This window comes from Phalacrocorax aristotelis, chromosome 2, assembly GCF_949628215.1.
Source record: "Phalacrocorax aristotelis chromosome 2, bGulAri2.1, whole genome shotgun sequence".
In the NCBI taxonomy this organism is placed as follows: Eukaryota; Metazoa; Chordata; class Aves; order Suliformes; family Phalacrocoracidae; genus Phalacrocorax; species Phalacrocorax aristotelis.
This window is the reverse complement of record NC_134277.1, coordinates 6,315,912-6,386,241: the sequence shown is the minus strand read 5'-3', so window position 1 is coordinate 6,386,241 and position 70,330 is coordinate 6,315,912. Positions and strand designations below refer to the sequence as shown.

Here is a 70,330-nt window from a genome sequence, read left to right as displayed (position 1 = left end):
CAGAAGCAGGTGATCCTAAAGTCTATGAAGTCAAACATGCGAGGCAAAAGGCTGGCTTGGCTGACCAGGGATATTCTTCTTGAAGTAAGGAGAAAAAAGAAAGTATATGGCCAGTGGAAGCAAGATCTGGTGACATGGGAGGACTGTAGGGATGCTGTTCACCACTGCAGGGAGGAAATACATGTGGCCAAAGCTCAATTAGAGTTGGAGCTGGCCAGTACCGTAAAGGACAATAAGAAGGGCTTTTTAAACTACATTAACAGCAAAAGGCAGGCTAGAAATAACACTGACCCCTTGCTTGATGAGAATAGTCACCTCACAAGCAGGGACATAGGTAAGACAGAGACATTTAATGCTTTCTTTGCCTTGGTTTGCAACACTGATGGTGGGGTCAGGGACCCCCAGAGCCCTGGGCTACAGAACTATGACTGTGGGAATGCTAAACTCCTAATAAACCCTGAACTTGTACAGGACTTACTGCTCCAGCCAAATCCCTATAAGTTGGTGGGGCCTGATGGGATTCGCCCAAGGGTATTTAAGGAGCTGGCTGATGTCACAGTGAGACCTCTCAATGATTTTTCAATTCTCTTGGGAATCTGGAGAGGCCCTGGGTTAAAGAGACTGTTTAATTTCTTCATAATTTACTTGGAAACAGGACTTGAAGGATTACTGATTAAATTTGCTGATAATACAAAACTGGGAGGAGCTGTTGACACTCTCAAGGGCAGAGAGGCCCTGCAGAGAGATCTGGACAGGCTGGAGAGCTGGGCAATCACCAGCCGTATGGAGTTTAACAAGGGCAAGTGCCGGATTTTACACCTGGGGCAGGGCAGCCCTGGCTGTACAGAGAGGCTGGGGAACGAGGGGCTGGGGAGCAGCTCTGCAGGGACCTGGGGGCTCTGGCCGACGGCAGGCTGAACACGAGCCCCCAGCGTGCCCTGGCAGCCCAGGGGGCCAGCCGTGCCCTGGGGGGCATCGAGCCCTGCATCGCAGCCGGGCGAGGGGGGGATTGTCCTGCTCTGCCCCGCGCTGGGGCGGCCTCACCCCGAGTGCTGTGGGCAGCGTTGGGTGCCGCAGGACATTGAGGGTATAAAGCTACGGGAGAGGGTCCAGAGGAGGCCACGGAGCTGGGGAAGGGTTTAGAGGGGAAACCGTACGAGGAGCGGCTGGAGTCCCTTGGGTTGTTCAGCTGGAGCAGAGGAGGCCGAGGGCAGCCTCATGGCGCTCTGCAGCTCCCTCCCGAGGGGAGGAGGAGGGGCAGGGCTGGTCTCTGCTCTCTGGTGCCCAATGCCAGGCCCCGAAGGAACGGCAGGGAGATGTGCCAGGGGAAGGTTAGGCTGGGCATTAGGGATAGGTCCTTCCCCCAGAGGGTGGTGGGGCCCTGGCACAGGCTCCCCAGGGAGGCATCACGGCACCAGCCTGGCGATGTTCCAGAAGCGCTTGGACAAGGCCCTCAGAGACACGGTGTGAATTTGGGGTGTCCTGGGCAGGGACAGGAGCTGGGCTCGGTGATCCTTGTGGGTCCCTTCCAGCTCAGGGCATTCTATGATTCTGTAGGACATCTGATTTCTGACTGAATCAGGATTTCCAGCAGAGTCTTTTACCTGTATCTCATTTCAGCTACGACATTGCCCTGCTGCACCTCAGGTCTTCTGCCTATGCCAATGGGTTCGTTGAGTTGGCAGCACTTCCACCCGCAGGACAAATTTTGCCCAATGACTATCCCTGCTATATTACCGGATGGGGGGTGGTTAGTGGTAAGTAAGGGGGAAGGAGGAGTGTTGAGGGTCCCTCCTGGTTTCACTGTGATGGCTTCCTGCCCGAGGCAGGGTGCAGGCTTCCTTCCTCAACCTCTGGAGCTCCTGGACCAAAATCTCACCCTTTCTCTGCTAGTGGATGGCAGCACCACAGACATGCTGCAGGAGGCGATGTTGCCGGTGGTCGACCATGAGATCTGCTCCCAGCAAGACTGGTGGGGGTCTCAAGTAAAAGTCACTATGATCTGTGCAGGTGGAGACGGCGTGAAGTCTGGATGCAGTGTAAGATCTGTTATTATCAGAGGATTTTCAAGCTCCCCTCTTCCTCTTTCCTTCCTATCTGACCTTGCTGTTCCCTCAGTTGGTAACCATTGCTGTTCCTTCGGCTGGGACCTGGTTTTGCCTTTTGTCCACCTGCAGTAGCTTTCTATAAATCCTGGCCCCTTCACTAGTTTTTTTCTGAGTATCTTGTAAACCAAACTGTAAACCAGAGCAGCCAGGAGAGAGGAAACCTCCAAGTCCTCAGGGTGCATCACTACCCTCTGATTTTAGAGGGGAGATTTACCCTTCCTTCCAGCAGCATGTCCCATAGACCAGATCCTGGAAAATGGGTTGGGATTTTGGCAGTCCCCTCTGCCCTCATCCAAAGGATGAAGCTTCAGGGAAATCCTACCACTCCTCCCATGTTGCTGGCATGTTGCACCCTGGACCAAGCAGTGCTCCCCCATACTTTCGCCCTGTTTGTCACCCTTCTCCTCCCCAGCTGCCCTGCTTACATGGACAGCTGAGGTTGCTGCAAGTTTTGGCCATGTCCAAGTTGTACCATCTGGCTCAGGTTAGGGAGAAAAGGAAGATTCTGTGAGGTGCCCTTTATCCCACAGGCTCCAGGTGACCCCAGAGTCAACACAAGGAGGTTTGGTGTGTGTAGGCAGGGGATAAGTGTTAGGTCTGTCTGTATGCCCTTCACTACAGAGGTGGCTTCTGGTGAAAGCAACCATGCAGAGCCTTTAAAATATAATGAACAAATAGGTTATGTAAATATATGAATGTAATATAGAAACATAGAGAAATAAAAGAGGTTATACGATTACACATAGTACAGATATGGGTATAGTATAATTGTAGATCTATAGCCGTTTAGTGTATTTTTTGGTGTGGTTTAATTATGGCAGAACCTTGTTACAAGCCGGGATCTGAGCCAAGCGAGAGCCTTTATCATCTCATATATTTTAACTCAAGTTGCTTTCTTTTTCACCACCTTAACTTCCGAGGACCCTCTGAATATACTTGTTTGTGAAGAACAAGGGAACCAACATTTCCCTTCTACCTGTTTTCTTGTAGCTGATTTTTCAACAGAGAGGCTGCACAGGTGGACCTTGCTGGGGAGGAGTGTGTGTCATGCAGTGTGCACTGGACTAGTCGCCTACAGTCACTGTATTTGCAATGGTGGTGGGAAATTAAGGTTTCAGCCCTTCCTGGGGGGGTGTGTGTGTGTATATGTGTGTATGTGCGTGTAGACTGATATAATAAATAGTGGGTCTGATCTTTGCAACATCTTGGGAGGTGCTGGGCAGTTTCTGCTGCCACACTGCAAAGAAAGCAGCACAAACAATTATTTTCATGTTCAGGACAGTGATTAACTAACTGGTGCTCCTTAATCCTATCCAGTCATTCCTAAATTGCTCAGCTAATTTGGCTTAATATTTTCCTCCCCTTCCTCTGACCCAGGGGGACTCTGGGGGCCCTCTCAGCTGCTACAGAGACGGTCGCTGGGAAGTCCACGGGATTGTCAGTTTTGGGCTAGTTCCTTACTGTAACACCTACAAGAAGCCAACAGTCTTCACACGTGTGTCAGCCTACCTGGACTGGATCTACGCTGTAAGTTGCTTAGTGCCTGCGAGGTGACCTGATGCATCTCCCATGAAGGCAAGGGAGTGCCAGAGGAATTGGAGTCTTTTTTTTTGTTAAAACCATTAGGAGTTGAACTGGGAGATCTGGGGAGGTCTATAACCAGGATATTTGGTGCTACTTTTGGTGTAGTCAAACAATTGTAAGGAAGGAGCTGCTGCCTGGGAGCTGAAGTGCTCTGCTGAGGACTACAGACAAAATTCAAGCCAGGGTCTGCGTCCAAAAAATGATCATTGCCATTCACCTAGACAAAACCTTACTGCAGGAAACCTCTGAAGGAATTAGCTGGCTGGTGAATGGGAATTGCAGCAAACATAAAGCACCTCTAAATGCAAGTCCTGCAGTGCCACACTATGCACTCCCAGCTTTACATTTGGGAATGAGCAACGAGCTCTTTGCTCCCACAGATAATGTCTGGCACAAGGAGCAGCCGTTTCCCAGACACAGGGGATGGTTTTGTCGAAATGCTGCTGAAAACCTTGTGGCCTCCTGGAAAGAAAGGTGGGAAGAGGTATTTTAAATCACTGCAAGGAAGATGGAGGCTACTGCAGTCCCTAAACCTTTCTGGGTGCGAACAGGTTGTTAGAGCAGTCCCCTGGCCCAGCTGGGAACCAGCCCTTCTTCAGAGCACTTACATGGGATGGAAACATGCATTATTCTGGTTCTTTACTGAATTAACTTCTTTTTTGTTTTCCAGACTGCAAAGAATAATGGGGGTTTCTAGAGAAGGATCGGCTGGTGCATGAATATAAGAAGAGCTAGAATGAATTATCTGTGTTCATTTAACCTCCTCTCATCCCTTTCACACCTCTTTGGGCTATTAATACCAAGGTTTGGCTAAGAATATAATAAAGTATCAGTGATTTCAACCAGTGACCTGTTGCTGTGCCTGCCTGGCCTTAGGCACCGGCTCAGACCCAGTCAGCAGGGAAGGAGGCTGCCAGCAAATGCCACAGCCTCCAATGACAATATAAACCAATGATGGTGTCCTTAACTTGGGGCTGGGATGCGGGCAGTGAGCATGGCTCTTCAGAGCTGTCACTCTGGCACCAAACCCACCCTGCAGACAATGACCATGATGGGTTTTTCTCACTGAGGGTTTCCTTAGGGATGACTCCACCAGATGCGAAGGTGCTTGCAGGTCAGTGGGAGCAGAGCAATGATGTGACATTGCTGGGCACAAGTATAAATTGTGAGAGGAGGGGCTGGAGAGCAGCCCTGCAGAGAGGGACCTGGGGGTGCTGGTCGACAGCAGGCTCGGTGTGAGTCAGCCGCGTGCCCTGGCAGCCACGAGGGCAAACCACGTGCCGGGGTTCATCAAACACGGTAGAACCAGCCAGTCAAAAGAGGTGGTTATCCCGCTGTATTCAGCGTTGGTGCGGCCTCACCCGGAGTGCTGCGTGCAGTTCTGGGCCCCACAAATTAAGAATGATGTGAAGGTCCTTGATTGCCTTCAGAGGAGGGCAACAAAGCTGGTGAAAGGGCTGGAAGGCATGTGCTATGAGAGGCGGCTGAGGACTTTGGGCTTGTCTAATGTGGAGAAAAGGAGGCTGAGGGGCGACCTTATCATGCTCTACAGCTTCCCAAGGAGGGGACGTGGAGAGGGAGGTGCTGAGCTCTTCTCCCTGACACCCAGTGATAGGACACATGGGAATGGTTCAGAGCTGCACCAGGGCAGGTTTAGACTGGGCATTGGGAAGCATTTCTTTCCCGAGAGGGTGGTCAGACACTGGAACAGGCTTCCTGGAGAGATGGTCAATGCCCCAAGGCTGACAGTGTTTAAGAGGTGTTTGGACAGTGCCCTTAATAACATGCTTTAACTTGGTCAGCCCTGAATTGGTCAGGCAGTTGGGCTAGATGATCGTTGCAGGTCCCTTCCAGCTGAAATTATTCTATTCTATTCTATTCTATTCTATTCTATTCTATTCTATTCTATTCTATTCTATTCAACAGCAGCCAGCAGAGATTTTGGTTGCAGAACTGGGTTCTCTTTCTATGCCTAAACAAACAGCTTCAGTACAGCGCTGCTTATACGGAGGGCATCTGCCTCAAGTATATTGGCAAACTCAGCCCATAGAAAGCATGATCCATCTAACTTATTACTAAATTAATTCTGTGCAGGATGATTATTTTTAAAATTAATTTTCTAAGACTAAGTGCATAGGAAGGGCATTTCTGGAGGGTGCTTTTCTAGTGAGGAAGCAATAAATTAATTGTAAAACAATCCCCTGCACCGTTAGGGGGTGCAGGGGCCTATACTCCTGCCAGCTGGGCAAGCCTATCTGCAGTGTATAACATTTCCAAATAAAAGCCATGTTCCTAGTAGACACACAGCAGAGTTGGTAAAAGGAGGGAAAGAGGAAGAGAGGGAGATGTATGTGCACAATAAAGCAAGATTTGTCTTTTGATGAACAGCAAAACCATCTTCTAGCAACACCAGGGGAATCCCACAACCTTCCCTCTCCCCCTTTTGCTGTGTATTAAATAAGAATTTATGAATGAAGGCTTTTGATTTAGCTTTTTTTCCCATTTTAAACTGCCTGTGTCCCATCTCTCCTAAAGCCTGGACACACCTAGGGCATAGCAGTATTTTTGCAAAATCCTCTTTTTTTGGGGACGCACGTTGCTTTTCTCCGAAAGCCACTAGAGGGCATTGGCAAACCGAAGGAATTCCCGATACGGTTATCACCGGCTGCTGAAGAAGTTTTGTGGGCCGGCAATGATAAACCGGCATGTGCGCAGCCTTGCATTCTGTCCTTCGCGTTTGCCTGCAGGCACACAGACAAGCAATGACACACAGGAGCTGCTTTTCACGGCCCTTATCCAGAGGTCCGATATGCAAGCAGATAAATCTTCCTTATTACGGAAGCGCAAATGAAAACGAAACCAGTGGCGCTTTCTTTAAGGCTCGTAAAAGGAGTGGAGTTCCAGCTGTATTTTTAGCTCTCTGTTTTATTGGCCTGTGCTTGGCAGAGTCTCCTGGGTGCTCAGTAGTTTGGCAATTTTCCTCTTCTGACAAGTTAAAAACAAACCCCAAATCTCAGCTTTCCTGTCCTTTAATATTACTGAATGGTTCCTGCTCCTTTTAGGACAGCATGTGTGATTTGTGCTGCAGTATCAAGTTCAAATATTTAACTTCTCCTGAAGGAGCCTAGATCCATTAAGCTTAGTGGTAGAGCAATGTCCCTTAAAAGTTCACTCAGGAGCCAAGTGACAAGAGCACACTGGCATCTGAGCTCTTGGCCTGACCATACTCAAACACCTCCCTTTGAGTTTCAAAAGGAATTAAAAAGACACAGATCAAAGGCTTTGGGAAATGTGATTTTTAAAGGGATCCTCTCAAACCACCTCCAGAATTACTCAGAAGCTGAGAAGTGAAATCTTACAGTACCTGGTGGTTTTGCAGTGCCTGTTGCCTGGGCCGGGGGCCAAACCCTGTGTGCTCGGTGCATGGGCCACAGGGGGATTTGGGGATGTCACTCAGGGCCCCAAGCTCTCATCAGCCTCCATTCCTGGCTTGGGCTGAGCAGAGCTGGGAACCATCGGGGACTTTGCTGTTCCCTGGGCCAAAAGCACCCCCAGGACCGCGTTAGCAATCTAATGAATATGCATGTGCCTCGGCACAGCCCAAAATGCCAGTCATCCCCAATTCATCCCCTGACGTGACAGCAGTGATGGACTCTCCGTGCTCCTGTCTCCACGAGGCAGCCATGGCCATTGGGGGTTTGTCACAAGCTGCTCCAAAAGCCAGGCTGGACATTGCTCCTTTAAATCCTTCCTCCACATGAGCAAGGCCTGGACCTGTTCCTGCAACAGCCAGGAGGAGACACATCAGGCTGCACCCGCAGGAGCAGGAGAACCAGGTGCTGGAGATGTACAGCTCTTATTCAAGGTCATTATCACCTCCCTGGTGCCAAGAGGAGCGTTTCTTTCTGCGTTTCGATGACAGGAACAGCTTGTGCTGCTCAGCCGTGATTTATTGCGTAGGATAAGAGGAAGGCGATAGCCTGGCAGTGTGCAGACAGGGTGCATGTGCTTCTCCTGTGCCTCATTTACCTCACACTATCCAAGAGCCTTGCTAGAGCTACTTGTTCCCCAGAGCTGCCGGGCAAAGCTGCGATCCCAGGAGCACGCCCCAGGAAGCCTATGGAAAATGCTGTGCTTCAGGCAGGTTTTACTGCATGAAGATACTAAGTGTCACAGCGATATAATATCCAATGGTATTGGGAAAACCTGTCTGGGCACAGTACTGTAATGCTCATATGTAATGTCCCCATCCTTTTCTCTGAAGGTAGGTGGTGAGGATACAGCTAAACCAGGGAATGAACTACATTTTGGAAAACTGGTGCTCCCCACATCTTTATGGGGAGCAGATAAAGGAGACAACCACAGCAACAGAAGGCTTATCTCCTGGTGCTGGTCCCAGCAGGTGTAGGGTGTGCTGGTGTGGTGTAGGATTGACTATAACACCTTGAGGTGTTTGGGAGAGGTAAGGCTGTAGATGCTGTGAAACACAGCCTGGGGGTGCGGGGATCAAATACAGTGGTCAGTACCATTAGGGATGCCTAAGGACATCCCACCCCATCCTGCCACTTCTTCAAACAGGCACAGCTCTCCTGAGGTCCCTCATCATCTCCACCAGCCACATGGGGACATCTTCATACCCTCCAGCATCTCAGCTGGCCCAAAACGCAACAGAGCTGGGGAGCTTTAAAGTCACACGGAGATAAGTTCAGCAATCAGTCATGTTACAGCTGAATAGAGATGTTCTGGTTATGGACACCTCCTCATGCAAATCCTACCCCGGGGCTGCTACCCTTGATGAGATTAACCCCTAAAGTCTCTAGTCAAATTTGTATCACTCCCTCACCCAACCATTCCCTTGGTCTCTCACTTGCAGGCAAAAATGATGGGTATTTGGGAGTGTGACTACAACTGACTCCCTTGTCCCCTGACAGATATTCAGCCTTAATTACCAGAGAGCACTTTGGGACGCTTTGAAAATGAAAAGCACTTAAGGACCATTAAGTTCTCATCTCTATTTACTCCAAAGTAGTATCCAAGTATTTATTTCCAGGGAAGTGTAATAGATAATAATTTCCTATGCAGGGTATCTCAGTGGAGCAGGTTGATGTTGGAGGGAGATATTTTTATGTTATTCTTTGTGGTGGCAGGGTTCTCCTGCAACATTTTACCCTGGTGTGTGGCTTGCGCGGTCCCTGGAGAATCGGGTCCCCAGATCATCCCGAGCCTTTCAGCCTCCTTGGCTGGACTGACCTGACAGGCTTCCCAGCCTCTACTTTCATGACAAAATCTTGCAGCTTCACTGGTCGCAGGTATTCCCCCTTTGGTGGGTTTCATGGACCTACCAATGCAGTGGAGTCAGGGCATGTCCAGCCACAAGCATCTTACTCCCTCGCCCAGATTCCCTGGCCAAAATAGGGGTGTCCCCATGGGGTTTTTTGAGCATTTACCTTCTGGAGATGGTTTCCTCCAGCCGTGAACACATGTGCCAGGCCAGACATGGGACTATAGACAAGTCCTGTGGACATCCCTACTCTTCCTCCAGACCTGAGTGGGGCATTTAAGACTTTAGGTTTTTTTAATATATCTCAGTGAGGTACACAGTGTCTCCGGTCCCACGGAGGAGGACAAGCATTGCCCAAGAGCAATTTGGCCAGCTGAGAGGCTGGCAGAAGGAGGCAGCTGCCCGGTAGATGGCAACACTGCCATTCACTCAGCAGCGGGCTTAGAGGTATAAAAGAAGCTGATGGAAAGGTGTGGATTAAGCAGCACTGAAAATTCCTACTGGTCATAGCTGTGAAGGAGGAAACTTAGTTCTGTCTATTAACTGCTTATCTGAAGTCTCACTCTAGCCAGAGCTCTGGCAAACCAGGATTTTTTGCTGGCTTATGCAGGGAAAATGCTGAAGCCAGAATACTTGCATTTATTCACTACCTTTAGCACCGCCCGTTTCCCCAGACGCTGAGGACTCAGAGCTCCTCCAGAGACGATGACCACAGAGGTGCAGAAATCAAACTGCTTTTATCTTGGCGTGTAGTTTGGGTTGATTTGGTGAAGGGGACAGTTCTTTACAGCATGACGACTTCTGTGAACACCATCACCCCAAAGAATAAGGAATAACAGCTGAAGTTTTGTTTCCCCACCCCATAGCATTGACAGATTAAAATTCAAACAGGCCACAGTAACGTGCCGGCGACTGCCGATTTTGCAGTGCCTTTTCATAGGGAAGCCAAGTCGTTCAACAGGTCTGAGTTAAAACCTTAGCACCTGCAAACGTCTGCTCATTTCCATGGAAAATGCATGTGCACAGGCAAAGAAAGTGTCTGTTACATTGACAGAGGTCTTGAAGCCAGTGGGGATGCAGAGGCACCACCGAGGATGCTTTTAATTGCCTTTGCAGAAGGCCTGGGGCAACTTCATCCTGTGCAGTGTCACGCTGCTTGGCCATGCGGTACAAACCTGCCTTTTCCTTCTACAAGCCAGACAAGCAATGAATAAAGGTATTTTTTCCCAGTGCCCCTGCCTCCTAAGCAGACACAAGCCTACTTGTGTCCGTTGATCCTCCACTGCCCACATGCAGGATCAATGATCCCAAATACCCTACAGAAAATGCTCCCAGTGCTGCAGAGCCAACACCCCTGTCCTCTCCTTGCCCTGGAGCTCCTGGGTTGTTTGTTTCCCTGCTAGAGATAAAGTCCATCTTACCTGTCATTTTATAGCTGTTCCTGCTGAGAAAAGTCCTCAAGCGTCTCATTCCTGCGTGGCGCCAGGTCTGGAGGAGCCTCGCCTCACGTCACAGCCCGGCCCGGTCACCACCGGCCGTCGGGCGTCAAATGACTCATCCCTTTTCTAGAGGCTGCTTCGCCACCCGGGGAGAAATGCTTTCTAGTCTGGTGGCTACACACACGGTTCAACTCTTGTAGGCACCTAAAAATGAAACGAAAGTGAGCGATGAGTAATTCTATGCCTCTGGGTGTTACAAGCAAGGCGTACACGGTGGCTGTATGGAGGAAAAAAAGAAAATAAATGAAGATAAAGAGGGCAATGAAGACCTAAGCAAGGTGAGGAGCGCACAGATGGGCTTAATTGGGGTCGCTGAATCACCAGTTCCCAGGGATGGGAAGGAGTACCACCACCCACTGTCGGGCAGGGCGTGAGTCCCAGCTCTGTGTCAGCAGGTGGGGCACGTCTGTCCCGCTGTGTGCAGAAAAGCAGCTGCCTCTAACCCTGCCACAGCCAGGGAGCGAATCGAGGGTTGCACCTGGTTTCACCCCTTTTAAGATGCAGCCTCATAAAAGTGGAGCGGCCATGGCTTTAACATCAATGCCTGGCAGAGGGACGATCCCGAACCGGCCAGGGAAGCTCCTCCAGGGCTTCTCCTGCCTCGCTCTTCAAAGCAAACATGAACTCATCTTGGCACAAAGAGGCTGTTATAAGCTCCGCACCTTCCCCGTGGCGATGCCGGGACGGCAGATGCTTGTGCCAGAGACTGGTTGATGGGACGCAGAACCTCAGGGCTGTTTCAGCACCGTCCCTTGAGGGGGTGGCGGGTCCCCCGGCCGCGATGCCCTTTGCTGGGGCACGGCACAAAGTTATCACTGTGAGCCAAAACCCCACCTGTGTGGCAGCTGGAGCTGTACACCGGGGGCTCTGCGCCTCCCAGCCAGCAAATACCTAACATAAGAGGGAATTATAGGCATAAAACCCATAAAATAAAATTTTAAAAAGGGCCTCTTTTTAGTATTGTTGCTTTTATGGCCTAGCAAATTATTTGTAACTAATAATTTATTCAATTAACTGAGCTTCTCAGCTCTGGGGGTGGATGGCAACCTTCAGAAATGGATTCCCACTGGAAAACTAGACAATGGCATTCTTGGGCCAAGTTCCCTTGCTTTCAGGTCAATGGCAGCGGTTATGTTTTATGCCCATACTGCCTGGCACAAGTCCTTGGGATAGGTGTGCATTTCCCCATCCAGGTTTCTGAGCTTTATTCAGCTTTTCCTTTGCACCGCGGGCTGGCTCACATCCTCACCCTCTTCTTATGTCCCTGCTGTTGCCAGGACCAAGCGCATTTTCTCTGCTTTTCCCCTGGGGCACAGGATGGTGGTGATGCTTCTTTTGGCTGCGTCTTTCCAGGTCCTGGGGGTGCTGTGGGGCGATGAGAAACAGTTTGTCACCTGCAAAGGAAAGGGATTTCTAGGGTTTTCCACGGGTTTCCCAAGATTTCTCCTATATGCTTCTTGGTGATGGGAATGCTGCTACCACCACTGTCTTTTCCGTCATCCCATGGAGCTACCATCCACAAGCCAAGCAATCTTGGAAAACAACACAGCCAGACCGCCCCCATGCCCTGAATTTTACCTTTTTTAGGGGGAAAAAAAAAAGGCATTTTGTCACACGGAGAGACACAGGTGGAGCAGGAAGCAACCTGAACGTGCAACCACGAAACGATGTGCTGGGGATGTTGCAACAGCATGGCTGAGCTGTTGGAGACACCTTGGGAGCCTCAGGAGATGCTCTCCAGGACAGTCTTGCTCTGCCAAACAAGAGGTTGTATCACATTTTTATCTTCAAATAAATTAAGCAAATCACCAAAAAGGTCCCTTCTAGTCCCAGCCCTGGGAGAAATCACTCTTGCCAGCCCAGATGCGCTCCTGGCCAAAACATGCTGGTTTAGCTTAAAATTTGAAAGCAGGGGCTGGCACTGGGTGCCCCTCTGGGAGGACACCCATCCCTGGATGAAGTCAGGGAGACTTTGGGGCACCCCTTGTGCCTCTCTGGCTGCCCTGAGAGCGTCTCCTGCGCGACCTCCCAGGGCTTTGGTAGTATTCCTCGCTACGTTTCAGTGTTGAGGTGGCATCGAGGCTGCGATGGACCTGGGGACACCTTGGAGGCTACCTGGGAAGTCCCCTGCTTTGCATACCCAGCTGCCACACATGGAGGAGGGCTCGGCAGGGATGCATGAGCTGCCTCGGCTCCATGCCTCCTCCAGGGACGATGTCCCCTTCGCTCCAGGGACCGACCCCACGGCTGGTTTCCCGCTATGGGACTGGCCCCACGCTGGAGCTCAGCCCCCAGGCTCCCTGTTGCCTTTCCTGCACGCAAGGGCGCGGGGATGCTCATCCCTGGGCTGCTTCTGGGGGGATGAGAAAAGCAATGGGGGTCCCCAAGCTCAGGAGAAGCCTCTTGGAGGATGCCAGGCTGGGACAAGGACTGCTCCTGCCCTGGTAAGATGCTCCCCTCTCAACACTTAGGGTGGGAATCCCAGGGCACCCATTACCTTCAAAAAAGTGCCAAAAAAGCAAAAAAAACAAAGAAAAAAGGGACAACTAGGAGATACAAGGCAGCACACACACCCATCATCCAAACTTTTGAGCCGCAGTAAAGGGTAAACAGGGAGAAGACACTGACGTATTCAAACAAAGTTCTTTTATTGAAAGTGTAATGGAAATTTCTTCATATTGCTTCGATGAAATGAGAGACAGCAGCTGTAGACAAATACGCTTTTTTATAAACAAATGCAAATGGATAAGGTAAAAATAAAGCATTTTTTTTTAACTTGTACCTTTAAGCAACATAATCACAATATATACACAAAGAAAGCTAAAATAAAGCTATGTTGAAACCAAAGCGTTTCAATCAATACATTAGATAATTACAGATTGTGTCAATAAATACCCAGTTTTTAAACTGTTTAAACAGGCAACTTTTTACACAGATACCGAGAAGAAAAAAAAAATTATATATTTACAATTCAGTGCCCTGGAAAAAAAAAAAAAGAGAAAAAATCTTTTTTTTTTTTTTGGCACAAACACAAATAAAAAGAATAAATTATAGAAAAAAAAATCCACAAAGGCAGGAGTCTATCCCCGTCATTCATTTAAAAAAAGGGGTGTGTATATATATAAAATATATATATATTTTATATATATAAATATATATATATGCAGAGAAACCTAGGAATGTTATAAAATATATTAGTGCCAATAAATACAGAACGGTACCAGACTTTCAACTGTCAGTATTTTTGATGCAGTCTGAAGGATAGAAACTACCACCTAGGAGATAACTGAAGGGGATTTTTCAGTCTAAAGAAACGACAGTGACAACAAAAAATAATAATAATAATAATAATTATTATATATATATATCCAGGAAATCCTCCATCTGCCAGTAGTATTCCTACAGTCGCCCTCCTGCGCGGCGGGAAGGTCCCCGGGAGCGATGCCTCGCGGGAGGATGCGGCGGCGAGCGCGGGGCGATCACCCGCTCACGGCCGTGGCAGGTCAGCTCCGCTTCCAAGTTGACCGGCTCAATAACCAGAGAAGATGTACAATTAAATAGTAATAATAATGACTAAAAAAACCCAAACAACCCAGCCTTTGCCACGTTCGGACACCAGAAGTTTCTTAAATTGCCAGGAGGTTTGCATGGGGCGCTTGTCGAAGAGCAGGTACCCAAGGGCACCATCCCCATCGTGGGGATATAAACAGTTCAGCCAATGGAAAAATCCTCAAATCTCTATTTCGGGGTTTTTTCCCTCCATCTGCGTGGCTCCGCACCCCTCAGGAGCTCCCACCAGCACCCCGATCCCGGGGCCATGGGGCTGGGATGCTAGAGCTGCCGCCTCCCCCCGGCGCCAGCAATGCCAGGAATCACTCTCATCACCAAATCGCTCATTTTCCAGGGGGGGATTTAAAGCCAGTAGGTTTTAAAGCCTTTAAAGCTGGCATAGGCACTTAGTGTATCACTGACGCACAGATTTTATGTCCAGTTACATCTCGTGGCCAAATAGTGTCATGTTCTCAGGCTGATTTAAATAGCAAAAGGCCAAGAGGGCTCCCAATGTCCTTCCTAAACATGAGGATTTCTTCCATTTTAAAAAACAAAAGCCCTCCAGTTTTTCATCTTTGTTGTCAGGTGTTATTTTTTCTTCCCTCTAAAACTGTACTCAGGGGATAAATAAACCAATAACCTTCAGAGCCATCTATTTTACTTGATTTACCTATATAAAAAAATAGCATAAACAGCTGATGGATAAGATTTTGGACCTGCAATACCCTCAGCGTTGGGGAGTCCTTGCTGAGGAGCGTGAGCAGAGCGTTGCTGTTGTTGGCTTTGCTCTCCCAAGGCCGCCCCCAGGCTGCAAAGGTCCTTCTCATTACACCCCTCTCGCCGCTAGCGGTTCCTCTGCATATTCAGGCACCATAACTGATGGGGAAAGATCTCATGGCCAAATCCTTCGGGAATTAAATAAATTAAAATTTATTAAAAGAGTTTGGCTTTTTTTTTTTTTTTCATAATTAGAGCTAGTTGCTAGTTCATGTTATTTCCTGAATAGTTGAGGGTTTTGCTTGTTTTCCTCTCCCTCGCGATATTATGGAGATCAGACACCGTCACGTCTACTGAAGGGCTGACAGCAACCAAAGGACGTTGCACCACCGTTTCCTCCATCCCTCCCCTCCCACCCGCTTGCATTCAGCTCTCTTAGAAATGTGAAGTGAAGGCCCAACAGCCCTTTCAGACTCAGAGAAAAACAGGGTCGTCTTTACGATGGGTGCTGCTGAATACCTTACTGCCCTTCCAGGTCACTGACAAACCACAGTGCTATTCATGTACTACAGGTAGAAAATAAATAAATACAGATATATTATGCAAAAAAATATGATTGTACACATAATACATCTGAGGTATTACCAATTTAAATAAGGTTTGATGCTAGTTCAAGCTTCGGTGGCTAGTTAAATTCTGGAATTTGCAATAAATAGATGAAGAATGATTATGTATATAGTGTATGGATCTCTTCTGTAAACCTTGTCCGATTTAAACGTAAGAGTGTGTTGGGGCTGGCTCTTACGCAAACCACAAATTTTCACAATAAATACAGCTTCAAAAAGTTGTCTTAAAAAGTTCCTGCAACACTGAAACGTTTCTAGAAGGGGCTGTGTGTACAACTGGCAACATTAGCGAGGAGTATTTCTCAACAGGTCTTTTCATACAAAACACAAGGAAATTCATACGTGAAAGTCTTTTTCCCTCCCGCCCCACCCCAACCCATCATGAAAGTTTAGAAATTTTTGCACAAACAGCGAGAGAACTGATTGTAGCTGCAGTATGTCAAAACGTCCACGTTCTATAAAGATCAAAAATAGTTTGTTTGCTTGGGAAGTCTTTTTTTGTTGTTGTTGTTTTTTCCTCCTTATTTTTGAAGAGCGCATCATCCTTTTGGTGAAAATTTGCCCATCTGACCGTTCTTCGGTTTTCCTTCCGGTGCTGGTCCTTCCCACCCCAGCCACACAGGCGTTTCACACTTTCACCGTCTCCATCAGCGATGACTTGATGGCATCCTCCAAAAGTTGATTGTCTGTGAAAGGGGCTGGGGTTTCGGGGACAGATTCAGACAAACCGATGAGGGACTCCAAGAAACAGGAGCCCTGATCTCCGGCTTGGGGGAAGCCGGGGAAATTAGGCAACTGCAACTGTAACGCTGAGAAGTTATCGAGGTTCTCGTACTCCTTTAAGGAGTTATAAAGGGGTCCCAAGTTATAGTCCGAGAAGGACTGGAAGAAATCCAAGGAGTCAGAGGAAAGGCTGAGGTCGGCGTAGCTCTTGGAGCAGGGCTCGGCCGGGGACGAGGCGCAGCAGGACAGCCCATCGCACCGTGCGTGGGCCGCGTCCTCCAGCAAACCTCCGCCGTCCTGGTTGGCGTTCTCATCCAGGCACTCGGAGAGGTGGGACAAGTGGCCGGGGACAGACTTGCCCTCACTGCTGTGGTCCTCGATGAAGAAGTCGGCGGGGTGGAAGCAGCTCAGGTCATCCTGACCGCGGCCACCCTCTTCCTCGGCATCCGAGTCGTTGAAGTGGAGGATGCGTGCCAAGCCATCGTCGTCCACATCCGACTGGGACTTGTCGGAGGGGAGGCTCTCGTAGGGCTCCTCCAGGTCCTCGCTGGGGTGGGAGGAGATGGAGGAGTCCGTCATGTCGCTGCTGCAGCTGTTCTCCCCCAGGGCCTCCAGGTCGGGGCTGAACTGGAAGGCGGGTGCCAGCGGCACAGCGCGCTCCTCCAAAGAGCCCTTCCCCGCTGCACATGCCAAGGGTGGGAGCCGCTCCCGAAAAGGGGGCTCAGCCTCCACCGCCTTCTCGCTGCTCTGCTGCTGCTTCTCCAGCTCCAGCTTCATGATGGTGTGGATGAAGTGGGTCTGCACGCGGGCCTGGTTGAACTCGATCCTGCCCTCGGTGTTGCCACAGCCGTCCTTGGTGCAGCCACAGGGGAAGGAGGTGTGATCCATCTGGTGTGGGGAGAAGCGGAGGCAGAGGGTTAGAACCGAACCCAGTGGCACCAAATGGAAACCGCCCGCGACTCACCCACCCTGAGAAACCAAGTAACAGCTGAGGCGTTTAAGAGCAGACTAAAAAACAATAGTAATAAAAGACACACCCTGCTCTTTTGAAAGGTTGTCATAAAGTTGGATTTCAGTACAACCGAAGAAAGTGAAGAGGTTACAAAAAAAGCAAACTCTCCAAAAGGAGACATAAGGGGGCAGACATGAGGTTTTATTTATTGCATCTTGATATTTAATACCTGATCCATATCGTGAGCTTCTCCCCCTCGCCGAGATAAGGACAAATTGTTCAACAGGCATCTGCAGCACCTTTATGTCCCTGCTATCAGCAGCCACTAGAGGGGAGCTGTGACATGCACACGGAGCGCCCGTCCTGCGCACACCCGCCCTACACCACTCCCAGCCTGCAACCGCGGCACCGAGGGAGCGAGCGGCTGCCAGAATAGGGAACGTGGCTCCCCAAACACAGCTGGGCAGGCACCCATAAAAAAAAATTTAAAAATATAATAAGCTAATTGAATATAGAGGGATTATCCCACTTTGCAGGTGGTCTGCAGAGCTAGCTGTGGGCTGACGCTCAGCTGACACTCCCACGTTCGCCTGAGCGTGCTGGGAGTTGTGATACACACCAAGGGGGAAAAAAAATCAAAAATAAAACCAGGAGGAGGAGGAGAAATTGCAGCCTCATGTGCGGAGGGAGAAGCTTTTGTTTGCCAAGACATTCCCACGTGGCCCATCTCCAGCAAGACAGCGAGCAGGCATGGGTCCCGTGGGGATGGACGTGGTGAGCGCAGTGACGCTGCTGGCTCAGGCATGTCCCCAGGGCTGCAATGGCAGCGTGTGGATGGCTACACATGTGATTCAGGAAGCAGACACTCTCGAGCAGCATCTGCCTCGCAGCCTGGGAAGCATCTCCAAGTGCTTTTCTTGCCTGTTTCGCTCCGAGCGCAGGTGGGAACAGATGCATTTTACAGGCTGCCATAACTGTCCTGCTTGCTCAAAACCCCCCTGATTTAACACACGCATCAGCTGGAGCCACCCCACTTTTCCCCCGTGCCCAGAGGCGAGGGCAGTACCTGACATTTAATGCCTGCCAAGCTGCAGCTGCAGGTCTCTGGGTCGCAGACCTCCTGGCAGTCGCAGCCACAGTCCTCCCGGGACAGACGGATGTTGTGCAGCTCCCGCTTCTCCTCCTTGTCGATCTTCTTCACCCCTACGGCTTTCAGCAGCGCACGTCTCTTCTTGGCGGGGTAGGGCTGGAGGAAGAAGCCATCCTCCAGGTCCACGTTGCTGACGTCGATGTCGTCGTCGGAGATGTCTTCGATGGTGAGCTGGTTGGCTTCCTCCGACTCCTTTGTGCCGTTCATGGTTAGCTGAGGGCAAAAAATAGGTAAAGCATTAGGGACCTGTTGGGGACACAGAGCCACCAGCACTCCCAGGTCAGGAGAAACAAGAACAGGAAGATCTGCCTGCCATTGTGGCTGACCCCAGGACCAAAACCTTTGTCAGAGCCCCCTAACACCTGATAAACACCTCACACAGGGAGTTCAGTGTCTTTTCCATCACTTTTCAAAGGTGGAGAACTGAGCTGAAAATCCCACATTGGAGCCTGTGTCTTCTGGAGACCCAAGCAGGGTTAAGGACCGACGACCCCAGGTCTGAGAGAGGCTCCTACTAAAAAATGGCCATTAACTAACAACATCCACCCACTCCTCACCAACCCAGCCCCATGCTCCTCCTACTCACTTTCCATTTCAATGCTTCCAACTTCTCCTCTTTTAATTTCTCTTCGAGTTTCTCCCGACGAACGTTTTCCTGCTCCTTTGAAAATTCCGCTAGCGTGAACTGCCGGGAGGAGCTGTGCTTGCTCACCATTCCCAGGGTACAGCCCCCACGACTAGGCACGCTTGTGAACCCCTGGCAGCGTGGGAAGTAAAACACAGTGACCCGGTCAAACTCCACATTGTTCTTCTTTAGTCGCTTGGATTTCTTCAGGATAGATGTGGCTAAAAACGGGAAGAAAAAAAAGCAGAGTCAGTACTGCCACCCTGCAGACAGGAGAGAAATATTACAAACAGGCTGTAAATATTACCAACAGGCAGGACTTGCAATTACTCTCTCAACAGGGACACGATGGGACAAGGTTACAACATCACTTGTTGGCTTCTGGTGTTTTAGGATCTAACGCTTCAAAGGCGAGATGAGGATGGAGAGGAAACTAAGCCAAGTCCTGATGCGTAAGAGTCACTGATGAGATTCACCCTAAGAAACGGCTGCTGCTTCTCCCTCCCGCTTGACTTCCTCCAGGAAACATACATTTGCTTATTCTTCATGTGCAGCAGAGCATAATGAACAAGCAACAAACCATCCTACATGCCTGTCTTGCTCTAAATCCGATCACCCTGCCCCACGTTCAGGGGCTCGCGGTTCGCTCCCAGGCTGCCAAAGCACCACCACTCCAGCGCTGCATGGCTCCAGCTTTTGTGGCAGGGCAGAAAATAGCCAAAACGACTGTTTTTCTGGTACTTCCTTTCACCATCCACTGGGAGGAACTATGAATCTATAGTTTATCCTCAAGAGACTCATCTGAGAGCAGCTGCAGAGATGTTAATCTTTATGCAGGTGATCCCAGGGTAAACATGGCAATACATGACTCTGGTTTATCTTAAACTGCTGAAACACGCTACACACCGTTTAAAGCGGAGCCTCTCCAGAGATAACCTAGTTCTGCACATTTGCACGTGCAAACGCAGCAGATGGAGGTGGACTAATTAACCAGGACAGTTTCAGAGTCAATGAGTTTCCACGAACGTAGCTGGACACAGAAAGCAAAGCAAAACGGAGCGCTACTGGGTAACGGAGCTGCTTTATCTGCTGCACGAGCACGTCGGGAACAAGAGTCAGCTACGCATAAATTTGGTGGGGGGGGTTTTTTGGACGCATTCTCTGCTGGTGCATGGATCCTACCATGGGGAATATGAGAAAAAAAAAAAACACAGAAAAGATGGGTGACTCCTGCAGAGCTGGGATCCAAGCCCTGCTCTTCGGACGGCAGAGCCGCAGGCAGCCCTACTGTGGGGAGCCAACTGAAAGGACTGCCAAAAACCCGAGGGGCTCGGCTGGTTTGGCTGGCCCCGAAGGCTGGGAAAGTGCAAGACAGGACAGTTAGCTGCACCCACATTTCACAAGTCTCACTTGCCAAAATACAGCATTTCAGTTTCATATGAAAAAATAAAAAAAAAATGTTCACTCAGCTGCGTCAGCAGCTTCTGCTAAATAGCTGAGGGTTTCACACTGGGCTCTGCAGTTGCTTTGATTATATCTTTGCACTGCGCATTGCATTTTCATAATAACCTTGACTCAATCTTCTAAAACATTAGCTCTTTATCAAAAGGCAAGTTAACCACCGCGATCTTCTATCGGCTGAGCTGCTGCACTTTGGCATTTGCTTCTCTCTCCCCGCACCCCTCCTCCAAAATTGTTTTCCCATTCCTGACCCTTTTCCAATTGAGCCAGAGAATACAGAAAGTTCATTGTTTTGTCACAAAACCTGGGAAGACAAGCAAGAATGAGACTCTTTATTATTACAAGACTTCTAAAGCCTTTTCAGACCACTGTGTGTTTGTGTATGTCTGCTAAGTGGACCTTAACTGCTATATACAGTGGGTGTTCAGTATAATTTACTAGGTTGGACTAGTTCTCCTCCGTGAAGACGTTCCCCTATTGTATTTTTTTCATTTCCCTTCGCACGGCAGATAAAGGATTTTACAACCTTGTCTTCTGTGTGTTTTCGTAAAAGTTCTCAACACTGATATTGCTGGGAAAACAAAACAGCGTTTATCTGTGCTAACAGCAGAAGCAGTGTCAAACGTTTCATGTTCTTTGGCAAAGTACCCAACTTATGTAGGAAGCGGGTTCTGAAATGGTAATTACGCTACTGGTTAATCATTTTTAAAAAACAGTGTTATGGGCCTTTGCTGTTTGTGTAGTTGTTGCCTGTGGAACAGCTCGTCAGGGGACTGAGGGATGGTGAGATGGTCCTACAGCATCGGCTTGGAGGCACCTGCGTGTCTCTGCACACCCAGGTCTTCGGGTTTCTATTCCTGGAAATTTGGACTTCACCAAAACCATTACACAGGAATGATAAACGCTGGGAGGAAGGGCTGAGAAAGACTATGCTGAAGATGCTGGCCAACTATAAAGACAAGATAAATTGGTATGATGACAGGGGGCTGGTGTTACGGCCACTTCCACCCCTGAAGGTGTGCTCCAAGGGGGTCTCTGGATGGACAGAAGTGACGACCCACCACCACACTACGAAAACCCCATGTGTGGGCATGCCTGACCCAGGAAAGCGTCTGCCGGAGATACTCACGGGTGAAGCTGGGCGTTAAGGCAGAGCTGGGCTTGGGCTCTCCGCGGGAGCTTTCCTCATCCGACTCCCAGCCCGAGGATGCTGAGGAGGAGAGGGGGGAGCAGGAAGAGGAGGAGCAGTAGGTGCTGTCATCCCCCAGCTCTTCGTACTTCCTTTTCAACAGCCCGCTCATGGTGACACCGTAATTTTCATATAACTGGAAAACAAAGGAGAAAAGCAAATTAAAGCAAGGGAAATACCGGCAATTTCTGGTGATAAGCACGATGGCTTTAACCCCCAGCAAGATATCTCCACCAGGTCCACCTGGCCATGCAGGTGTGATTCCCAAAAAGTGCTCTCCCCCAAAAAACCGCACTTTACTACCCTCGCCAGGCACACTTGCTGAATCTCTCTCCTATTTTACGACGCTGCAGAAAACCCGACTATCGTGGACAACAAACTGTCCGGAAACCAATTCAATCAACACAAATGTTATCAAACAATAAGTATTACATTTTGCTTACTAATTCTTCTATGTTAACTCCTTACCCAGATCGCTTTCTATGCACTTACAGCTTTAACGTCTTGCTAATTACAAAAATAAGCCAGTTTGCCCAGAACAATCTGTTGGCGTGATTTACTTGCTACAGCCCCCTGGGGAAACAGACTTATTAAATGAAGCACTGAAATACAAATATATCAACTGTGAAGAACAGCCCTTCTCCTCACGATGCCTTTCATAGTCAGTCCCCCATTCAATAAGCTATTCTTGTTTAGGCTGGGTTATGTATCAAGCATAGTAGCAATTAAAAACAACACAGCTAATTAAAAACAAAGGAGCTCTGTATTTGCCTAGATTCCTAAATTTCCTGCATGCTTTTCCCTGCTCATCTCAAGAAAAAAAAAAAAAAAAACCACAAAATAACTCTTGTTGCATGTTTTAACCTTTGCTTTCAGAAAGTTGCTGGGGTTTCTGTCTCCCGGAATTGCACAGAAGCTACATGCTTGGCCTACAATAGGCTAATGGGTATCAGAGCCCACCTAACCTGGGACGCTCTGGCGCAGACAACAGGCCCTTCCTCCTTTTAGAAACTGCCAACACCGCACCAGATGCCCCTGCTTCTGCAGAAGTCGCTGTCAGCTTATTTTGAAGCCACTGAGCCATACCCAAAGGTGAGAATCAGGCTGCTGCCGGAGGAGCGACTTGCTTTGACCCCGTCCCACCGGGCTGTAAGGCACAACCACGGTGGGAAAGGGGCATCTCCAGCCCAGAAACTCCTTCCATCAAGGAGGGGAGAGCCCTGGCACTGCGGGATGCTGCCAGCCACCCCGGTGCCTTGACAAAACCAGAGGTAACAGGCAAAACCTAAAGCATCTGAAATTCAGATGACACCGGGATGCTTCAGACGCACACAGCCCCAGGACGGCGACAGCGCAGATACGGGGGTGCCAGACACCCGGCCCCCACCCCCTCCCGCCAGCTGAAACTCCTCCACCAGCCAATTTTGTTCTTTATAACCGTAGCACTTTCTCACCCTCTTTTGCATGTCTGAAGTTAATTTAAGTCTCTGAAAAAGAAAAAAAAAAAACAAAAAACAAAAAACCCCAAACCACCAAGCCCGCCCTCCTGACAGCCCTGAGCAGGCAGCACAGAAACCACACCGGCTTCAAAGCCTCCCAACGATGGGATTTGCAGTATCTCAACAGTGCCGCGCAGTAACACGTAGCAGGACGGGAGGACACGCGGCGCCTTCAAAGCCTTGCACCAACCCTCCATAATTATGTTTACCAACAGCTTCCCAGGAGACAATAGTCCCCTAAAAGGTCAAAAAAAAAACCAACCCCTAGATGAAGCAGTTTGTGGCCTGCAGAGGTTAATCATTCACTGCAACGCGTGCGCCGATGGGACTAGTGCATCCCCCACGGTCCCCTGAACCTGGGGGCCAGGGAGAGGCCATCCCCTCCATCCCTCCTCCTCCTCCTCCTCGGCAGCCCCAGAGCTGCAGGTGGTTTTGCGACGGAGGGGTTGTTGTTTTTTTGGCCTTAATCCAAAACAGATGGGGAGAAGGTGGATTTGGCCACGCTCCAGCCCCAGCAGCACACATCCTACCTGACACCTGGATTAACCCCCTCCCCGCCTGTGCGAGCCCGCGGGCAGCCGCGACGCCCAAACCGGCTACCTGGCTGCATTTACAAATCTTTTATTTTTATTTTAATTTTTTTTTTTTATGCCTTCTGCTCTGTCTCACATGTGCTTTAAGGAACAACCAGGAGCAAAGGAGCCCCTCCGAACCCATAGAAGAGGTCCGAACCAAAGCCTGGGCTGAAGCGAGAGGTTTGCTTGTACCAGCTGGCCCCACTGGACACCTCTGATGGTGCCAGTGAAGGATGCGACTGTCTAGCCAAGGGAGGGAGAAACCAGCTCCCCGAAAAGCCCATAGGACACATGTCCAACAGCAAACACCCTCAGAGATACGATGCTGACCACATCCAAGACTCATGGGACACACTGGAGGGTGGTGGAGCAGCCAACACTGCTGAAAAGGGGAGAACTCCCAAGTTCGGGCCAGAAAAAGAAAACAACCTACACAGCGTCCATTTCTAGTGGGATTTACCTGGCCTGCAGGACTCCCAGAGAAGCGAGAAGGCGGACATCGCGGTGCTGCAGAGCGATGCAGCCCTAACGCTCAGGGCGCCTGCAACCATCGCGAGCCGCGCTGCCTCCCCCAAACCACAGAGCAAGAAAAAACAAAGCGAGCTAACCGAATTAACACAAACACCAAGGCAGAGCCAAGGCAAGCCATGTATATGATGGTGCAATTTTATTTTTTTTTTAAATATTATCATTGCTGATTAGCCACGTCTGGCAGAAGGCTGAAGGGAGGTGTGTGCGTCTCCCACCTATGAGAACAAGCCAAATGCATAGAAGAAACCCACCTTTGGCATGCTGTCGTATTCAAAACACCTAATGTTTTGTTAATGCAAAGTAGGTGTCGTGCAAACGTGATTCTCAATTAATGGGAAAAAGCTGGTGAACCTGTTGCCCACCAGCCAAAACACATTCATTTCCCCCTGTAACGCCTCCCCCCGCTCTTTGCTGATTTATAGCTGCGACATTTTCCAGGTCAAGGTTTCAAATCCTTCTCAGGAGCTATATGCAATGTAGTGGGGCTGCACCCATCGGCGCCCACTTGTATCCACCCCTAAAAAGTCCTCCAGACGGGGGTTTCGCTGTCAAGGCAAAGACGATCCTCTCCTCCCCTCCTCGCCCCTGCACTTGGGAGCAGAATTCACGCCAGCAATTTGGATGTTGCCTTGAAAGCCATGTTGCCGAAACCGCTGGCCGCTCAGCCAAAAAAACCCAGAGGCCAATTCAGACACAGCGAGGATATTTTAATTGCAGTAATTCCACAAGTAACCTTAAATCCACACTGATGTCTTACAAAGAAGTCACAAAAAATGTGCACAGCAGCATGAAAAAAAATATATATCTATCTGCGCTTGCCATTGCAAATCTCTGCCGGCACCACTGAGCGCAGGATTTTACCACCTTTTTTTTTTTTTTTTTACATAACCTGAAATAAAATAATCCTATCTTCCTTTTATTTGCCAAAAAAGACATTCTGTTCTTGGCTAAGACTTCTTACTCATCTATTTTACTGAAAACAGCTTTTGGAGCAAGTACATAATGCAATGGATCAAACCCGCAGGAATTCCTCTCTGGCACCAGAACTCCCACTATCCTGGGAATACTTTCTAACAAATATTTAGCCCAGATGTGCATTCCTTTCTTTTTCTCGCTCTCTTTTTTTTTTTTTTTTTTTAAGAAAAAAGGCATTAAAGTTTGGGTGGGGGAGTGTGGGGGGGTGGCTGTCTGGTTGGGGAATCGAATCCACAAAGTCCCATTTCTGGCGCTCGGCAAGTTGCAGGGTAAAGCCCTAATACACTGGAATGCGAGGAATTAATGTTTTAACTATCCTCCTCTTGGACGACGTCTCAACACTAAATATTTCGAGTAATTTAGATTTAAGAAGGTTTGGCATTTGTTTAGCCAAGCGCAGAGGAAGGTAACTAAAAGCCCTACCAGTGTCCAGTTAGTCCATTTATAAGGGACCGCACAAAGGGGCGTCACGGCTTTTCACAGAAGCATGCGGAGAAGATGTTTTGGTGTTTTAGTTTGGGGCTGTATATGTGCTTTGCAGCGGGCAAGCAAAGCAAAGGAAACTTCTCCCAACAAGTCCAGCAGCGGCGAGTGCTCGTGCCACAGCTCCCCTGGTATTGCAGGAGAGCACCGATGAGAAAGAATATTTTAAATTTGGGGGTTTTCCCCAGCGGAGCATCCTAAAGAACGGAGGGATCCCAAATCCATGCATGCGCCATTGGAAGCAAACTGTCTTCTGCAAAGCAATTTGGGTAAAAACAAACAAACAAAAAAAACCCCCAAACCTCAGTGAAATGCACTAAAAGTATTCATTTTCCAGTGACTTTCTGAGCCGGTTTGCCGACTTTACAAGCACAGCCGTCTGCCTGCAGCCTGACGAGCCAAGGTGGACTCTTCCTGGCACACCGGGACGAGGGCTCAGGCGCCGGCAGCGAGTTAACAACTCTGCTGAGCCGTGAGTCAGAGCAGCTCCCGCTCCCTCCCCCAGAGCCGCAGTGGCTGTGCAGGTCTAGCAGGAGTAAATATTAGTTTAAAAAACACCACTACATATTTTAGCCAGGTACGGCTCCGAACGCAACTTGCAGAGCAAACCTGGGGGAGTTTTTGGGGTCGGTGTTTATTTGCACGCCGCTGTTTATTGCGGGTCAGGCGACTTTGGTGCAAGTATCAGCGAAAACTGGTGCAGAGCTGAGCTTCCCGTTCAGATATCCCAGATATTTGATGTCTAGCAGCAGCAGTGATTCCAGTAATGCCTCTGGGTTACTTAATAATCACTGCGCTATCAACACTGATTCATTGCTTGTTCATTTAACTATTTTAATTCTTTGCATATTTACTTAATTGGTTTCCCCAGCGCCGCTGTGACAGCCTCCACGATGACGAGAGTTCCCAACTTTGGGGCTGATCGGGGCCAAGGCAAGCGGGATCGTCCTGTCGGGACCCTCCGGGGGATGGTCCCACGCGTGTTCCCAGCCACGCAAGCTCTGCTTTCCAGTTCAGACCAGATTATTTTCACTCAGCTGGGTCTAAGGTTTCATAACCTTGCTCCGGTTAAAAATAGCCTCTGCCTACTATGCAACAGCAAAACCCAAAGCACCCCGTGTCACGGAGCAGGAGCATGAATCAGTTTGTAGCACCGCGAGTTTATTCTCCTGCCAGAGATGGAACAGGTAAAACACCTTCCCCGGGAAGAGCATCAGAAGCATTTACTCCATCTATTAATTTGCAGAAGGCCACAAAGAAAAAGGCTTTTCAAGATTTTTCTATCAAGCCCTTATTTCTCACTGACAGCTTGAAAGGTAAATAGGAAACATTAGGAAATACATTAAAGGTTATCTGACACGGCCCAAATGAAGCGAGGTTCAAATGTACTCGGCGCAGATTGTGCCGTAATAAATATGAAAACAACGAAGTGTGCTTTGTCTAGGAAAATCCTCTATTTGATTACACCTCATGAATAATTCACACCAGGTTTCCATATTTGTCCTCCTGTAGGTACACGCTGTGCATTACCTTGCCTGCTATATATACACACGCATTTCCTGCGCTGAATTATTAAAGGCTTGCCGGGAGCTGCAGAGTCTCTCCACACGGAGAACAAACGCGCCATCCCAAAAATAAACCCCCCCCACCCGTAACCTTGACGGGCCTCATCTGCAAACCGCTCAGCGGGGAGGGGAACCCCAAAACCCCAAACCTAAAATACTGGGGGGGGGGGGGGGGGGGAATTGCTGATGAGTTTGCCGTAACAAATGACAAGACTTCGAGGTTTGTAAATGGCCGTGAGGGTTTTCTCTCCATCCCACCGAGGCGTTGTAGTAAGGCAGGGCTGCTTTAGGAAAGGGCTGTCCCTGTGTCAGCCTCTTCCTACGGCGACATTATGTAACTCGGAGGTGACAGACACTTTGGAGGATGCCGGGGGTGGAGGGGGAGCAAGCAAAAAATAAAATACGCACTGAAAAAACTTAGTAGTTTGGGGTTTTTTGCCCCTTTTTTTTCTTTTTCTCAACTGCGTAGTAAAAGCCCCGATATATTATGGTAGGCGGGGGGGGGGGGAGGGCGCGGTGGACACCCGCTCCCCGTCCGTCCGTCGGTCCATCCGTGCGCCGGTCGGTAGGTGTTGCTGTAGCGACGGGAAAGCATCCCCAGGCGGGCAGATTTGGGGAAGAGCGAGCCGACAAGGCTCCCCCCCCTTCGCCTTCCCTCCCCCCCTTCGCCTTTCTTTCAACATCAGAAAATTGGAACCGCAGCCCCGAAGATGCAGCGGAGCCTCAACTGACCGAGGGAGAACTCAGCGCTACCCCTAACGTATATATAGGTGTTTGGATGTATGTATGGCGTAGGGTTTTCTGCCGATGGGAAAGTGCGGGAGGGCCGGGGGAGCAGTGAACCCCCCCTAGCCCCCCCCCCGGGAAGGCAGTGCCGGTGCCCCGAGGGGTCCCGGACCCGGTCCCAGCCCCGCCGGGCTCCCCTCGCTCCCGGGCGGAGCTGCCCGGCCAGACGGCGCCGCTGCGGCGCGCCCGCCCGGCTCTGGGCGGCGGGGCACCGGGACAGACCCCGAATCCGCCCCCCAGCCCGACGGCGGGGCACCGGGACGGACCCCGAATCTGCCCCCCAACCCGACGGCGGGGCACCGGGACAGACCCCGAATCCGCCCCCCAACCCGACGGCGGGGCACCGGGACAGACCCCGAATCCGCCCCCCAACCCGACGGCGGGGCACCGGGACAGACCCCGAATCCGCCCCCCAACCCGACGGCGGGGCACCGGGACGGACCCCGAATCCGCCCCCCAACCCGACGGCGGGGCACCGGGACGGACCCCGAATCCGCCCACCAACCCGACGGCGAGGCACCGGGACGGACCCCGACCCCCCCCCAGCCCGACGGCGGGGCACCGGGACGGACCCCGAATCCGCCCCCCAACCCGACGGCGGGGCACCGGGACGGACCCCGATCCCCCCCACCCCAACCCGACGGCGGGGCACCGGGACGGACCCCGACCCGCACCCCCGACGGCCGAGCACTGCACCGGACCCTGCAGCGGACCCCCCCCAACTCACCGGGCAAGCACCGACCCGGCTCTGCACCGGACCCCTCATCCTCCGACGGCTGAGCACCGCGCCGACACCGCACCGGACCCCCGGACAGCCGCCCGCAGCCCCGGACGGCACAGCACCGAGCCTCCCCCCGCCGCGTACCCCACCGCCCCTCCTCCGGCCCGGTCCCCACGCCGGCCGCCCCCCGGCGGGCTCTACCTGCGGCGTAGCGGCGGGTCTCGGCGCGGCGGCTCCGGCTGCAGCGGCGGTGCCTGGCGCGGCGCCTCCCGCTCTGCCGCTGCCGGGGCCGGGGCTGACGCCGCGCCGCGCCGCGCTGCCCTTTTTCGTCAGTGGAAAACTCCGGGCTCTGACGCAGGCGGTGACAGACGCGGGGCCGGCGCGCGCCCGGCCCGCCCGGCTTCCTGCCCTCCCCTCCCCTCCCCTCCCCTCCCCTCCCCTCCCTGGGCGGGGCGCTGAGTCAGGGCCAGCGGGAGGCCACGCCCCGCCCCGCCCCGCCCGCCCGGCGCTGAGGCGGGAGGGGGGGGCGCACGGTGGGGTTTGGGAGCCACAGCGCGGGTGGGGGGGGACACGCACGGGTACAGCTTGGATCCCACACGGGATCGGGGTCCCACAGGGGGTTTGGGAGCCACAGCTAGGCTTGGCCCCTGAAAGGGATTTGGGCCCCGCAAAGGGTTGGGGTCCCTGCATGGGGTTTGGGATCCACAGGCGCAACTTGGACCCCAGAATGGCCGTGGGTGCCTCAATGGGTTTGCACCCCACAAGGGATCGGGGTCCTACAGGGGGTTTGGGACCCACAAGGAGTGGAGGGCCCATGGGCAAGGATTGGACCCCGAAACAGATTTGGGTCTCACAGGGGGTTGGGGACTCCCAAGCAGGCATTGAGCCCATAAGGGGTTTGGGTGCCTCAGGGGGTTCAGAGCCCACAAGTGTTTGGGGAGACACAGGCAAGTATTGGACCTGAAAACATGTTTGGGCACCATAAGGAGTTTGTCCACTGAAAGGAATTTGGACACCACAAAGGGTTTGGGTCCCTTCATGGGGTTTGGGACCCACAGGCACAACTTGGACCCCAGATGGATATGGGTGCCTCAAGGGGTTTGGATCCCACAGGGGCCTGGGCACCCACGGACACAGCTCGGATGCCAAGAGTGGGGCACCGCAGGGGCTTTGAGTCCCACAGACTTGGCCACTGGAGGGGGTTTGGACCCCACAGGGGTTTTGGGACCAACAGGCACAGCTTGGACCCACGAGCACTTTGGGACCCATGGGCAAGGCTTGGAGACCAAAACAAATTTGGGTCCCACAGGAGAGGTTGGCCCCACAGGAATTTGGGACCCATGGGGGATATGGGACCCACAAGCAAGGTTTGGCCCATACAAGGGATTTAGGCCCTATAAGGGATTTGGGTGCCACAGGAGAGGCTTGGCCTCCAAAGGGGGTTGACATCCAAAACGAGGGTTTGGCCCACAAGTAAGAGTTTTGGCCCCCCGAGGTGGTTGGGATTCAGAAGCAAGTTAGGTCCTCAAAAGGCTTTCTGGACACCAAGGGGGTTTGTCACCTACACAAAAGGCTTGGCCCCCGAAAGGGATTAGGGCCCCATAGGGGTTTTGGGCCCCACAAGTAAGGCTTGGACCACACAAGAGGTTTTGGTCCCGTGCGGGATTTGGGATGCACAAGCAAGGTTTGGCCTCTTGCAGGGTTTTGGGCCCACCTGAAGGTGCTTGGGGCAGAGCCATGAGGCTTGGCTCCTGAAGGGAATTTTGGACCCAGAGGGATTTGATCCCCAAAACGTGTTTGGGCCCTACAGGCAAAGGTTGACCCTGAAAGGCATTTGGGCCCCCCAAAGGAACTTGGGCCCTATGAGCAAGGTTTGACCACCAAATGGGTTTGAGACCCACAAGCAAGAGTTGGCCCCCAAAGAGGGGTCTCTGAAAGGGAGTTTGGCCCTATAAGCGAGGCTTGGCCCCCAGAGGGATTTAAAGCCCTACAGGCAAGAGACACGATATTTTGGGGAGTTCGTTTCCCAGGATGGCTGGGATGGGAGGGATGTCCGGGACCTTGCACCAGGTCACCCCGCAGCTCTGGTCGCTGCAGCTTTCAGCTGAGGGTCTCCACACGCTTAGACCACCAGGAGCTTTCAGAGAGCTGCACTGCTGCAATTAAACCCCTTGAAGTGGTAGGTGAGGTGCAGAATGACCTGGTTTTCCCAATTTTGATGCTTGGCTGGGTTTTCGCCCCAAAAGTTGGAGCTGGGCCAATGGCCGGTGGCATTGCCAGAGTCCCCAAGCTATGAAGCTGCCTGTTCTCGGGGTAGGTCTTTAAAATAGAGCCCATCTGTACCCCGCAGAGTTTGGGTACAGCCAAGCTGCAGGAGTCCCCGTGTAGGACGAAGTCCATGGAGGTGGAAGGACTTGTGTTCTTTGGCTCCATGGAGGAGCCTGAAGACAGCCGTAGCTGGGTCTCCTCAACTCCATTTCTGCATCCAGCCTCTAAGGGCCTGCCTCACCCCCTTCCTATGCAAGGTTCTGCTTTGATCCTTTGCTTGCCATAGCTTCAACTCAAAATCAGATGGAGTCAGGTTGGATTTGCCTTGGCCAAGAAAGTGGATGAGGCTCGATTCGGGTGTTGGGGGATTTCCCCAAGGACACATACTCCCGTGCTCTGTTGTGAGCCTCTTAGCTCCAAGAAGCTTCCCACACAGAGCCGGGGTGCTGGCACCTCTTTCCAGGAATGTTATTTTACTTGTAAACCTCTTTTTTTTTGTAACACAGGTGTCTCATTTGGAAGGTGCCCAGTCTGACCATGAAGAGAGGAGATGAGGTGAGAGCTTCAGTGTGGTACATCTCTTTTAGAGTAGACTGCTGTGAAAGTCTCACCCTTCGTCCTTTTACCAGCGAAAGCTTTCAAACTCTGGGGCTAAAACATTGGGAAAAAAAAAGGATCTGAAAGGATCTTCTCGAGTGGCAAAGCCACAGCCAGTTTCATACCACCACACGAGGCGGTGCCACCAGGATTTTTTGCTTCTGGTCTTACCCCAGCGTGTGCCAGTGATTCCCATGGACAGGGCAGCCCCACCGGTCACCCTAATGGCACCACCACAAGGGCAGCAGACCGTAGCGGTGTGCGAGGGCAAGCAACCGGGGTGGACCAAGAACATCTTCTAGCTGATTTTGCTGCTGTACTTGACGTCACTCTATAACCCCGTGGTTGCCCCACGCTTCTCATCTCCAGGTGCTTCACCCCAGTACCTGGCTCACCTCCCTGTGTCTCCATCCTCAGCCTGTGAAAAAACGGTGACAGGTCCCAGCGATACAGAAGCACAGGAGGGATGAGTTGAGAGGTTACTTCAAAGATGCAGATATCGTGGAGGCAATACATAATTATAGGTGGTGCCCTGATGGCGGGTGGGTCCTGTCTTTGAGGCACAAGGGCCTTCCTGAATATGCTGGTGTACCGCACTCGATCGCCAAAGGATCGGTTTCTCTGAGGTTTTGTTTACCATGTTTGGACATGGCCGTGATTAATATTTCCTAACAGGAAGACGTCATGCGTGCAGGCTTTCCTCTTCAGGGTTTGGGTCGAGGGTGACCAAGTTCAGGTTGTACACTGGCTCCTCACTTCCTCCGCCTTGGAGGTTACACCCCGGTGGCCGCTGCCTCCCCGCCAGCCCGGCAGCCGCCAGCCGCCCTCCCAGCAGCTGCAGTTGCCCATCGCTGAGCTTGAAACGGGTCCTGGCGCTGGTGAGGTCTCACCGCAGAACCCCAGAGTCCTGGAGAGTTTTGATATGACGAAACCAGGACATAATATCACCTTATCTATATATCAAGTCTGTGAGGTGAAGGGGGTGGGTCATTTCTCACCATCCTCCAGCTGAGTTTGGCATGAAACCCAGGGTATGAGGGAAGGGGATATCCTGGAAAACGCTTGGTAAAGTTGCCAGTGACCTCCAGGTTGCAACATTTTCTCACTTGCTTTTATTAGTTTTAATCAAAGTAAAGCCACTGTGAGATGGAGTCTCGTGAAGGGCAGAAATTATTTAGCGATTCAGTCAGGGGATGAACAGTTCTGACCCTGAACTGCCCATACTTGTGTGTGTGTGAAAGAGAAGGGGGGTTTGGAACAAAACTTTCTGGCTCTTCTTTTTGAAGCAGCATTTTTTTTTAATTTTAAAATCCTCCTAAAAGCCCTACTACATAAGTAAGTGGAAGCTTACACGGAAGGATTAATAGCCCTCAACCAGTATCACTTTTCCTGTGTAGGTTGAAAGAAATATCTCAGTTTGACTCAACATGTATCTTGTTGTTCCATCTCCGAGCCTCCTTCCTCCAACAAATGAATTCAAGAGAGAGAGAAAGAAAAATAAATAAAAATCTGTTTAACCTGTGCCAGGTTGGTTTGGTTTTTAACACAGCTTTTTCACCTCTCGAGGAACATCCTCCTCTCCCCACGCAGCCGGAGCGGCACACAGCCCCTGCGCCCAGGAAAGCCCTCACTCCTTTGGCAAAGGCAGCTGGCAGCACTGGCCCGGAGCTGGTTTCCCTGGCCGGGCGCCATGCGAGTGCTGCTCCGGCGGGAGGAAATTCCCTGCTGACCGGCCATGGTGGTGATAAGTGGTCTGGCAGAGAGCAGCAGCCGCAGACCAAGCACAGGGAGCGGGGAACCCAGCGGGAAAGGACCGGAGGAGGATGCTGCGTGATACCCAGGGCAGCGAGATAAGAGGGTGAGCCAGCCAGGCTCTGGGTGTCAAGCTCCTTGCTGCCTGTTTTGTGCTTGCCCTGCAGCAGGAGAAGCGCTTTCCCTGGGGTTGAAAGCTTCCTGGTGCTTAGGGATGGATAAATCATGAGTATCTGGGCTTGGTGACAGGAATTTTTTTCCGAGTTTTGCATGTACATCCCCAGCGCGGTTCTGAAAGGGCTCATCAGCTGTATCTGGCTGTGGATGCATTGCTGGGTACTGTGGCAGCCCGTCTGAGAATGAAGGTACAGGGACATGGGAAAAGAAACCACCACTGAACCAACCCCGCTTGAGCAATTGCATGTCCAGCATCACCCCCCACCGGCCCCATGGCCCCGACTTGTCCTGTTTTGCGTTCAGATAAAACGAACGCTTAGCTTTTATAATGCTTTATGCAATCGCAGTGAACTGCCACGGCTGCTCACGGGCTGCCTCTCTTGGTGTCAGGGCTCCTTCCCACCCCATGCATCTGAAACACAAGTTGAACAAGGAACTTGAGTTGATCTCAAGTTGAGTTGTTTGGGTTGTTTTCCCTTGGAAGATGGCCATAAAAGTGGCAAATCAAAGACTTTGCTTCAGCCGCGCTCTGGTCTGTTCACCTACACTGGGAGCTGTGGGAGGGATGCGGCCATGCTTTATTTCATTTAAGGCCAATGCCTTGAATGCTATGGATCTGACTGTCTTCCAGCCTTGGGTGAGAGAGTCTGGCCATGAAGATGTGAGAGAAGGTTTCCTGTGGTTTCCTCGTTGATGTGATACCAGCACAACTCCATCAGCTTCTGCGAAGCTGCTCCTGATTTAAGCTGATGCTGGAAGACAGTCAGCTCTACAGCATTTAAGGCCCTATATGCTGTACTGTTAGATACCCGCTGGGCAGTTATTTATGCATTTACTGAAACTTGCTTTCTTCATGCATTTCATTATGCTGTCAGTCCTTGACAGAGATAGGGACATCAACATCATAATACAGTGCTCTCCTAAATGTACAGGCACCCTGTACTTTTGAGAGACATGGAGAATATGCCCTGTTTGCTGAGGAGCGCTGATACAAGTGTTAGATTCCCAACAAACAAGCGAAAATCATCAACCTGAGCAAGTAAGTGTTAAAATGCAGGCATGAAATGGGAATTGTGTAAGTGCCGTGTAGTTTCCCCCACTTACTAGCAGTGGTTAGCAGCAAGGAAAATATGTATGACAAAAAACCCATGTTATCCAGGCAGCCGAATTCAAGTGAGGCAACTGCGTCCTCAATTAAACCAGCTAATAGTTAACTTCGGTGCCAGCAGAAACCCTCGCAACCAGGCTTTGGAGGTGGGAGATACACGGGTGCTGTGTTTTTTGCTCCTTGACATTTCATAAGTCTTCTGTCTTAGCACTGAAACATCTTAAGTGATGGGACTGTTGCAATTTCTCTTTCAAGGGTATCGTTCTCGCACAATAATTAAATCCCTGGCTTTCAAGCATAATTGCCGATGATAGTGCCTCCTAAGTTGCTCTTTATGCTTGACCATTCTGTCTCCTGGCAGAAAGGGCTTCCGGGAAAATAAAGAAGCCAGGGAAGAGCTGCAAGTGGCAGCAAAGGCAAGAAGCAGCAATACAAACTCCATCCCTCCCCCCGAGTAGGGACAACAACCGTCCCTAAACACCGAGGGGGCCCAAAATACATCGCAGTCCTGGATACCTAACAGGCCCTGAAGGAAATGGTAACTTACAGCACAGCTCCATCATTACCAGGCTCATTGGAAAATGGTCATTTTTCAGTGCTAGGACCTGTCTCCTGCTCCAGGTTGGTAATTGGTGGTGTTGGCGGTGAGCCAGGCAGCGCTCGCAGCTCTGTCTTGAGAGGACAAAAACCTCCATTACTTTACGCTCTCTAATTCTCCCAAGGTGTGCTGCTGTCTATCAATAGAGTCGCCATGAGGTAATAGAAATTACAAACCTCCCCAGACTTATTTGTCTGAAAGCGTTTCTTGTAAAAATAATTATGTGAGTCTCCGGAACCGTGCTACATGAGAATGGCAGAAGAGAAAGTTTGCAAATGAAAATGCAACAAAAGGCTCTTTATCGTAAACTACAAGGGAGACTGGGTGAGAGGGTTATTTCCCTTCCGTTGGGTTGGCTGGTGGCAGCTTTTAGAGGGAAAAAAGCAATTTTTGTTGTCTGTTTGTCACTGTGCAGTGAAGCTGCTCTAGACCCAGATGTGGGTAGGGCGATGGGTTTGGCCAGGCCCTGCGCGGGGTTAGTTCCCTACCCTTGCCACGGTCTCTCCCTGCGACCTCTGGGAAGCCACTGCCCTGTCACTTTGGTGGCTCACGGTGGGGACGTCACACCTCCAGTCTTGCTTTGCAAGTCCACGGGCTGGGGAAGGGGCTTTGCCTGCAGGCCCCCGCCAGCCCCTGCCCTCCTCACAAGAAGCATCCTAAAGCCTTCGTCGCACCCTGTTCTTAACCAACAAAACACCATCCAGAGCAAACATATTTGCAGGGATGTGACAGATGAGCTCTGGAGGAAATACCTGAGCTGTCTGAAAAAGTTACTGCCCCCCTGCCTCTAGCAAAGGACGATGAGTTCAGACTCCCGGCATCTCAGCACGAATCTATTTTGATGCAAAGTTTGAGCAAATGGGCTGGACTGTGTGAATGGGAACATCTGGGGCACCTCAGAGCTGCCCCCACCACTGCCTCCGGTGCAGGAGGGGGCTGGAGGCTCCTGGAGGGCTGCGGTGGCTCCTTAAGCCTCTGCAAGTGCTCATTTCAGAGCAGAGAAGCCAGGATCAAAAGCTATTGAAAATAACAATATGGCTAAAGCTTAATTTTTGCCTCTTAGGAAGGTTTTTGCAAGCCCACAATGCGGAGCGGGGGCATAGGTTCCCCTGGGCATCTTTTATGATACTGGAGCTAGATTGAAACAGCAGTAAAATACATGCAGAAATTATACATATACACAAATAGATGCATGTGCACCTCTATATATTTAACTCAATAGAATGAAAAAATGCTGCTCGCATGTCACCAAGAGCTGAAGCAGCCTTTGGTTGCTGCAGCGGCCATGGGTGACACTTCAGTGCTTTCTTCTCGGTGCCAGAGCTCCAGTTCATGGCACTTGTTTAAAAATGGAAGCTACCTAAAGGGCATCGGGTCTCCATTTGTGTGCTGGTTTTATCTGTGAGCTGTCGCTATCCTTCTGACACTTGTATGTTGCCCAGAGCCACTGGGTTTTAGCGTCAGATCCTGGCGGTGTGGAAGATTTGCTCTGAAAATGTGCGTGGAATTACGTACAGGGAGTTAATTATTATTTGTCTTTGCTGGTGCTTTATGGGCTTGGTGACAGGTCACGGTCCTGAAGTGCTTGTGATCAACATTGGGGCTTTCGAGCCAAATTCACATCTGCTGTAAAGCTGTTTAACTCCCAGCAAGGCCACTGACATAGCTGCCACGTCCGAGGGGCTCGGTGCTCCCCCAGTGTGACTGTGCCACCCTCATTGCTCTCTGGGGAGCAGGACCTGGCTCTTACCCCCAGTTTTATGAGTGGAAAGCCGAGGCCCCATGCTGGGGCCATCCTTTTGGAGCAGGATGAGCACAGGCACAATTTTTTGAGGCTGAACCCAATGCCACCTATCGCCAAGCTCCTCTGACATCAGTGCAGTGGGTGAGCTCCAAAAGCAGGGACTCTGAATTACCCCATGCAGGAGCTTAGGTATTTCTACAGGAATCCTAAACCCTCACTGCAGGCACCTATTCAACACATGTAGTTATGCAGGGCAAGCGCTGCCCCACAAGGTAGAAGCTGCATGGAAATAATACCACGTCATAGTTTATGGCAAAATATTGATCCTTTGGTAATTTCACTTCTAGCCAAAACAGGTGACCTTTAAAACCAGTAGGCCTGACCCCAGAGGACCCAGGAGCATCCACCTCTCCTACTATTTGCAATGAGTGACCCACCCGGACTTTTCCTCTTTGCCTTCCTTGCAGATGCTGGCACCCCAATGCACTGCGCTTATCTCAAAATGCTTTTGAGCTCTGGCTCCTGTTCATGGAGCAGCCGGCTGCCGTGCTTTGAAAGGTTACAGAGCCCTCAGCGACCTGCTGTGCAGGTCTGTGGGAGGTGATTCCTGATGCAGAGTCAGCACGGGCTGCGGCTGTGCCCCCACTGTCTCAGCACCCTTCCGACCTCATGTGGGGTGCAAAGGGCAGATTGGGGTGCAGGCAGATCTCCTGCCTTGCTGGGGGCTGCTCTGTCAGCGCCATTACACTCCTCACTATAAATAAATAAAAAAAAGGGATATTTTAATGAACCTCTATCATTGAGGGGTGGCAAACAGCATGGCGGTGGTGGCAGTGTGAATCAGGTCTGGTCCAGGGTGCAGTGGTGTGCTGATCTGGCCTCACGTCCCTGCATGCCCTGCGTCAACCTGCTGCCCAGCCAAAAGCAAAAGCCCCACGAGGTCTCCTGCACCACTGGCAGCTGTGCCATGAGATGCAGCTGTGTCCCAAAACCACATTACCCCACATGTGTTAGCCCAGTAGGTGGCTTGCAGCACTGGCCAATTGCAAGAGAAATCTTGCTTTTCTGGGACGCTCGCCATCAGAAGTGCACGTCTCCTAAAGGGTCCAGTACTAACGGTCCTGGACGACAAAACCTTCTGACTCGCACGGCACCCCATTAACTGTGCAAAGGCGTTAGGGTCCCAGTCAGCCCCACAAAGTAACCCGTCCCCAATGTGGCAGGGAGGGTGATTTGGGCTTTGATGTATTGCGCCCCATCTGACGGTTATTTTCCCCCACCATCCCGTAGGATGGGGGTAAAACTGAGGAGCTGTATTTATGCTTGTGCCCCTTTACTCACAAATTTCCCCAAAGGCTAAAAATGAAAATGTAAGACATAACTTACAGGTACACTTAATAATATAATGTACACACGGTGGTGATGTCTGTGGGTGGTGGAAAGCTCTGTAAGGCAACAGGATAAATGATTGACACCCCATTTAACAAGAGACAGAGAGAGAGAAAGGGAGATGAACAGTCCTGCTGGGGCCAAAATGTCCACAAACTCATAGGAAATAAGAGCATCTTGGCCAGGCCCAGCTTAAACACAACCATGCTGCAATTCAGAGAGGATTCAGGAAAGGCAATAAACCTGGGCGCTTTTGGTTTCCATTCTGGTTTTTGAGCTCCTAAACATTTGCACGTGCAAGCTTTTCTCCTCAATTGTGGCAGCTGCAAAAATGAGTTCTCTCCTCCAAACGAAAGCCAAGATTACCATGTAATGACTTGACCCCAGGAGACAGGCTTCTAAGAAAAGTACCAAAAATGTGGCAGTTCCCCTGCATCGGCAATACACACATGCGTGTCCAGACATGGGATTTAGAGGAAGGCCTTGGTAAGCCGGCATTTGTTACACTCAGTCTGGAGGGCAATGAAAAGAGGAGGCTTTTTGTTTCAAAAAACACCATTTATTTTCATTTCAAAGTTAATCTACTCGAAACAACAGAAAGAAAAAGATGACAAGAATAGTATAAAAAAGGAGGTTGAGTTTAATTCAAAGTGTCAATGTTGCAGGAGGCCTGAAACAGCTTTTTAGGACTCAGCTTCTCCCCACACGAGTGACTTTCTGATCATCCATTGACCTGAGGAATCTCTTCCCTGCCCAGCTCTGCCCACAGTGCAGTCGAGGTTGTATCACGCACACTGGAGAGCATCATAGCTCTAACTCCACAGAAAAACACTGCAGGGGAGAAACAGTTCCTGAAGTCAACCATTATAATTTACTAACAGGTTTATTAAAATCTTATTAGAGGATTATTTTTTAAAGTCTGTTTTACACAGCCGTTGCCCTTCTGCTGCCGTCTAATCCTGGAAAATCTTGGTGAATGAGTCATTTGCACTTACTATCTATTACACCCTCTTATTATAAGCCCCAGTGTGTTTACGTTTGCTTCAAATAGTATCAATAGAGCCATAATAGTGCCATAAAATCTCATACACCTCCCCTTTTGGAGGCTCTTTTGCTGTTGGAAGAGGGGCGTCTCAGTGAGGTTTCATGGGGTGACTCTGGTGCATAGGGGGACTCAGGGACCGTTTTGCCTGAAAATAGCCCGTAACTTCATTTCCCCTAGTGCTGATTCTTTTGAAGAGGCTCTTAATGCATGTCATTTGGGTTTGGTAGGTCAGAGACACGTCCCTGACGGTACTTGCAAAGGACATTCCTGCTTCCTAAAGGCAAACTCAAGCACCAACTACTGCTATCCATGTGCTTGCATGTCATGACAAGGAGGACATCTGGCAACAGTGCATCAGGGCCACCTTGTTTGTTTGCTTGTTTTTGGTAGCTGAAGGCTGTTGAGTATTAAATGTGACTCCAAGGCCTAGGACCCTTGTATCTCTGCCTTGTTTGGCTTCAGGACACGACGTTCCTACTTCCATGCAACCATTAAAAAGAGGGTGAAGGAGAACCTGATACAAGGGCATCAGTTGCTGGAGCAGTGTTGGGTAGCAGGAGGTGCAAACACAGTGATATAATAGAAAAAAGCATATTGGTAGGTGCAGAGTGTGGTTTGGTCACAGCTTTCATTCCCAGCAGAACCCTCTCCCTTTATGAGTTGATGAGTTTCACTACTGCTTTGGTGATGCAGCCACTGCACCACGTTCAAAGCCCCAGGCACACAGCAAACATTTCCCTTAGCCCATCCTCCTCCTCCTCTTACCCACCGGGGGGACTGGTAGGGGACAGGGACATGTGAGGAAGCTGCCCTGTCTCCACATAGGCTCTCCCTGGTTGTGCAAGCCATGTTCTCTTGGCATCCTGGAGTGACCCTTTCCTCTGGGACAGTTTGCCAGGATCCAAAGGAAGAGATTTGCTCTAAATGTAACTACAGGAGGGGGGGGGGAAATACATATTCAAGGTTTAAAATTGCACTTGCTGCAGGGGATGTTTGCATTGGCAGAATTGCCAGAACTGGCACAAATGATTCAAAACATTTTGTTAAACGAAATTGTCAGATGATGTCAGAGCTCAGGCTGCTTTAGCAAAACCAAAGAAGAAGGAAGGTCGAAACGAAAAAGAAGAAAAAAAAAATTACACCATTTGACGGGGGGGATTAGGAGCTTAAAATTATATTTATAGGCTATCCAAATATTTGAAAGCTTGGAAATTCATGGTTTCAGTGCTTTAGCTTAGCTCTAGGGTCCTGCCAGCCTCTTAGTGTAAGTCACGCAACGCAGCCAGCTGGGCTGGACTCACTAAACTCGCAAAGCCTATTTTCTGTTATCCAGCCCTGACTCCCATTTCCCGCAGGCTGACAAACAAATCCCACTGCCTGTGTGTGCCTCAGTTTCCCCCATCTGTCAAATAAAGGCAATTCTGTCCCCTACCATGAAGCGCTTTGAGATTTGTCACCAAGAGCCAGGGAGCATTTTGGTCTCTCTCCTGCGGTTCAGCACGATCCTGACAAAACAGCAGACTGATCATTCAAGGATCGACAGCAGCTCCTTGCGTAACCTCTTTGTACACCACCCGTTTCCATCGGATGCGGAAAACCCATGGTTGAGGACAAGGCTGTTGAGATGCTGTGTTCTTTCATCCCTGTTGCACCTGACTGTTTCTCCAGGGCCGTGCAATATAACCACGTCTGTGTCACGGCTCTACTAACCCACTTCATCTTTATTGATTAGTAGGTCATAATCCTCTTCTAGTGAAAACATAACCATGCCCATGGCTAGAGGATTCAGATATCACCGATGGGAAGATTACAACCTCTTAGTCTGAACGTGGAGAGTGAGACAGACTGTCAGAACAAGAGCACTTGTTAAGAGGAAAATCAATGGTAAACTATTTGGGGAGGAAAAAAAAATCCCAACTACCACAAACGCATTAAACACAGGCTTCAGTCTCCAACTCTGTATAAGCCCAAATTAAATGCGACCATAATAAACTGTTTACTTTCCTTGGGTTTACCCAGTAGAAAGGAGATTCCAATTTGCTGTAACGCCTGTGACAGGACAAGTGTTGGGTCTAGTTTGTGGTAATATGGCTGCTGTTATTAAGTTTTGCTAGAAAATACTTCAATACTTTCCCCTCCTTTCTTTGGGAAAGTACAACAGCTAATTGTAAAACGCTAGTCAGTGCTGTAGCCTCGATTAGTTACATCCATGCTGAGGAGTCGTGGGGGCTCATAAGGGTTTGTGAGATGGGGAGTTGGGGGGTCCTGCCCTTTCTCTTCCCTTCCTTACCCCTGTTTTACCTTGCTAAAATGCTATGCTGGGACTGAAGCAACTTTCATGCAAATCTTAGTCACATCCTTCAGCCTAATGCCTTCTTGATGCCCCAGGCAGTGCTTTCCTTCTGTCCTTCACTATTTGTAAGCTTCCCCCCTGCAACAGGGACTGCTTGTTATTGCATAAACATCCAGCCTTGAGCATCAGGGAGGGATTGAAATCCTGTGCTCTGCAGGCAGCCCATGATGTACAGAGTACTCGTTTCACCCCTGTTTTTAAGGCAATGATGCTGCTGTGAGTTTCTGAGCAAGGGTGCATTTAAGCACGGGTGACCCTGCAGCTCTGCTCCCTCTCTGGAGCCAGGCTCGCTGTAACCAGCCACTTTTACCAGTCACCAGAGAGACACAGAGTTAACAATAAATAATGAAAAAGAACTAGATTTCCTTTGTTATGCAGCTCATTGAATGAGGTTTCCCACATCTGTAGAACTCACCACATCTTTTATGAGATTTGACTGTCAGCAAGATGTTATGAATCCCAGATGTTAAAATACAGATTTATTTATAACTCAGAGCTTATAATAGAGCACTCAAAAAGATTATATCCAGCCCCCCTCCTCAAAAGATCTTCCTGAAATAAAAGTCTTAGCTTTTATTATTTTTTAATTATTCTTGCTACGTGATTTATATTTGTTATTACCCCTTTAAACGCCCTTTAACTACCGTGGCTTTAGGACTGGTGTGCTTTGGGCTTTAAGGAGCACTGGACAAGGAGAGCTGAGCACTGACTGTCCCATCCCGACAGAGATTGCTGCTGTTCGGAGGCTGGAGGGCAAAGGGGGGGAGAGGGGGAAATTCATCCTCAAGAGTTCCTTGGCAAAGCTGTCAGCCGAAGGCACAGCCAGCTCCAGGCACCTGTGAAACTTGGAGCTGGAGGTGTTCAGTATCTATTGCAGCCCCGAGGAAATGCTCTGGTCAATAAAAAAGTGGTTCCTCACAGCTGGTGACCATTACGCTGAACACAGCGTTGGACATGCTGCAGCTGCTATTCTGCCGGAAGATGGAAATGTTTTTGGAACTGTGTTTGGAGCATTTGTTCCATTAATGCTTTCTCCCTCCCTCCTCCTGCCCCTTATTTTTCAAACTGCTGCAAGAAAAAACCTGCAAGTGAAAGAGGAGGGGGCCCTTCATGGGCAAAGGCTACCTTGAGGGTTGGGGTGCAAATATGCCTCTGAATTAATACTCCAGCAACACCTCCGGGTCCCAAAAGAAGCTTGCAGCGCTTGGAGCTGTGCACTTGCACGCAACAAGAGACACGCTCCGTCTCACAACTGTCCCACACTGTAAACAAAGAGGACAGGTCTGAAGGGAAGTATAAAGAGTCTCGTTTTGCAGATGAGGAACAGAAAGTCAGTGATTTTACTCCAGTTCACACAAGAACCTGGCAGCAGCCTCAAGAATCATGAGACAAGTGCTTGAGGCAGTGGTGGCTGAGAGCAGCCCTCCTTCCTGTCCCTCTGCAATGGCTCTCCCTGCTCCCTGCCACAGCAGCCTAAGCTGTGGACCTCGTCCAGACTTGGGAAACCCTGTCTCTCTTCCCCTCCCTTTCTTTTTTCAAGCTAGATCATCTCTCGGGTCCGCGTAGGAGAATGGCTTCCGTGCAGATCGCAGAGAGCATCTGGCCAAGTGTGACCATGCCACTAACCCCTTGGATGCCGTCACCACAGCTCTTAAAGATGAACCCCCCCACCCATACTGCAAAGCTGCAAGCCTGCAAAGGTTCTCCGGCTCCTAGACCATGTCAAGCCCCTTCCAGCTCTCATGCGATGGTCTCGAGCCAGGTTAGTACATTGGATCCCAAGCTCCGGTCGCCAGGGCCAGCAGGACACATGGGAAGTGCGCAGCCCACCAGCCCTGATGAGCTTAACTTTGCTCTTGTGCTTCACCAGGTCCATGTTGCACTAGAGAGGTGGTGGCTTTCTGCAGCCTTCCCTCTGGGACTGAGCAGTTTGGTATTTTAAAGGCAAAGCAGAAATGAGGATGCCCTGAAATCGTACTTCAAGGTGGGCCTCCCACACCCTGAGATTTGCAGAGCTGGAAACCTGAACCTTATCTCCATCACACCAGCGACGAACTGACGGAAAGCCAGGAAATTGGCTGTCTGTGCTGACACTACACAAATCTCATGGCGCTGCGAGGAGGAACAGCCAGTGGGTAACAGGGAAAGACTACCTGGGCTTGGCATTTCCTGGCTGCTGGGAGATGGTGTGGAGAGGACCAGAGCTCTGGTGTAAATCAGCAGAGCTCCTCTGGTGCCTGAAGAGAAAAATCTTTGGAGGCGGTTTATGGGACGCTCACCAGCTTGTAAATATTTTTTGGCGTATCAATTTGTGTGTCATGAGATTTAAAACCTTCATCACCCTAACGTTTTCCATCCCACAGAGAACTCTGATCTGAATATGATATGCGCTTGAGAAAGTTTGCCAGTAGTGTGGTGTTACAAGACTTGTGAAATGCCTCGCTTAACCACAATATTATGCGTTTTCCAAGCCACATACCTATCTATTACAAGGTCTTTCAGATAAAGTTATAGAGAGCCTGTGGGTCATGAGATCCTGACCTTGGTGTGTTTTTACTCCTTTCTTCTCATGAATTAACTCCTGAACTATTGACTCTCCATTGAATGGATAGCAGAGTTCAGCCACATTTTACAGGCAAGCCTTTCCATCCTGTATCTCAACAACTGCAAACCCCAAGGACGAGTAAATACTTCAGCCTCAGCCATAAAATTGATGTGTTGCAAAATGAACAAAATGGGTTTAGTAACTTACAAGGGAGATACCGTCAAGTCCACAATGAGCCAGAACTGAGAGTTATCCTGTCCCTCTCCTCAGCAGTGTGGCTGGGAGAGCTGGGAGTAGATCACCCCTTTGAAGGTACTCAGTTTGTGCCTTTTATCTTCTTCACTGCAAGCAAAATCCACTTGTGGCTGTGTCAGTTCTCAGCCTCATGAGCCCCCCTGCAAGGAAAAGATTGACTTAAGAATCACGAGGCTTGCAAGAAGAATAATCAACTTTTAACTTCTCTTCTTGCCTTCTGGTTTTTGAGTCTGCTGATCACTCCCTGATAGGTTAGTGAGCTTTCCTTCACAACCAGAAAGGCAAAAAAATAACCAAGAAAACATAAACTTTCCAAAGTCTTGGGAAGTGCAAAAAAAAAGCAATAAAAACACAGAAATCATCCAAATTGCCAATATCATGTTAACAGATCAGCAGCCACACTCTGCTGCTCTAATAGGGTGCAAATCAGTGTCATAAATGTGACTACAGCTGCAGACTGAACCCCTATTTTGTCATTAAATAAAAGAAGGCCCCTAAAACACAGCATATAACACTGGCATATTATAAGCTGTGCAAACTGTTTCTACACTGCAGGTCCTGCTGAGCAGAGTCCTTAAGAAGCTGAAATTTAAAAACTCAAAATAAAAGGTGCAGTTTTCTTTAGAGTTAGAGGTCAGATGGAAAACATAGTTTAAGATCTGGTAAAGAAATCGTCTTTAATATCTGAAAGTTGCTTGGCTGAGGAGTGAAATAGCTTCATATATTCCCAAGGCTCTCTAGCCAGCCTGGCTCTGAAAAACAGCCCTCTGTGCTTCTCTGACATCAAAGATGAAAAGTCTGAAGCTTTTTATGCTGATTCTTCATGTCTAACTGAAAATTAAAATACAACATCCGTCTCTCCGCTCCAAAATACAATAGAGGCGGTGGTGGCATATTAATAAATATTCGCACTAGAAAAGGTTATGAAGAAATAGTAGGCTGAGCCTCAATGCAGAATATTTCCATCATCTTGGCAGGGAAAAGTCACTGATATGTAATCCCAGATTAAAGTGAAGGGGAACAGAATGGGACTAAACCCACCTGGTTCAACACAAGGGCAGTAGGAAGCTGGAGAGACGTGTAGGGTGGCGTTGCCCACCTTCCTGTGTGATCTCCATCAGGTATAAACAGGGTAATAACACTTCGCTACCCCAGACACAGCTTATCAGGAGAGGTTGGCGGTAGATGAACTCAGGTCACATTCAGGCTGCCTACACATATCGTCACTGGGGTACCTTTGCTGCAGAGATCAAAGCGGCTGCCTGCTACCCCAGGCTGGCAGACTGGTTCCTGCTTCCTCATAGACCCTGTGGAGGGAGGTGATGGCAACACTTGAATTAGGCTTGGTGGTAGGTGGTCTGAATGCTGTAGTAACTAGTCAGAACCTGGGCACAGGATCAAACACTCTCCCATGATCACCAAGAAGTTAGCTCATTCCCTGACGTGGTTTTTGGCCCATGCAAACGATCAGGCTCCCATGTGGGCATGGTTCAGGGTACTGCATGGGCTAGGGTATGTAGCCTTTTAGGCAAGACCACTATGTGGGATTTGTGGAAGGGAACAGGAAGGATGTAACTGTAGGGATATGAGCTGTGTTGTGGGTAACCCTATGGATATGAGCCGTGTCCTGGCACTCATACTTAGGGCCAGAAAAAAGGCTGGGGCAAGCTGGCCTGGCTTGGTTTGCTGCTTAGCATGGGCTGCCAAGCCCTCTAGCTGGAGTCAAAGGTGACCCCTAAATATTAAAAAGCCAGATTAAAAGGAAAAACGGCAGCTAAATGGTAATCATCATGTTTAGCCAAGCATCAGTTAGATATGGCTCCTAATGCCTAGATCCTTCCTTGAGCTATGGCCGGTCACATCAAACTCCCTTCCCCACCTAAAAGCCTTTTTTCAAAACTGATGTCTTGATTCCCTATAAAACCTCAAGGTAAGAAAAAAAAAGAAAGAGAAGTGGGGGAGGTTAATATTTCCTCAGGTTTCCTCAGCCAGCCCTTGTGTCTGTGAGTGAAGACCATGGCTAGGTGAGTTTGGGACGTCAGACATTTGCATGGGATTTCAGCCTGCCCCAGGCACATCTGTTCTGTGTGCTCAGCCCATCCATATAGCACATTTGCAGCAGTCTGACAAGCCCAGGGTATTCATGTGCTGCATATTTTTGTTTCCCAGGAAATCCTGTGAGAATCCTACAAAGCGGGAATAATAAAATATGTATGATACATCAGCGTTCACTGAACACATTAGCTTTTGCTGCACTTCATCTCACTTCTCACTCTGTCTCTGTGCTGGCTAGAAACTCGTTAGGACATGGAGTGTGCCCCATAGTCTTTAACATGTGAAGGATGATCTGGAAGGCCCAGCTTATGGTTAAGTCTTGATCCTCATATGGGTCCACTGAAGCTGGCTGGGCTCTCTGAAGAGGGACAGGCTATTTAATTTCTGCAAGGTGGCAAGACGTAGCTCCTGTACTTCAAGATTTGATTCTGCGCTTCAGTTTCCATAAGGGGAAAGGATGCTAGGGAAAAGGGAGAATAAACATTAATGGAAGCACATCAGGGAGGACATGCTACGTGATGAGCATCTGGATTCATCTGGTAAGCACAGGTTCTTTTGAAGGTTATCTCTCACTGTATAAGGAGCATTTGCATTGGAAATGTCCTCTCAGAAGGGCAATAGAAGGTTTTAAGACACATATACAAGGCAAAGCTTATTGAGATTGCAAAGCAAATCAGAGCCCTCCCCAGTAGAAGAAGAACCTAAAACTAAGAACGGTGAAGCGTAAGTCTCTTACAAGGTGTTTCCAGACTTTGGTTTTACATTTTCACATAAGTTGCTTCCATCATTTGCCCACAGTCAGTCACCCATTTGATCAAGTTTGTCTTACCAGTAAATCTAAATTTTCTTCTGTTCAGCTGAAATCCACTACAAAAACATCTGGGTTCTCATTACAAGAGGTTTCCCCCTCCTTCTTTGCATCCTGTGATGGTCTAGTGACATGAAGAATTTCCCTTTTCTTCCAAAGCAAAGCAGCTATGTTGGAATCAGTGCTGCGAAAGATAAAATAAGATGTTTTACATGGATATCACATGCAACGCGCCCAGACCCTGCTTACCTAATCAAAAACGTAGCAGCTTATATTGAAAGCTTGCTTGGGCCTGACTGAAGAGTCTGGAAAGGCCCCTCTCAATGTCCAGCATCCTTGCTGTGAGCCCAGCTGGCTGGAAAACTCCAGGGCTCTTCAGAAAGCGCTGTCAACCGGACATGTGTGCCACGATAGAGAAATAGGTCAAAGTCATCAGGCTGTGCTCTGATTTTCAGCATGCAGCCGAAGGCATTTTTGTGCCTGAGTCTTCAAATACATGAAAAAAGCAGGGATGAACCTTAGAGATGCGGTTACCACTGGCTGGCCTGTGTCTTTTTGGCAGCACAGGAGTCCTTCAGTCACGGTGCCTCCTGGAAACAGAGCAAAATGTCCCAGGACTGGCAGTGGGTAAGTGCCTGCAGCATGTTAGCCAAGTCGAAGCTCTTGGACATGACGAAGAGCTCTTCAAAGGCACAAAGGGAAACCTAACTCCTCTTGAATTTCATGCTTCGGAAAATCGATCTAGCCATAGTATTTTTTGCTTGACGGGCAAACTTAGGCTCAAGTTTCTCCTTCTAAAACTAAGCTTGACAAACCAATTAATTAAAAAAATCTAGCTATCGTGTTCTACTCTCGCTTGTGACACAGTAACCATTAACACATTAGTTCATAAATTTATCTGAGCTCAGTGGGAAGTTTGTGTATGCCTGATTTACATTAGATAGTAGGTCAACTTAGTAAAGTATAAAGTTAAGCACACAAGCAAGTCTGATCAGGACTAGCGAAAACATTACTGTGATTAAGTATGTCATTAATTGATGATTCAGAAGAGCCAGACTAGAGGACACCACAAACTTACTCCAGATTTATTTTCTCCATTCTTTTTAACTACCCCATTTGGATGAGCCTGTCTGGGGAGTCAGGCACAGCAGAGAATCTGGCTAATTCCAGCAGGATCCAAAAGGCAAAATGACAAAATGCCGCGGGGACAATTGCCATGAGCCGGCAGATAAAGGCTGACCTGCAGAAAAACTGATTTAGCTGTGAATTTTCAAGCAGCTGATTGCTTTGGTCCTGGACTTCTGTTCCAAGTCTAGGAGGCAGAGTAGATTGCTTCATGGTCCTTTAGGTATCTCCAGGATCCTGGGCAAACATAGAACTAATAGATTTACATTTTGTTTAGATTTATTAATTGTATGGCCTGGAGGAAACTATTCTTGGCTGTATCATTCAAATATATATATTTTAGAAAAAAAGGTAGCTGATCGTTTCTTTAAAAAAACAAATCTATATATGGACAATCAAATACAAACCTTAGAAAATGGTTCCTGTAGGTGATAGTTCTCATTGCTGAAAAATATGTGTCTTCTTTATAATAGGAATTTGGCCAGCTTAAATTTTTTGATGTCTGATTTTATTATGCCCATATCAAGTGAGCAGAATATCCTTCTGTCATCTTCTCATGACTTACCAGAGCCAAGTCACCCCTTAGCTCTTTTCGTGCTTTTCTAGACATCTTGAGGGTCCTTTAAGCCTTTCAATGTAGGCCATATATTTTCAAATCCTTTTATCAGCCCTGTGACTCTCTCCCATTTACCAATATTTCTTCAACTGCAGAAGTACAACTGAGTCAAATCTTGCATCTATCAGATTTGTGACAGATGCAGACCACTGTGCTTCTGCACAATGGTGTGGTTTTTACCCTCAGGATCCCTCTAAACCCCTGGAAGATATTCTCCAAAATCTCTGCTTCCTGGTGCACTCTCCTATACAGCAAACGTGCACAGAAACTGTTCATTCCTCAAAGGATAAATGTACAATATATACTGAATATAGTTTGCCTGCAATGAATGTAGCAAGCAATCAAGGGTACCCCCAACCTTCACCTCTTCTTTCTTTGCCAGATTTCCCCATCGTTTGCAAACACTAGTAATGACTTTCTTTCCAGAATATTAGTAAAAAAGTTGAAGTGCAAGGCCAAAAACTGAGCTCTGCAAAGTACCGCTAGAAGCACAGGACCTCAATGAACTGTCTCCTGTTGCAGTTAGGGTTTGAGATCTATCAAATGTCCAGTTCTTAACAGATTTTACGTATGCCAAGTGGATTTAATCAGCTTAAAACACCCTGTGCTACTGATACCTTTATAAAGTGCCAACTCTATTAACACTGTTGTCTCTATCAACAGTGAAAAGGTAAGTTTACTTTGACAAGATCTCCTTTCCATGAACCGGTGCTGATTGGTATTGACAACATTAGTGTCTTTATTAATCTAGTATATTTGAACTGCTGTAGTTATCAGCAGTATATTATTGTGCTAGGATTGATACAGTCTCCAATTCTAACTCACAGACACCCTGGAAATAATGAAATTCAATACTAATAGCCCTTGGGCAGCTTGGTGAAAATCCTGGGGTTCAAGTTATCTATTTAGCTTTAGTCACTTGCTGCTTAATGACCACAACAAGTACTAGCAGAGCGGAGGTATTTAATTTTCAACACATCATAAGACTGTGTCAATGGGCTTTTTCACCAATACAGAAGAGAGATATTTACTGAACAATTTTCCCTTCTGACCTTTGGCTTCCCTTATCAATATCCTACAATTTCTGACCTCTCATTTGTACTTATTACAATCAGCTTTCCTTCTTCCTCTGAATGTGTTGGGTTTGACTTTGTGCGTGGACACCCAGACATTACCTTCCACCTGGGTCAGTGTCTCAGCTGTGGGGTTTTGGAACAAAAGCAAAATATGCTCCACTGAATTTGTAATTTTCAGTCACACTTTTACTTAAATTCTTTCTCTTTTTTGGTCTCATAAATGATATCAGCTTTAGCAAACTGGACATTTTAAGCAGCCCACCATGCATGTAATATGCATACGTGTGTTTGTGTACATACATATGGATTTTCTTCTCAGTCAGCTGATTTTTGTGTGCATGTTATAAAATATTCATATTCCCAGTTCAATCCCTGCTTCTGTTTAATTCGGTCACTAAAATTGTAGCTAGAGATATCTTTGGAAGATAAGGGAACCGGGCTCCGGGAGCTGTAAAAGCCAAGCATCTGTTGGAAAGCAGGACTCTCCCCACACAGCAGAAGCTGATGCTGGATACCCGCCAGCATCTCCTTCTCTCCCACACCAGGATTTTTTCAGCTGTGCCTGCAGCAATAGCAGTAACGACTTTAATTCTGTGAAGACGAGAAGGGCTCAGAGGTATCTCAGAGGGGTATTTCCTCCACTCCCATGTGCTGGTGGGAACTACAAGGAAGTTTCTATGTTAGAAGTGAAACTCCTATAAATACTTTTTTTCTTACCTGACAAATTAAACACTTCTCCTTTAACTCAGAGAGCATTGCACCTCCATGGAGGAGAAACTTCAGAAGAAGACCAGTTTAATTACAGGTATGATCTAAAGGTTCAGGGTTCATTGGCAGGGTTTCTCACACCAAAATCGACATTTAGTATAAAGGAGCATCCATCCTTTGGAAGAACCAGGGCTGGGGTGGTCAGTGTAGGGCTCCAGTTGCTCGCATGGGCATCTATCTCCTCTGGTCCATATGGTACCTGAGATGTGTCTTGTGGTTCTTGGTCCTAGGCAGATTTTGGTGCACAGATTATGAAGCCAGCTGTACTAGCCAAAAACCAGAAACTGTATGAGGTCGTCTCTGAGGAGGCTGGGTGAGCCAAGGTGATGAAAAGCCCTGCTCTGAACCATAACCTTCAGCTGCTGTTAAAACCACTCGAAAGGCTCTTACTTCTAGGCTTGGGCCCTCCACACATATTTCCTCTTGATTACAGCAAGAGGAAGGGATCTTCTGGTGAAAGCATCAGCCTGGCGCTATTCAACCCAGCCTTGTCCGTTCAGCATACCTAAAGGTAACCGGCCATGTTCAGCCACTGTGATCCCTCTTAAGGTGGCAATGGGAGCTCACTCAGACTTGTAGCTGACCTCCACGTAGTGTAGAGAATAAATTTAAATTAAATGGCTAAATTTAGATTTTTTTTTGGCTGTGAGCTGAATGTTATCCCACCATGCCTTGTTCCAAGCCACAGTTTACCCTTGGACTGTCATGTCTACAGGCCATGGCCAAGATACCCCATTTTTCAGAGTACATCCCTTCAAAGACCTCTGGTAACTGAAGGGGTGTCACCACGACCTTGCTGTCCTCTCCTCTTCTCATGCTTTCCATGTGTTTGTGACTTCTGTTTATTTTGGAAAAATCCACATTTCTCTGGAGTCCCAGACCTGCTCCAAACCCCTCTGATTTCACCCAGACTTGGATCCCAGCCCATCTTTATAGGACACCTAAGCTGACACTGCTTGAGTTTTACCAAATACCTAGGCCTTAGCAGATGCCAAGCATCAATATTTGACGCAATACGGGGAGGACAACTTCAATTCATGATAACACTCAATGAGCATACAAGAGCTCTCCTGAGCCATTAAGTGTCATCAGTAACGTCAACAAAAAGGTCAGTAAACTTTGTGGGCTAAGCTCGGACCTCCTGGATAGCTCACGATTTCCCAATCCTCTTGTACTGCGACAAGAGTGATATATTAACTTGATGTACTTACGCAGGTTTGGCCTCAGGAACCTCTACAGCTATTTATCTTCTGCCATTCCTGTTCTTATTAGGCTTGGGAAGAAACTGAGTTTTCAGAGATTTCTATTGTTGTTGTAAAACTTAATTTGCTCTGATGCAAAGCGAGCCAGGCAGAGTGAGCTGTGACTCTTTTCCTTCCTTGCCGTCTGCCTGTCTGGCATCACTTTCTCTTGTAAGCTGCGCTCTTAAGTGGAGACAGTGCATCCAAGGTAAGGATATTACCTCAAACCTCCTCTCTATAAATAGGCCTGGCTGCCGCCCCGAGGTTGCTCGTTCTGCTGTCAGAATATGGCTAAATGGCCACTTATGAATTCCAACATGTGCTTGATGTGGAGATTACAGCTGCTATCCAAAACAGAGGAGCTTTCTCTTCTCACAGCGCGTTGCTCCCTTTATGAGGCAGTTTGGAAAACTCCTGTCTCTCGAGAGGGTTTCATCTATGCCCTGGTGCTTCTTTTGTGTGAGGACAACACAGCTTCCTCCAGACCTAAATGAAACCAGGACCCTTGAGAGTCTGCCAGAATGTGTTTGGTGTCCTGAAAATCACAGGAGAGGAAAGGTCTGACCCCTGAGGGTTGACCTATGGAGCAAAAAGCAAAGATGCAGACTTATAGCAACACAGCATAGGATGGCAGAGTGCAGGGATGCCAACCTTCACCCCAAAACCTCCACGGTACAGGCATGTGGCATTACCCTTGTACACACCAGAGCCGTCACCCAGCGGAAGGACGCTTGGTTTGGGCTCAGGACCATGCTAATATGCCAGTGGCAGTAGCAAGGGTGTCTGTGAGTTCCAATTAATGGAGGGTGGCAAATGAATATGGTACAAAAGGGTGAGATTTTGCAAAGAAAAGAACTTATTAAATGGTCCTGCACAGCTGCCTTCTTTCACAGTGGTTTTAACAGGGCCAAAGAAAACTCTGGTTTTCTCATACTTTGCTCTTACATTATTTTTTCCTGCTTGAGGCATTTCTGCAAAGGAAACGGGAACTGCTGCACTCGTTTGATGGATGTGGGAACAGGGAGGTCAGGTGAAGGGATGTTTCCTCCTGTCCCCCAGCAAGTCCAGGCAGAGTTTGGAGCAGGCTGCCCCACCATGCATCCTCTGACAGAGGGGAGCTTCCCTCACACCGAGGTACCACGGCAAACCATGAGCATGACACAGCAGTAGCTCCCAAACACTTGGAAAGCCTTGTCTTTGCTGGTGTGGTGGGGGAAGCATGGCTAACCCAGAAACAACTTCTCTTTGAGTTCTGGCAATGGAATTTGGGCCTAATTTATTTGCGTATGCTTGGCTGGCATCTCCAGCTGCCATTGTGTCTCTAAAAAAAATATAATTAACTTTCTCTTAGGCAGCCACAAGGCAGATGGCCATCATGGGCTTGGCAACAGCAAGCCAGATGGCACAGTGAAGGTAGTGGCGGAGGGGTGGCCGTGTTTCCCCACCTACCAGCTTTGCTACGGGAGTCGGGTATATTCCGTGGGTGGCCAGTATTTATATTTGTTTGTAAATTACGGCCCGCAAAATGCTAAATGAGCCTGACTGGAACCTCAGATCACAGCCTGGTTCCTATGACCACAGGTTTGCGTCTCGCAAGCAGAGCCATGCTCACCTCCCAGCTACAAAAGAGCCCTTTGTGCATTTTCTCCTGCTCCTCCCAAGCTGTGCACTATTCAGCTACTCCATTGTCCCGGTCCATGCCTCAGCCTCGTTGCTTTTAGCCATGCTGCTGCTTGTGACTCAGCTGCACTCTTTTTCAACTACCTAGAGCTCTTAGCCATCAATCAAGACGCCTACCACACTTCTCCTGCCATCTGTTCTCCTCCTTTCCTGACATCTCCAGAGCTTCGCTGCTCACCCACCTGATATTTGGTCGCATGTCTCATGGAAAGCATCATGCGGGCAATGCTTCTTCATTCTCACCACAGAAGCTCCTTGCTCTGGTAGAAGGAAGACATGGCTCTCAGTGATGGGAACACTGATGGTCTGCCCGTGTTTCAGCCTTCACTGGCAAGTCATGGCCAGCGGCACCTGACACCTCTCTCCACCCATAGCATCCATAGCCTGAGTCACTGAACAAGGACTGTCATCATTTTAGGAAGGCAGGACTCATCGTTCAGGCTCTGCTGATGTAGTCTTCAATACTCAGCCTGGCATGATCTCATGTCCTCATTTCCCCCACCTGCTGTGGCTGTATCAGTCCCTCAACCTTGTTGCATGACATGAGAGGGAAACCTCAGCTCATCTCTGCGACTGTGAGCTCCGTTTCCTTCCCGCTGCACTAATTTCCCTGCAATGGTGACAAGCAGCTTTGATTTACTGGCTCCAAGGGAATTTTATTTTGAATGTTTTAAGCAAGCCAGAGTGTGGCTGCAGCTGGAGGCAGGACTTTGGTCCCAGGAGCCACGGCATCTCCTCCCTCCCCAGCATGGCTGTAGCTGCGGGAAGGCTGCGCAGGTCATTGGTGTGAATAAACATCCAAAAGGATGTACTTTGGCTCTTGTCTCACACTAATGCAGCTCTTGTTAGCTGATGATTTTTGATGGAGATATGTGTGCGGTAATGGGAGACTGCCGGGCTAGAAGTAATTAAAAAAGTTAACTTCAGCATGTTATAATCATTCTGAATTATTAAACAGGAGAGAGTTTTAAAAGTCTATTTCACTTTTCCATTATTTATGCTGTTTGCTTCAGTTTTATCCCATCTTTTGAGAAGTATGAATTCACCAGAAAGTTTCACTTCCAGGTTACGACACTGTCGGTGTTGGAGGCTGCCAAGCCTGCAACACTGCTCACTTAAAAAGCCTGGGTGGGGGCTGCATCTCTGCATCTTTTCCCCTTTCCATACACAACGTTTAAATTTCAGGCCACTTTTAACATCGCACCTCCAAGCCGAGGAATTTTTCCAGTTGCAGCAAAAGACCACTAAGGATCAGAGAAAAAAGTCAGCACATCAAAGGTATGGGGTAGGGAGCAGCACATGGGCAGATCTGTCCTGCAGTAGGTATGTGATCAAACAGATAAACGTCCATGTCTGCAACCCAGTGCTGTCTTCCAGCCCTTGCTAATACATCCCAGCACTAGCAGCAATCCTCGCTTCTTAAACGCTCTGAAACAAAAGGGTTTAAAACCATAATTTACTGTTTCTTTTCCTGACATATTTCTAAATCGGTTCAATATGGTCTCGGACCACTAAACTAAAGTGTTTGACTTGCTTCCAAATCAAAGTGTTCACAAAAAAAAAAAAAAAAAAAAGGAAAGGGCGGGGGGAAAGAAGAAAATGCAAGAAAAAGGAAAGTGCTCCGGTAGTTTAAATCAGTCAGCCCTGCACAGTGATTTAAAACCCGTGGAGCACTTCAAGTTTTCATAAGCACTTAGCTTTGGAAGCAGTCCGAGTCCTGGACACGTGCATTTGTGGAATCATTTACCATTATTAGAGAGTTTGAATGGTGCTTGAGCTCTCCCTCCGCCCCGATAAGCACTTAGATTGCCTATGATTAGTAGGGTGGTTTCAGGCTTGTGCACAGTAGAGAGTGATTATTTTAAAGCATGCCATCGCCTGTCCCTATCTCCAAAGATCTGAGATCTTCCAAATTCATTAATTCCTTCAGCTCATCTGAATGGAAATTACTAACTAGACGTAGTTACCTCAGTACAATTTTATAGCGTGTGTCACAGAGAATAATAAATGTTTGCAGCCAGGGCAGATGGAGCAATATTGTGCATGCCATAGAGCACTCCTGTGCTGGGTAAGACCTGTTATTAAGATACGTGATTGTAGAGCCTCTGTGCTCCAGCCACAGACTGGGAAATTCTGGTTTTAGATGCCCCGATGCTTTCTTGACCTGGAAAGGGCAGAAGGACAGTGCTTGATATTCCTATATGTTTTGCTGCATTGTATTTTGTTGCATTGATGGACAATACTTGGTTAACCCAAGCCCGGATTCTTGCACCAGCATGTAGGAAGTCAACAAGGTTGTCAGATGAAGCTGTGCAAAGAGCTGATCTTTCAGGTTTGATGGCTGAACTGAGGAAGTTAAAAAAATTGTAAGAATTCAGGTTGACTAAAGATGGAAATGTTTTGCTTTCTAAGCTAAGCAAAAACCTGAAAAAAACAAGCCTGTTTTTTTGTTTTTCAGTTGTAAGCTTTTTGGTTGTTAACTGCATACAATTTTTGAAATAAAATTCTGTTGCAATAAGAAAAATGGAAATGCTTTGACTTGAAATAATCTCAGCAATTTCCCCCAGGTCTTTTGCTGAGATGGTAAAACCAGCAGAAAACACAAACCCAAATTCCTAGTTTTCCATGGAAATTTTTAACTAGCAAAAAACCCCACATGGTCCAGTATAAAAGTAATACGAAATGCCCAAATTTGTGCATGAAGCAAGCTGGGTTTGGGACGGCTGCTTTGCAGTCCAGCTCCCTGTGAGACAGGGCTTTGCAGAAGCCCACAGCTCTGCCGCTGCCGGTAGGGAAGATGACAGCAGTTTGAACTTTCGAGAGGGTCCCTAGATTCCTCCATGTGGAAAATCAGAACAATCTGCTGGCAAAGAGGTCAAATTAGAGGCATACGAAAGATAATCCCACCCCTGCCTCCTCCCAGACACGCAGCCAATGGTCTCCAGCACCCTGGCCTGCTCCCGAGCTCCCCCAGCCTATCTCAAGACATCACGAGCTGGCTTGTCTCTAAAGAGAAGTTTTCCCCTCCCTGTCTCTGGGACCGCTGAGCCCCCATTCCCTCCCCCCCCTCGCAGGGGGCTAATCTCTGTGCTACCTAATCAGGTTATTAAGTACTATAAGGGTCCTACAGCCAGGTCCCCAGCCTGCCCCGGGTCTTGGTTGGGTGTCTCTTCATGATGGCTCCACTCCTTCTTGCTAATTAGTTTGCAAAGGAAGGGTCTGGGAAGGACCGGGTGCCTGGGTGTCCCCCGCTCCATGGGAGGCTGCATCCCCGGGTAGGTGAGGTTGGCTGGTCCTCCTTTCCCAAGCCTCAGCCTTGGGCTTGTGTGTCTGGTCCTTTGCTTCAGAGAAAGAGGAACCTGCAGAGGATGGTTCACCTGACCCAGCCCCTTGTTTTCAGAAGAGATTACTGTCTCCTTTGCCTGTAAAGGCTGATTGACTCAGATGGAGACATCTGCGCTACAGAAACCTCAAATCAGCGCAGATGACTCCTTCCCAACCTACCAACCCTTACCAGTGTACGCCACAACCCCACCATCTTATGCACAGTTACACGCCGGGCAGCTCTGTTTTATGGGAACTGAGGGACTATTTGTCTTTGTTCAGGTCGTGCAGTTTTTCTGTAACAGTCAAAACCAAAACTGGGTCTTCCAAGGCATGGGCCAACATATTAAACATGTTCATCCTCTCTCCAGCATAGAGCGTGTGTGCTGTCCTGTGCTGTCTGTAGTCTTTGCCTGCAGACTCACAGAGCATTTCATGCACAGCACCAATGTCCATAGTACTGTCAGCTCCTCCCTGGTATCTAAGAAAGCAGATATCTACTGATTTCCTTCCATAAGTAATTTAATTGTCTTTAAAATTGTGCTTTAAAGAGTTTGCAGGCTGTGTGCAGATAGCCCAATATGGTGGGGGTATAGGACTAAACAGGGCAGGGATATGGAGCTTGATTTTAGCTGCCAGTTCTGTGTACTCCTTTAATGCCCCACCAAAATTCAGCTACCTGAATTACAATCTTTCATTTAAATACTTGTGTGAACAAAGTATTTGTTCACACGAACAAGAACAAATTCAGAGAATGTTTTTGAGAGGAATGCCTAAGAAAAACCTCAAAACCATTGATTTTACATACCCAAGGTTCCAGTGTCCTGAAGAAATGTATAGCAGAAGGCCCTCCTCCATCCATATCTTTGTGAAAAAGAAAACAAACAATTTTGGACCAGATCTAGCAGCTCCTTCTTGGAAGGGGAAAATCTTATATTTACACACTGCCCTGCTACCCTATAAAACATGAAGAAATTGGGTCTGAAACAGTTGTTGTTTTCTGGAAATACAAAAAGAGTTTGAAAGACCAAGTCATAGCCTAATATAGGCGTGATGAAGGGGGACAACTCTTGGGTAGCTGTGCTGGTATCTTTAATTACAGCAGTGCAGAGTGGAGTGAGAGGCGTAGCTGAGGGTGCAGTTCCTGCTCTGACCACCGTCTGTCTGATGCTGTTCAAGCTATTTCACAGCGCAGTGCCTCAGTTTCCCCTTCTTCAAAATGGAGGCTGGGATTCAGTCCTGCTCTGCAAACAGCTTTGAGCCGTGCTCATGCACTGCTGTAAAACAGAGACCTGAGATGTTTGTGGGGTTGTTTTTCTTTTCTTCCTAGATGCCTTGGTCTCTTTTGTCTCATTTTACAATCCTAATGGAGGGGGGAAATACACCTGAATTTGCCATGGTCTGGAAGGAGAAAGTCATTCTCGTTATTAAGCTGTTATTTTTATGAAGCCATAACTTACAGGCTCTCAATACTTATGTTATAGTAGTCAAAAAACAGGATGAGATCCCATAAACTATTCTTTATAGTAACCAGATGGTCATCAAGGCTGCAAAGGTACCTGACAGTGCCTGTTACAGGGAAACACCTGCGTGAGCCTTAGCCACCTCTGTGCCAGCCCTGCCAGTGGGGTGACCTCTCCTGCAAAAGCTGGGTAGTTATTTTGGGGTCACTCTCACACACCCCCTCCCCAGACCTGTTAAGCGATGCTGTCCTGTCACAGGGATGTGTTTCCAGCCCTGACTCCTTCCCTTTTATTTTTAACTCCCTCATTGGACATAATGTGAGTGGGTGAAATATTTGCCTCAGCCTTTCTCCACCCATTAGAAAATTGGGCTGATTTTTTCTTGGCTTCCCGCTTTACTCCTGCCTTCCCTTGGGAGATGCCACTGGAAGGGCTCTTTTGCAAGTCCCCAGCTCACCGTGGACAGGGCTGCAGGCTCAAGTCCCCTCCAAGACCCTCTATTCTGGGCGGAGATGCCAGGTCCCACCAGCCTTCCCTATGACACCCAGTGCAACCCCTCATGGAGGCCACTTTCCTCCCCACCCTGCGGCTGTTGGCTCACCTCTTGCACCGCTGATAGCCAAAAGGAGCTTGTGTAAGTATTAGGTCGGTGCTAACTCATGTCACCTTGACCTGGAGAGGTTAGCAAGCAGCCTCTGGAGCCTGTTGGCTGGCTGATGGCAGGAGGATGCTCAGAGAGGTTGAGGAGCAGAGGATTTCCAAAGAAAAGAACAACCCATCAAGGCACGTGTGTCAGTGCTGTTGGCAAAGCATCTACATAGCTAATAATTCCTAATAGCAACAGGTTCACAGCACCTGATGTGGCAGGGAGGTGCTGATACTGAAAAGCTTATTCCATCTCTCCTAAAAATCAGAGATGGACTGCTTTTGCTGTCTGAACCAGTAATTAAGCATAACTGGTGAAAAAAAAAAAATAAAGACAATTAAAACCCCATGGGGAAGGACACACCATGGGTTTTGCAAAGGGAAATCTGCTGTTTCCAACTTGTTTTGATCCGCGCGTATCCCAGCCTCCAACAGTCAAACATTCAATCAAAATAATATTGTTTAAAACCACTGTTTCAGGGAAGGCAACAACTTCTGAGAAATAAGTGCTGTCACTGAGCCGCAGTTGTCAGGAAAGGCATTTTATTTGATATTATTTCTCTTTGCCCAAAAAGGGCTTTTGTAACCTGTGAAAGCAATATCCCCTAACCACACCATTACGCTCTGTGGCTTCTGAACATGGGGAAGCACTAGGACTCCTGCAGTGCCTCTCTTCCCTGACAACCTGATATGGCCTTCATTTATGTCGCACTGTCCTGCATGGCCTGATTCCCTTGAAAAAGAAAAAAGGAGAAAAAAAAAGCCCTTACTCATGGGTTCTTTCCTCAGAAAGCCGCACCACGCTTGGTTTCCCAGAGGGTGAGTCACACGCTGGCCTTGCCAGCATCCTGCCTCTCACCGCCGAGCCCGTGGCAAGACGGAGGAAGGGCAAGAGGGTGTTCAGCAGAGGATTTCCAAAGAAAAGGTGAATGTGTCTTGGCACTGAAGTCATCGATGCCACCACCACATCGTCATGCTTTGTAACCTTATATCATTGTGCCGGCGATGGCTGTGAGTGCAGAGATGCCGTGGTGAGCAGCGTGGAGGAGAAAACGCAGCCCGTCCTCCCACCAACACCTCTGTGATGGGATCACCCCTCTAAATAATGAACATGAGCAAGTAGGTTTTTTGCTCTAAAGCAACAGGTGTCCTATTGTCTTAAAAGAGATTCCTGTGACAAATAGATGTCTCTGCTTTCTGAATAGTTGTTAAATTGTTTAGCTGTTTATTTTTGTTATTTGGTTACAGGTATACACTACTGATTTCTTTGGTCTAAATGCCAAAGAGTGACTTTCTAGCCTCAATTTTTTGATGCCCGGCTAGTATCTATCCTCTAAAGATCATGGGTTACCTTTGAAAAGCACAGTCAAAAGTGATTGAGGCAGGTGTGATTATTCAGGTTTGGGGAAATTTGAAGGTCCTTTGGTTGCTGTAAGTTGAAATAGCTTCAAGGCTGCCTCTCCATGCCCCATCTCTCCCTCCCTTTCCTCTGCATCCTCTGCCTCCATCCCCTGCCTCTCCATCCTCAACCCCACAACAGGACTGCCTTTACCCACATAATTTCCAACAGCGAGACGTCCAGCCCACCGGTTGCCTTTCAGAAGTGCTCTCTAATGTCTCTAATCCACCAGCGAAGGATGAGTTTGCATCTGTCCTCCAGCATCTCCACTTCTATTTTAAACTGAGCTTCCAGGCGCTTCCTGAAAATAGTTGATGGCTCATGTCCTGTCCTGAGCAATGAAGTGCTGCGAGCTATCGGGATTGGAAAGGGCAGATATCCAGAAACAAGGAGCAGTGGAAAGTGTTGATTTCTCAGCTATGCCAGTGTGATATCAAAGCATGATGGAAAAATAGAGGATTGGGTGTTGCCAATGCTTTTCAACTTAGGGCTGGTACCTATAAATAGAGACACCCGAAATTATTCTTAGGAATTGAGTCATTAGTTCTTAATATTTCTAGTAAGTCAGTGGGAGTTGTGCTATTTAGAACAGAGGCAAAAAGTGGGCAGGCCCACACAAAAAGTCAGTTTCAAAAGGGTGATTACTAGCCCTTTCTGTCTTGAGCAATGTTTTCCCTAACAGGAAGATGTGTTTAGCAGTGAGATAACTTATTCAAATCAGCTGTGCACAGCCCGTTTTGGTTATAAAGGCACAAAATCAGTGCCTCTCCTAGCCCCTGGCTGCTCCGCTTTGCAGTCACCAAGTTTTTCTGTTGGGGTTTTTTGTCCCCAGAGGCAGCTCAGCCTTGGTAAAAGCACTGGCCAGGGTGGGATGAGGTGGTGGTGGTGGTGGAGAAGGTGGTCTATGAAGCCTTGCCGTGAGGGTTGGGGCGGCGGTGTGGGTCCAGGCATATTGCAAAGGGAGGCTTGGTGGCATCTCATTGTGCAGAACTTAGACCCTTGCGTGGGAACAAGTGTGGGCACCCCAACAGCAGCATTTTCTATTGTCCATTGACGAGAACATGTCAGCGCAAAGTGCAGAGCCCAGGGGTGATTTTTACAGTGTCTACTTTTTTCTCCTTGTCTCCGGCCAAACGTGTTCAAACCGTGGCTCCTCCAAGCCGAGAGGGAACCAGGGATTTCCCTGCCGCTCTTGCGGTGCTGACTCCTGCATCTGGTCTGTAAAAGTCACTCTATTCACGCAGGCAGGAAAAGGATGAGTAACAGAGCCCCAGAAGTTCTTCCTCTTGCAGATTTATGGTTCTTTCCCTGTGTGAGGGCTAAGTTCTTTCCCTGAGCAAAATTCCTAAATCAATGGCTTGATTAATAGCTGGGAAACATTTTTCCTGTCGAGTCTGGAAGGACTTTTCACACGGTATTAGCCAAAAGAGCCAGAGAAGACTTACAGATTTGTTTTAAATGTATAAAGTAATCAGTTTTAAGAGTCAGATGAATAAAACAACCTTCCTGGGTGTTCGGTCATACAAAGGAGAACGAAATATAAAATAAAAGGTCTGAGATCCTCTGGAAGTCTGAGTCTCTCTTTAATTCAAAGCATGCCAAAATATGTGACTAATGACCATCTCAAATTGCATAAAGACCTGAACTAGTAGAGGTCACCTTAATTTCCTCCACCTTAACTAGTGCATCTCTGATAAGCAGTGTGCGCATTAGAAGATGGGAATAAGCCAAAACAGAGCATTCCTCATCTGAGTGTACACAGGATGGGGAGGGGGTGAAAACCTCCCAGAAATTAATATGTCTGTAGTGTGTTTCCCAGAGTGACTCCTGTTCAGACAAGCATAACATTTGCAATTTCCCTTTAACATTTTTCACTGGGTCAGGGTTATGGTTTTTTTCTTAAACAAAAATATCCACTAATCTATTCAGAATGCGAGGCTGCATTAAGATTGGATTTTGGAAAGTCTGATGCTACGTGAATTTCAGGTTCATTTATAACCGACACCACATTGTGTTAGAGGATGCAAGGCACAGGGACAGGACAGGCTGTCTCTGCCTTACCAGGAGAAATGACGTGCCGTGTCTTCAGTCTGTGCATAGCTCAAATACAGATCATCATGGCATGAGAAGAGCAGGAGGTGGAAATAATGCATGCGTTTTGGTGGATTTCAAAGCGATGCAGGGATGCAAATTGGACCTTTTGTTGGAAACGTCCAGGTATGGTCAGGGTATTGACAGGTCCGGATAACAGCTGGAAATGGGGATTTGTCTTTCAGCCAAACCAGATCTACTCCTCCTCGTTGCTTCCCACCTGCCCCAAGAAGGTCATGGGAATCCCTTTGCTTAGAAGAGATGCTTCTCCCACCCAGCAGCACAGGAGGTTTCTTCCTTCGTAGCTTGTGGAGCAGAGGGATTATTCCTTTGGGGGACATTTTGGGAGGTCTGTCCTTCCACCAGTGCCCTAGACGTGCTGAGCAGGGAGATATGCAGCCATGGCATCCACTCCCAGACCCCCTCCGATCCCCCACCCCACCGGCCACCTGGACCAGGTATGGGGATATCTTACCCCGAAGACACCCAGCTGCCAACTGAAGGTTTGACCAAGAATAGTGAGACTTTGGCCAAGTGTTCCTTGCAGAGACAAGGTCTTGCATGCAGCCCAAGCTAGCTAAGGGTGCGACCTCTCAGCCATGGGAACATGACAAACCACCTTGTGTTCGGGAGTACTTTACATCAAATTAGAGAGTTCAAGCTGAACACAAACCTATGCTGAGGTTAAACTTGACACAGAAACAAAAGGTTTGTTTCTGCAGAGGCACAAGTCCTAGGTTTATCATTTCTGCTGATAGCATGCCCTCCAGCATTCCTTAACACCAGAATTTGCTCCACCACAAAAAACCCCCACATTCAACTCATCATGCTTTACAACCCAGCATCTCTGTCAATGAGCTGGGACCCTGCCGCAGTCAGGACTTGAGAGCGTGGGGCACCAGGGCAGGTTTAGCTGCCTGCTTGTGGAGGAGACGAGGCCTGGTCTCCCGTGATGAGATTTCTATTGACTGCAAAGGGAGACCGGGGGGACTTGCTCAGACGGGCAATTTAGGTGTCTGCTCTTATCAAGCGAGTCGCACCCAAAATATTCAAAGGCACCCTTCCAGCTGCAGACAAGCAGGCTTTCCCATGAAACCTCCTGTTTACTATTCGAATACTGACAGCAAATCTGATTTTGCATGATAGAATCGAGTCTATTCTTACTGTGGTGTAACGAGTGCTGTTTATCAAACCAGTTTATTTCTGTACGTGAAGTAGATTTCAAGGACTTTGTCACAACTAAAGCTTAATGTAGGAACACCACGGAAGCCCCAGGAATAGCATCAAACTAAAAGAAATTTATCTTCTGCTAAGACCCAAATAATGGTCAGGGAAACACACCAGAAGAAAATATGAATACCCGGTGGTTGGAGATAACTGCACATAATCCCCAGGGTGGTATTCCAGCTCTAGAAAATTAAGACAGAATTTGTGGGTTTTTTTTGTGCAGAGAACAATTTAATAGATTGTTTGTTTCATTTCTTGGCATTTTTTTCCAGCTGAAGCGCTTTGTAATCCACTCTCACGTCTGCTGGCGAAGGGGAAAGGAATCCTGTTGAAAGGATAGACAGGCACAGAAAAAGAAAGGCAACAAACAGAAACCATAACTTCGCAGCACAAGGGCAGAATAAACCCGGCAAGCGGAGAGGACCGCGTCCTTCCCATGCTGGAGAGTCACCGCCGTGGGCAAGGTGAGGACGGGGAGCTAAGACGAGATGGATCTCTGCCCAAAGCATCGCAAGGGATGCTAATGACCATTGTGATCTCCTTCCTGGTCCCTCCCTGTCTTTCTGCTCCTCATAGGAGCTGAACTGGTTTTAAGGGTGTGCAGAAAGCCAGCAGCACTGTTCAGGGTCCTACAAGAGCCGGCTGTGAAGACTGAGTATTCCTGTTGTGATATTGCTGCGTGGTGTAACCACAGCATTTAGCTTAGCTGATAAGACAGGGCAGCATGATCTACTGTGCTGAACACCTCCTGAAATCTGATTAGCAAAGCATGACACTAGAGCCAGGCAGTGTTTATTGAATCAAGTGATTTTGGACGGTTAAAAATGGCCTTTGCCCTGAATTAAAGACTCAAAGCAACGTCTTATTTTGACCTTCTTTTCTTTTTCAGCAAAACACCCTCCAAACAACAACAACAACAACAAAAATACATCCAGTTTTCATTCATCCTCCCCCTCTTTTTTGGAAACAACAAGAAAGGAATTTTTCTGTGTGTGAAAAACTAAATGGATGGATGTTTGCACTAATACAGCTGAAAAATGTCATATTAACAAATAGGCTCTTGTCTAAAAATTGTTGAATGAAAAGATTTGCTATTCTGTTCATGAAAAGATCTCTATGTGGATAAATAATTCTGTGTAACTGCTTCTAACTGCTGACTGCTCTTACAATATAACCGGCTCCCAGCAGCAGGGAAGGGCACAACCTATGAATGGATCTTGTCCTGCCTCAGGCAGCTTAGATGAGGGATAGCTTAGGATGTAAGAGTTTTGCTCATGGGGATCTCCAGGCACATCTTCTCTGGGTGGTCTCCTCTGAGTGTTCTGAACCAGGCTTTGCTTTCAGGAAGGCTGCCATAATTTTCTTAAATTCAAAATGTCACTCCCGCACTCTTCTGCAGGAGAGGGCTGGCATGCTGTGTCCTGGGACTGTGGTTACCATAGCCCGGGGCTGCACAGGCCCGGACTCTGGTCTCCTCCAAGTGCCGCTCTCTGCCCCCATTGCATTTAGTGTTGATTTTTTTTTGTCTGTTTGTTTGTCTGTCTGTCTGTTTGTTTACTTTTTCCCAAAAGAATAGCCACAAAACAAGACAGGCAAGCAGCAAATACTGAGATGGTTTTCAAGCTCCTGTAAGACCAAATGATTTGAGCATGCTACAAAGGGAAGCTTAAGAGCATCTGTGGGGGTTGTGGGAATTGCTGGGGAAATGCCACAGGAGTTTTGCAGTGGGGGGACCTACACCTGGCGTGTGTCCACCCCTGCGTGCGCCACAGAGGGAATTGCCCCCTCTCGCACAGCCGGCTCCGCTGTCTCGGCGCTTGCTTGGTGCTTGCGTGCATGTGGGGGGAGCAGCTGGGGGTCTGGAGCTGCCCCCGGCCGAGAGCGTAGGTGCATCTTTCCCAGCTGTCATCAGTGTGCACAGCTCTGGCCATCAACCCCAACTCCTTCAGCACCCGGAGCCGAGGGCTGTGTCTGAGAAGGGGCCAGCTATGGTGTTTGGGCACAAAATCTTGCTTCCCTGAGCAGCAGTGGGATCACAGCCCGCTCTTGCAGCACACTTCACCCTCTCCTAGCAGGGGGCTGGAGGCACCCGTGCCCAATTTGCCCACAGGGCACACAGGCTGCATGCTGATTTTGCTGATGCCTGTGCCCTGCTGCCTTTCCCCCTGGGCACCAAGAGCCCTCTCATTTTGGATGAGGGGGGTTGCATCCAGCAGACCAAAGCAGGAGCAGAAACATTCCCTCTTCCCAGTTCCTCTCTTTTCTCCTGGTCTGCAGGAAATGTCTCGGTTTTCAGGTTCAAGGGGAGATTGAAGAAGTTGATGGAAAAGGTTTATTAAACACAGAAAACTCACATCCAGCTCAGGAAGTCCCTGAGCTGCGAAAGGCTGAGGCTGGAGGAGATCCTGGGAGAAGTGTCACCTCCCGTCCCAGTTCTCATATCCCTCCCATGGCATCTGTGCTTCGTAGCTGCTGGATACTAGGCTAGCTGCCCCTTCTTTCTGGGCCAGTTCAGCCACTGTCATGCTGACCGTGGCTGCTGCTTGCGATATCTCCTGGACCAGAGCTCTGAGCTGAGCTTCTTCAGGGCAGGTGGCAGGGTGAGGGTAGATGGTGTTCGCCACCAGACCTGAAATGTCAGTTATTTGCCTTCATTTACACCAAGTTCTTCAGACAAAGACTGACCCTTGTGCACAGCACTTTGCACAGGATGGAGATCATAATCTTTTCCTTTGGAGCAGGGACTGGAGGCTTTTATACATGAACCCATGCAGCTCCAGGGTCAAGCTCCTACTTGTGTATCCAAGAATATATATGTAAGTATGCATGTGCTTGTGTGTTTGTGTGTGTGGCATATAATAGCTCAAAACTGATTTCTCCCAAGTTCATTTACTGAACATTTTTAAGCATGCATGAGTTAGGGAAAAGCTGAGACAATTGGTGAATAGGTTAAAAAAGAACATATTTGTTTTTTTGTACAGCTCCAGAAGTGAAGCACGGTTAAAAGCACAGAACAAAAACCACCAAAAGACCAAAAGCAACAATAAAGTGTTTTCCTTCCTGTGTGTTTGCTACAGTTCTTGCTGGCCATGCAAAAAAAAAAGCCAAAATAAAATCTGGCACACAGGTCATTATGTTCTTTGGGAATCAGAAATAGACTGAGTGGGCTTGGTAGGCAAACACATTTCACAAGCTCCTTCTCGTCACAAAGCCAATATTTGTTCAGGAGAGAATTCTTCCTTTGGGTAATTAATATTTTTTTGCTATTTATTGCTCACTGGATGGAAGTTTTGGAATGTGTAAGGAAGGGGGAAACCTGGCAGTGTTCCTTGCAGTTATTACATTGCTGTTGAGGCCTCCAACAAAAATCACAGCACTGAGCGTACATTCCTTTCGTAAGTAAAATGGATCATCAGGCGATGGAATGGCTTCAAAGGAATGCGTGCATCATGCCTTTGACATTTTGCTACAGCTCGAGCAGGAGGGGAGGGGGGAAGGAGCTACGGATAAGCACTTTCCTTAGGTCGTACGTTTGTTCTTGCCCGTCTGCTGCAAAGGAAGATTTCCACTTGGCACCTGAGAGGCTGGAGCCTCAGTATTCCTCTTCCAAGCCACACGGACGAGAAAAGCCAGAGAGTTTACATTAGAGAGGAACAGGAGGTGGAGGAAATTGTAAACTCGAGTGAGATGTTATAGGGCAAGTTAGATGCTGGTGGGTAGACTAACAAAAGTGGAATGTTATTGCTAAAATCTGGCTCCTTCCAAAAAACCCGTAACGTTGTCAAAGCCTTGAGTTTCGTCTGCTAGTTTCAGACATTCCAACATATGCTTCTTATTTTGTTTTTAATACTTACAGTCCATCCAGAGACAATTCATGGCAACTGTGGCTATTGTAACACTATATAAAACACAGGGTTTGATGACAACTGATATGAAGTGTGATTGGAAAAAATAATGCCCCCTGGTAATGATAATATTTCCTGCTCAGATTGGTCTCACGATAATAGGCCTGCTCCAGTGGTGTTTTCAGAGTTATATACAGGACTCTGGTATTACATTACAGCTGCTGCCTAGTTATACGTCGTGTGAATAGGAGGGAATAAATGCACACGCAGAAATACCAGAATGTCTGAAAACGGGGGCCAAACAGTGACAATTTCTTGTTTGACTCTTGGGGTGTGGGTGAAGGGTCGTCTGCCTGGACCCGACTGAGCAAGGAAGCATCTTGCCTCATTTCAACAAGAAAAGAGCTGCAGCCTCTGGAGCGTGCCCCCAGGCATCCCGGGCTCTGCAGCCCCCTGCCCTGCCCCAGCAGCCAGCCTTGGCGAGCTCCGTCCTTGGGAGCTTGGCAGCCTGGCTCCGGAGGTCAGAAATAGCCCGGAGCAGGAAGCTTTGTTTTCAAAGGGGAGGGTGGATGTGGATGAGAAGCAGAGCTGCTCTGGATGGAGGGGGAAGAGGGGGGCCGAAAACCTGCCCGATGGATGAGGTTGCGGATGGTTCGCTTCATCCTGTTCCAAGAGGAAACAAGTTTGAATCCTTTGTTGTAGCTCTGCAAGCAGTCCGGCTCGCCGGCTCAGGGGGTTTATTCTTGCAGAGGAGCAGAGTCATCGCTGGCTTGGGATACCAGTGCTAATACGAGCCTGTTTATCTTGGGTTTCCCCATCTCATCCTTCTCACTCCACGGCACTTAATTACGGCAACGACAGAGGAGCTAGGGACGGGCTCTGGTTTCTGCCCTCTGGCTTTTAGCATTTAAATCCTCACTCTTTCCAAAGGGTTCCAGGTTTCAGAGATCAGTGGGTGTAAGAAGAGGAAGATGAGGGACTGGTTTTCTTGGCCAGAACTGCACGAATATCTACGTTGGTGAAAAATGTGCCCGAGAGGCCAATGCTGCAGGGCTGGGACACGGCAAGGATCCTGGTCTTATCCACTGGCTTTCTGTGGCCTGCAGCAAATTTCTTCCCAGATTAAAGGCCTAAATCAATGGATGTCAGATAAGGGCACCTCCCCACTATTTCTGTGTCTGAATCCGGCTCTGCATGGCAGTGAGGTCTTCTGTAAGGCTGCACGCTCACTGCGGCTGCAGGTTGGACATCAAAGCGCAACACGTGGCTCATGCAAGCAGAGCAGAGTGAAGCATTCAAAGCTGATTCCTGCTGTTGAGGGTGACCATAACAGCCCTCAGGAGGCAACTGCAGCTGGAAAAGTTCTCCAGAAAAGATGTGAACAAAGGAGAAATTCCTGAAGGGGGAAAATAAGGACCAAAGGGACTTTTCTTAAGAACCTGGGGGAGGTGTTTGAGTTCTTTCAGCCTAATTTCTGCCCCACACAGCAAAACTGGGAGCAAATGAGGGCAAAATGCCCTGTTTTCAAAGCTGGCAAGAATCCTGGGACCTATGAAACTGGACTGTAGGATTTCACCTCCAGAAAACAGGGATGCCTCAAAGTCCCCCATGCCAGGGAAATGTGCTACCAACAAGAAGGAACAAGACGATGCTGGTACACACAGAGTCCTCCAGAAATTCAGAGCCCTTGGACTTGGTGGCCTGAGACCACATATCTGGCAGTTATCTAAGCAGGGGGATGTAAGACAAAGCGGGCAAACAAGATCTGATCTCGCTCAGAGAGAGAGGGAACTGAGTCATCCAGATACACACTAACATCAAGGGGAAACTTCAAAGAGGCCAAGAAATTCAGGATCAAGGACTCCAAGGAAATATCTTCAAAGGCTGAGCAATCTGACCCTGGGGGTGGGAAGAGTGCTACTGTCCACCCTTTCCAGCGCGACAGCGGAAGGGGAAATTATGCAACTCTCAAAAGTCTGCAAACATGAGCAAAGACACATGGAAACTGGGTATCGTTCAAGATGACTGGCGTCATGTCTTGGGAGCGAAACCAGCTGAGGTCCCCACCACTCATGAGGGAGTGGTCACGACTTTTTCTTGCCAAATCCCAATGGCCTTGCGTGAGCCTTCAACTCTGCATCACAGATATTGGTAGTGAAATTTCCAACTGGGTTTTTATTCTTCCCAAACTGTCTTTCGCAAGCACTTCCCTGCTGTGCAAATTGTGTCGAGCTGCTGCTGTGGAAGGACCCTCGGTTTCCATCTCAGCAGTCCTGCCCAGGGACAGTGAGCATGGGGGCATTAAGCGGGGGTGACCTACACACGGGGTTTTCCTGGGTTATCTCACACCCCTCTTCAGAGCAGCGTGTTGCAGAGTTGATTACTACACTGTGTCTGCCTTTGGTTTTGTCTTCAGTGGTTTTCTTCAGCTTGAAGTGGAAGATGTCTAGCATGAAGGGATGCAGTTTGCTCTAGGTTTGTCATCCAACATCATGGAAGCTCATTCCCCTGTTGAGGATCCCAATCCTATTGCA

At 48.7% G+C, this 70,330-nt stretch overlaps 2 protein-coding genes and 1 long non-coding RNA gene across 7 annotated transcripts in view; 2 read left to right on the top strand and 1 right to left on the bottom strand.

The window, feature by feature from the left end:
• The window catches only part of LOC142054063 (elastase-1-like), a 7,087-nt gene extending 2,698 nt beyond the window's left edge, over positions 1-4,389 (top strand). Inside the window, exons 5-8 of the mRNA XM_075086260.1 lie at positions 1,621-1,757; positions 1,894-2,039; positions 3,486-3,635; positions 4,363-4,389. Of these exons, the coding sequence (XP_074942361.1) occupies positions 1,621-1,757; positions 1,894-2,039; positions 3,486-3,635; positions 4,363-4,389 (460 nt within the window). The remainder of the gene's footprint in view (positions 1-1,620; positions 1,758-1,893; positions 2,040-3,485; positions 3,636-4,362) is intronic.
• Positions 4,390-13,101: 8,712 nt separating this feature from the next.
• Positions 13,102-28,924, bottom strand: CSRNP1 (cysteine and serine rich nuclear protein 1). The gene is made up of 5 exons (XM_075082258.1): positions 28,804-28,924; positions 21,408-21,603; positions 18,779-19,038; positions 18,109-18,405; positions 13,102-16,978 (listed from the first exon to the last, which is right to left on the bottom strand). The coding sequence occupies exons 2-5, from the start codon at positions 21,577-21,579 to the stop codon at positions 15,995-15,997; spliced, it is 1,713 nt and encodes a 570-aa protein (XP_074938359.1). The 5' UTR covers positions 21,580-21,603; positions 28,804-28,924; the 3' UTR covers positions 13,102-15,994.
• On the top strand, positions 27,771-44,121 carry LOC142052357 (uncharacterized). 5 transcript variants are annotated; one of them, XR_012658806.1, is made up of 4 exons: positions 28,849-31,425; positions 33,034-33,325; positions 43,174-43,395; positions 43,504-44,121. It is a non-coding gene; the product is annotated as an uncharacterized LOC142052357 (long non-coding RNA). The 5 variants fall into 5 exon arrangements; XR_012658808.1 differs by lacking the exons at positions 43,174-43,395; positions 43,504-44,121 and adding an exon at positions 27,771-27,875 and having other exon boundaries at positions 31,377-31,425; positions 33,034-34,011; XR_012658810.1 differs by lacking the exons at positions 43,174-43,395; positions 43,504-44,121 and adding an exon at positions 27,774-27,875 and having other exon boundaries at positions 30,953-31,425; positions 33,034-34,011.
• The last annotated feature ends 26,209 nt before the right edge of the window (positions 44,122-70,330 follow it).

Bases quoted from the DNA above. Each gene is read 5' to 3' on its own strand.
- CSRNP1 (XM_075082258.1), bottom strand. From the start codon at position 21,579: ATGAGCGGGCTGTTGAAAAGGAAGTACGAAGAGCTGGGGGATGACAGC. The intron at 18,406-18,778 runs GTGAGTAGGAGG...TTTTGCCCTCAG, and splicing joins TGGAAGCATTGAAATGGAAA to CTAACCATGAACGGCACAAA. The intron at 16,979-18,108 runs GTACTGCCCTCG...TCCCCACACCAG, and splicing joins TGGCAGGCATTAAATGTCAG to ATGGATCACACCTCCTTCCC.